General features: G+C 35.4%; 7 protein-coding genes across 8 annotated transcripts; 5 read left to right on the top strand and 2 right to left on the bottom strand.

The window, feature by feature from the left end:
• Window positions 1-568: 568 nt before the first annotated feature.
• Window positions 569-6,849, top strand: LOC110698812 (transcription factor bHLH68-like). Of its 2 annotated transcripts, none has more exons than XM_021876331.1 (9): window positions 569-1,297; window positions 1,521-1,953; window positions 2,082-2,159; window positions 2,956-3,021; window positions 3,650-3,715; window positions 4,197-4,253; window positions 4,850-4,906; window positions 5,351-5,401; window positions 6,207-6,849. In XM_021876331.1, the coding sequence occupies exons 1-9, from the start codon at window positions 1,020-1,022 to the stop codon at window positions 6,333-6,335; spliced, it is 1,215 nt and encodes a 404-aa protein (XP_021732023.1). In that variant the 5' UTR covers window positions 569-1,019; the 3' UTR covers window positions 6,336-6,849. The 2 variants fall into 2 exon arrangements, with proteins under 2 accessions (XP_021732023.1, XP_021732024.1); XM_021876332.1 differs by having other exon boundaries at window positions 572-1,297; window positions 4,862-4,906.
• Window positions 6,850-8,172: 1,323 nt separating this feature from the next.
• On the top strand, window positions 8,173-11,096 carry LOC110698811 (probable inactive nicotinamidase At3g16190). Its single transcript, XM_021876330.1, has 5 exons — window positions 8,173-8,303; window positions 8,429-8,541; window positions 9,473-9,707; window positions 9,811-9,927; window positions 10,549-11,096. The coding sequence occupies exons 3-5, from the start codon at window positions 9,635-9,637 to the stop codon at window positions 10,617-10,619; spliced, it is 261 nt and encodes an 86-aa protein (XP_021732022.1). The 5' UTR covers window positions 8,173-8,303; window positions 8,429-8,541; window positions 9,473-9,634; the 3' UTR covers window positions 10,620-11,096.
• Window positions 11,097-11,637: 541 nt separating this feature from the next.
• Window positions 11,638-15,963, top strand: LOC110698810 (probable inactive nicotinamidase At3g16190). Its single transcript, XM_021876329.1, has 5 exons — window positions 11,638-11,818; window positions 11,943-12,056; window positions 13,200-13,431; window positions 13,531-13,647; window positions 15,620-15,963. The coding sequence occupies exons 1-5, from the start codon at window positions 11,771-11,773 to the stop codon at window positions 15,691-15,693; spliced, it is 585 nt and encodes a 194-aa protein (XP_021732021.1). The 5' UTR covers window positions 11,638-11,770; the 3' UTR covers window positions 15,694-15,963.
• Window positions 15,964-25,492: 9,529 nt separating this feature from the next.
• Window positions 25,493-26,143, top strand: LOC110698862 (protein MAIN-LIKE 1-like). Its single transcript, XM_021876379.1, has one exon. It carries the CDS (start codon window positions 25,493-25,495, stop codon window positions 26,141-26,143), a length of 651 nt encoding a protein of 216 aa, XP_021732071.1.
• Window positions 26,144-26,912: 769 nt separating this feature from the next.
• LOC110698861 lies at window positions 26,913-28,041 on the bottom strand. The gene is made up of 2 exons (XM_021876378.1): window positions 27,606-28,041; window positions 26,913-27,457 (listed from the first exon to the last, which is right to left on the bottom strand). The coding sequence occupies exons 1-2, from the start codon at window positions 28,039-28,041 to the stop codon at window positions 26,913-26,915; spliced, it is 981 nt and encodes a 326-aa protein (XP_021732070.1).
• Window positions 28,042-28,116: 75 nt separating this feature from the next.
• Window positions 28,117-30,834, bottom strand: LOC110698860 (protein FAR1-RELATED SEQUENCE 5-like). Its single transcript, XM_021876377.1, has 3 exons — window positions 30,829-30,834; window positions 28,581-29,606; window positions 28,117-28,233 (listed from the first exon to the last, which is right to left on the bottom strand). The coding sequence occupies exons 1-3, from the start codon at window positions 30,832-30,834 to the stop codon at window positions 28,117-28,119; spliced, it is 1,149 nt and encodes a 382-aa protein (XP_021732069.1).
• Window positions 30,835-34,328: 3,494 nt separating this feature from the next.
• Window positions 34,329-39,963, top strand: LOC110698809 (protein NRT1/ PTR FAMILY 1.2). The gene is made up of 4 exons (XM_021876327.1): window positions 34,329-34,768; window positions 34,896-35,113; window positions 38,052-38,602; window positions 38,784-39,963. Exons 1-4 carry the CDS (start codon window positions 34,648-34,650, stop codon window positions 39,706-39,708), a joined length of 1,815 nt encoding a protein of 604 aa, XP_021732019.1. The 5' UTR covers window positions 34,329-34,647; the 3' UTR covers window positions 39,709-39,963.
• The last annotated feature ends 14,415 nt before the right edge of the window (window positions 39,964-54,378 follow it).

The raw sequence follows: 54,378 nt of genomic DNA, 5'->3' as shown, positions 1-54,378 counted from the left end.
ATTCTCTAATTTTGATCGTTTTCACTGAATTATTGAGGGTATAGAAAAAGAGACCGCTTAAACCTCAATCTACTATGTAACCCTAATAATAGTATATCGTTATTTAAATTAAGTGAGAATAATCAACGAGAGTTTAATATTATAACGTTCTTCTTCCAACCTCATACCAAATTGGTATTATCAACATTAGGTATATTTTGTGACGGTTGTTTCAATTTAAGTAAAATTCTTAGTTACTCGTGTAAATGACTATAAAATATCTAGCTTGTGCTTCAGAAATACGAAATCTTTATTCTTATAGTTTTCACCTACCTTACAAGCTGAGCTTGTTTCTTCCATGTATGTCCTAGTAAATATCCTAATAATAATAAAAAAAAAATTAATTTAAATTAAAATTATATTAACTATTTAATTAGTTAACTAATTAATCACAAACCAAGGATTAAATAATTAAGAGAAAGAGTAGTCCCAAAGCACCACTAGTTTTTTGTCTTAAAGCTAAGACCACCACCTTTTCCTGCCCCCACTTTCTTTTTTTCATAAAGTAAAAGTAAGAATAAAAAGACTTAGATAATAAACAAATTAAAAGGAGAGGTTAGACATTTATAGAGAAAGATAGAGAAAGCAAAAAAATACAAAAGCTTCCTCTACTTAGCCCCACAAAAACAAATATAACAACCCCCTTCACCAAAAAAAAATGAAAACACAATTATAATAATAATTCTTTCAAAGAAGATTATATGACTTGGGTTTCTTCAATTCAATCACATTTGAAATAAAAGCAAAGGTTTTGTGCATAAACAAGGAAAGCTATATCTAAGCTAATTATGCAAGAGCCTATATTCTAAAGTAATTAGTAGACTAATTAGGAAGAGAGAATACAATTAAGGAGTACTTCCAAACAAAGAAAATATATATTTTTATGTTTATATTATTATTAGTTTATTTTGAGGGATATAAGAAGATTTGAAGAAGTTAGTGTTTTGTTTTTGGAGAAAGTTAGGTGGGAAGAATAAATTATGATGGCAGGAAACCCTAGTAATTGGTGGAGCATGCATAGTAGCTTAAGGTCATCATCTTCAGCAAGTGATCATCAACATGAAGATAATTTGCTCATCTCCCAAACACAACATCATCATCATCAACCTTCTAATAATAGTAACTCTCTTTTACCTCTTCAATTTCTTCATGGTGCTGGAACTACTTCTTCTTCGTCGTCTTCTTCATTGCTTCCTTTCATCGCCTCGACTGAGCCTCATTCCCATGACTTTCCTCATTCTTGGAGCCAACTCCTTTTGTAAGTAAGCTTTTTTAGTATGTGCACTTTTTTCTTTCCCCGCCTGATAATGAGAAGTACATAGAAGTTATGATAGTCTTCTCTCAAAACTGAAACCTAAATAAAAATAAGAGAATTTACTATATATCTGTAAGTTGAATTTCATTATTCTATAGTATTTACTAACAAAATATCAAATTAACCTTTTTTTTTTTTTTTAAAAAAAAAAAAAAATTTATTGTAGGGGAGGATTGTCTAATGAACAAGAGGAAAGGTTTAGTGAAAGTGAGTTTGAAGCAACAAGGGTGGTTAATAATGGAGGTGTACAAGTTGATGTGAAGGAAGAAGTTAGTAGTCAAAGTAACAATAACAGCAACAACAACTTGCAATTGTATGGAGATCAATTTCATCATGAAGAGCAAGAACTATCAGTAGGAGTTAGTAATAGGGCGGCCGCGGCCGTGGCCGCCCAGGCAGCAGCAGCTTGGAGTCATCATCAGATCATGCCAGCTTCATTATCACCTAAATCCTGTATTACCAGCTTAAGTAGTAGTAACAACAATAACAATAACAACAATAGTAATAGTTGTAACATGTTGGACTTTTCTACTAATAATAAAAGGTCATTACAAGCTGAAACTCATCAACATGTAGATAATCACACTACTAATTCTGAGGTATGTATGTACTGTTATTAATTAGTTTTATGCTGTTTAATTATTACTTGTAGAATTATTATTAGTCTACTTTTATTGAGTAAACTATATTATGATGTTATGTTTGAATTTTGTTGTTGGCCTGGCAGTGTAATAGCACAGCTACTACTGGAGGTGTACCACCTAAGAAGCCTAGGGTCCAATCCTCTTCCACCCCACCTCTCAAGGTAGATCACTTCTTAATTTCTTTCATCACTCTCCCATCAAATTCTTCAAAAGTTTGACATTATCAACACTATGTTTGGATAACGCTAGTGAAGGGAAAGGGAGGTGAGGGGATGGAGAAGGAGACCTTCCATTTTCCTTCTAAATCTCTCCAACAATGGAGGGATTTGATTTATTAAAAGTGAAAGGGAAATAGATCCTTTTAATTCCCTCCCCTTCCCTCTTTGCATTAGATATTCTAACAAGGGAGGATGTATCCCTCTATTTCTCTTCTCTTCTTTTCCCTCCATTTCTCTCTATCCAAACATAGCGTAAGACTCCTTTCTTTCCAAGTTAATTATCGCGCTCACTATATAACTTAACTTAGAGACATGTGTGACAATTGAATTTAATTTGGATGAAGCTATTTTTATTAGTTTCTTTTATTTGTTTTAATAATATATAGTATACCATAATATTTATTTATTTATTTTACAACAGCGAAACACATAGTGTTTACTTATATACAAGTATATGCTTGATTAATGTTGTTTTGAGGATTTTTCTTTAGAATTAAACTTCTTAAACTACAATAAGAGTTTCCTTCCCCTTTCTTTTAGTGCAATAATTTAGTTTTTCCCATTCAAATTTCTTTATGGATGTTTGTGTTGATTTCTACCTTAGATTTTTTAATTTTTTTTTTTTATAAACTTTTCATCATTCATAAATACTACAAGTCTACAAGTAATAATTATTTAAGGAAAATCCAATAGCTTCATATTATTTATCTTCTACATATGGTTGCAATATAATATATAGGTGAGGAAAGAGAAGCTAGGAGATAGAATAACAGCCCTTCACCAGCTTGTTTCTCCCTTTGGAAAGGTAAGACCACCTCACTCCTATTTTATTACAGTAATCTGCACAAGATGGATATATAAATTATACGAAGTATTATTTAAACACCATTATTTATATTATTTTAGGTTTCTTTTTTTCAAAAAAGAATAAATAAATAATTAAGCACATATAACTTTTGATTGTATATTCAACCTACAATCTCAATAATTTTAATACACTTAATTTGTTTCACTTGCTAATAATCTTAGACTTACTAAGTCAGTATACAGTTACTTAATATGCAGTACATTTTGTTACATGGAACGGGTATGGGAACACAATTCTTTATCTAATCTTGTAAAAATAGTTTAAAAATGTATGTTCCTACACGTATTGTACCAATCCACGCGCGTATCATACAGGTCCTAGTTCGTGGAGGATTAGCAAATTAGGTGACACTATATGTACAAACATAACTCATTTTATAAAAATTAAACTTATAGTATTATCCATTACTAATCACTGATTTCAGTTCAAACATATGATTATGTTATGATCATAAAAAATTTCTTTTAAACTTTTTATTACTGTTATTGTGTTCACAAAAAAAGAGGAAGTACTGAAAAAGAGAAATGGGGTATTTGTGGTGTGTGGGTTTAATCTCTTTTTGCAGACTGACACAGCTTCAGTGTTGTTAGAAGCAATTGGGTATATCAGATTCCTTCAAGGTCAAATTGAGGTGATGTTTAATTCCTTTCCTTTTTATTTTATTTTATTTTTTTTATTAACTTCTTCCATTTTATTAAAAATCGCTTTAATTGAATATACACTATTTACACATAATCATGTGACAATTTATAGCTACTTATTTTTTTTAAAAAATGACATAATTAAAGATATAAATATTTAATATAGTATTTAAAATGTATAAAGCTTTAATTATTGCAATAATTAAATAACAGATCGACCTATAAGCTGATATTTTTTTTATTTGTATTTTTATTAAAATTCAAGTGTGCATGAATGTAACTCAGCCTTTAAGGAACTAAAATATCAGTGAAGCATGCAGTAGTTGTAAGCAGTACTTTAATAAGACCCACATTTGGGCTATATTCTTGCTTTCTAAACATTCTTTTTCTTTTTCCAAAATCATCAAATTTTTATAATTCATTTTCATGTTATTGGTAACTGACCTTGTTTTATATGATTGATTTATGCAGGCCCTTAGTTCTCCTTACTTGGGTAATAATAATGCCACGACTAAGAACCAACATTCTGTAAGTTGATTTAATTTTTCGACCTAAAATTTTTCTTATTCAAAGTCTTCAAAATAATGTATAAATGGATATATTTAAAGCTTGTATAATATAGTTGTTTTTCTAAGGACATACATAATTAGACTTATATGGTAAAAATATGAATATATAAAACTCGTATATTTAATTAATAAAGTACAAATATGTTTATCGACCTATACTGTGACATTATGTATTGCAGTACATTATATAAAGTAAAATGAAATTACAAAAATGATGATTAGTGTTAGATATGTTTCTTAATAATAATTCGTTTAGGGTGGTTATTACATAGTTCTAACAATAGGGCATCATTTGATTCTTGTAAATCCGAATTTGTTAACTATGCATGTTGAAATTATAGTTATTTATTACTTTGGATTGATTCTCTTAACTATTAAATTCAAACTCTGGTTGATGTCAACTTTTCCTTTCATATGACTTTGGACAAGTTTGTTTATAGCCAAACATTTAAATATTAAAATTAAGTTTTAATTATTAGCATAAGCTAACAGATTAGCTTTATTTTCCCAATATTATGTATTAAAGCACATATGGCTTTTTTTTTTTAACCTTAGATTTCTGAACAGGTTCATGGAGAAAGAAATTGTCTATTTCCAGATCATCCCGGACAAGTAAGTTTTATTTAATTCTTTAAATGAGCATGATGTAGATTTTAAAAATCCTCGTATGAGTTAGCTGACTCGATAACTTATCGTGAGACCTTAAAAGTTATTTTAATAAGTAAGGAGCCGCTCCTTATTACAATAAATTATTGTGAATCACGCTTCTGGCGTTTGTACAACATCCTTTACATATAAACGTTTATTAAAGCAAGGTAGATAATTTTTCATTTTTTGAAAGCATCTTGAAGGAACTAATCTATTAACAAAAGACATGTATGTGCTTAAAGAATAATGTCCTCAGCTTTTTAGGGTTCCCTTTTGAATTACAAAATGTGATTAAATAGAGACATCTTTGGCCTAAGTTTGGAATCAAAAAAAGGGCGGGTTGAAACTTGAAACTTGTTAATAAAAAAGTAATTATAAATCTTATTTTTCTTCACTCTTTTTTTGTAGCTTTTGAATGATTCCTGCCTAAAAAGAAGAGGAGCTGCAATCCAAGATCAGGTACTACATACTAAAAATATATGTTTATTCATGTAAATATTATTATTACTACCTTTTATAAACTTAGCTTACTGCTAAACTTAAATATAAATGATGATCCATTCATTAACAAACACATAATCATTGTTGTTATCTTAATCGTCTTGGTTGTCATCATCATTATTGAAGTAATCAACACACTTGAGCACTCAATTAGTTTGGTTCTTCAACACCATCATTTCACCTTTGATTTTTATATAGAATTGACTTATTTCACTTTCCTACATTCTAGTTATCTTTCTACATACTCATTATTGTTCCTAATCCCAGCGTATAGATATATGAAAGTGCTTTATTAAGTGTAGGAGTCATAATTAAGGTCATTGCATACTATTACAATACAATGTTACAGCTTAAAGAAATACATTATAATTATAAAAAAAGTAGCGCATATTCTCTATTATGCATTCGTGCGAGTATATAACTAGAGTTAGGTACACCCAGGCCAAAAATAATTTTTGCTCATTTAAATAGTTTGAATGAGCGAAAATAATATGTAGGTGTACCTAGAATACTAGGTGCATGCAGTTGTATCAAAGAATTATAAAAAAAAAAATGCGATAAAAATGCAATAACATGCATGTAACATAAGTGATTAAGTGGTTGATTATTTTTGGTATTCTTTCCTTGATTATACTTTCTTATAATATCCTTTTTGCAAATTTCCTCGAGACATCGATCTATTTATATAACGATTATTTATATACGAACAAATATTACTCGTATTATTCTAATTAATGATTTTTTTTTTATCATATGTTATTAGGACAACAAAGATGCATCAAAAGACTTGAAGAGTAGAGGACTATGCTTGGTACCCATATCTTGCACCCAGCTTGTTGGGAGTGACAATGGAGCTGATTATTGGGCACAATCACTTGGTGGAGGATTTTAACCAATCATAAAATAATGCTCATTACCTATATATTATATATAAAATATAATAAAAACCATATGCTATAAATTGTGTATAGCATTTAATTAGTGGAGTGGTATATCATCATGAGCACTCACTCTGATTAAATATTAAAAGGTTGATTGCTCTTGATGTTATGCATTAAGGTTTTATAATGTGCTTGAGTGTACCATATGATGCAAAATACGTACTAGTACCATGACTAGGGTATGAATAGTATTTTACCTTCTCTTGCCATTACGATAACCAACTTCACTAACGACCGGAGGTGCATCTGCTTTCCCGTCGCAAAGTGATCACTTTGCGACGTGGATGGGATTGGGATCCCCGTCATGACCTTTCTTGTTATGGTCCTTACGATTCCATAAAACCTACAATATAGAGCTTATCGCATCACTCTCTATATGTATGTACACAAATGATTATGTCACCTTCATTTAGTAGTGGCCACTGGCCTTGACGATGAATCCATTATGAATTTTGTGCCCCTTGATCTCTTACTTTTTGAAAGAAAACAAATTTTTCTTAGTTTTAAGATGTTTTATGTGACGTACCCTTAATATAAAATTGATGTCGTTTTTGATTTGGCTTATACTATGAGTAGGATGGAAAACTTTTAAGGAAATCAACAATCAAAGATTATGAAATAATCTCACTGCCAAAAGAAAGAAAAAGGAAAAAGAATTGCTCCATGCAAATTTTGGAAAAGAAAAGAAATGGACCTTATGCAAAATCAAACTCTAAAACTCGGTAACTCACGTTCATGGTGTAAATTAGGGATGAGCATAAATGCATAATAGGGTCTAGCAAATTACGGTCTTCGGACAAGACCAGACCGGTGAACAACGTTAGTTACAAAGTCATCACACACTTAGAACTCGCAAACATAACAAATCAAAAGCAGTTGTCTAGCAAATTTAATACATATTTTGTACAGTATATTTTGATTTTTATTTCTTTGTCATTGAGCTTGAATTGGTGTATGATATAGGCTTAAGTGATATCTTTTATTAGGTTTTAATTCCGATTTTGGGTACCTGATTTTAAAAAATTGAAAACCTGAATTGGAACTTGTTGCAAAAAGTTCTCAACTTTACTACTCAAATTCAGAACCTGTTGCCCAGGCCAGAATCCAGTTTTAGAACTTGCGATTCTTAATAGATTTCGGTTCTAATTTTGTTTCAAATGTACCTTGAATTTTTGTTCAACTCTAGCATAAATCAATCACCAACTCCTTATTGTATGCATCATTTTAACTAGCATGTGTCAATGCACTACTTTGCCCATTACTAGAGATTGCTAAACGCAGCTTAAGTTTACTTATTGTAACCCTTTCCCCCTCATTTTCAACCTCTCCTCTCTCAAATGTTTATGTGAGAAGAACATTTTGGATTGAAGGAAATAGTGCCTTAAAAATTGAGGTTTGGTAAATTAAAGGTGAATAAACAAAAAAGAAATAGAAGAAATAGAGTTTAATAGATTGAAAATAAATTAAAAATTAAAATGAGTGTAATATAGTTAATACAATATCAATGAAAATTGAAGATAATGTAACAATAATTTTGTTAAAAAAAATTGATGCAATTAAAATTTTGAAAAGAAATGAGACCCTTATTGATACTAAGAAAGAGTAACCGTACTATTTAATGACAAAAATACCTTTTTTATCAATTCGTCAAAACTTGAGATCAAATCCCGCGTACACCACTGTTGTCATCGTCATTTATGCTCTATCCAAAAATCAATGCTCTAATAAAAGAATTTATAGTGAGTAGGTACGAAGACACTTCGCTAACTACAACTTGGTCACTACTCACTCACTAATTAATTACTAGTACTTGTATATCCGTTTGTGTGTGGGAGACATCAAGCCATCAAGATTGTGAGCAACAGATTAAAATGGCTGAAAATTGGAAGAAAACAGCTCTCATTGTCATAGGAATGCAAGTGAGTTCGTTCTTCCAACAATTTTCAATTATTTTTGTCCTTTTAGAATCCAAATTTGATAATGGGTATTGAGTTTATACAATTAATATTGAATTATAAACATCGTTTATTTGTATTAAATGCAGAAAGATTTCGCAATACTGGGGCTCCGTTTTTGATAGATGGAGCTCCAGCAATTCTTCCGAATGTCAAAAAAGCTGTTCAAGTTGCAAGAGAGCGTGGCATTCTTGTAGTTTGGGTATTCTTTTCCTTCTTAATATTCTGTATTTTTGCTGAGCTTGCTCATGATTTGCAATTCTATGATAATAAATTCAAGGGGCTAGTTGGATCTGACAAAACTGACCCTACAGAATCGAATTTTGAAATTAGATCAGATAGCAGACAGAGATTAATTCATTAAATAAAAGTCACACGAACAAATTTCATGCCTTAGAATCTATTGATTTATTGTAATTTTGTAATCTATAGTTGATTTTAGTTTGATTTAATTTACTATAAATCTTTGACAACAATTCAATTTTAACTAGCTAACAAAAACAAACTCAAATTACACTCATAACATGTAGATGTTGACTACTAGGTTCTATGGAAACGAATACAAACACGAATATAAGTACAATATGGACACGAGAAAATGGTTAATAAAAAAAAATTAAGACAAGGGTTAGAGAAAACACATTGTTACATTTGCATATATGAATAGGTATGTTTTTTATGAATCTTCCAAAGTCTTATTTTAACTTTTTCTCAACATTTTAATTATTATTTTTTGAGTAAAAAGAATCCAATTGAGTTAGTGTACATGTATTGATTTGTTAAGCAACACAAACTAACATTGATGTTACTCATTTTAGTGAATGAACAAGTAATTTTGTGTAAGATATGTGTAAACCAAGTATTTGTCCGAGTATCATATGTTGGATACATGCTGTGGTTGGCTATGCTGAGAGATAGGAGTGTCCGCGTTTACAGGGAAAACAAGACTCAAACACACAAAACAAAAATAATTTATTTGTATGTGAAAACAAGAAATGATTTTGATCCTTTACGCTTTGTGAAGAAGGGTTACTTAGCATTGCACTACTTTCAATCTTTTATCAAGATATTTAGTGGAAACAAGTCCTACTAGGAAAAATGTGATTTGTGAGTTGAAAACTGCTGGTTTGCAGGCTCAACGGGAGCATGATGCATTAGGGAGGGATGTCGAATTCTTCAAAAGGCACTTGTACAGAAGTGAGAAGGGGGGTTCTGCTATAAAGGGAAGTGAAGGTGCTGAGCTCGTTGAAGGATTTGAGATACTTGAAGGAGATTATAAGTTGGTTAAGACGCGAATGAGTGCATTCTTTAATACACACCTTCATTCAGTCCTGCTAGCTTCTGAAATTGATAGCTTGGTCATTGTTGGTAATGAATAATAAGCTGATGTTTTGATTTCGATTTTCAACAGTAATGTCTCTTTGTACAAGATATAAAATCAAAGATTATGACCATCTATCTCTATGTTCAGGAATTCAAACTCCTAATTGCATCCGGCAAACAGTCTATGATGCAGTAGCATTGGACTACCCTTCTGTCTCCGTCATTGTTGATGCCACAGCTGCCAAAACTACTGAGATTCATGCTGGTAAGAAATGAAATAATTCATCAATGCTTGCAATGAACCATTATGATGGATCTTATCCCAACTTCGTTGTAATTATGTAGTTCAGTTTATAAGCGGCTTGATATTGTGTTTCATGTATGTTTCGTTTCCTTTTATCTATGGTCTATTACTGCTAGCATAATGGACATATGGTTCAGGGGAACATGAAAAGAGGGGCTCTGCGAAAAATTTCTGCTCTGATTAGCTTCAGGACAGGAAAAAAAAAAGAGAGAGAATATAGAGTCCTGTTCTGTCATCCTGAATTCCTGAGAGTTCGATTGCTTGAATATTAGCTATGAGAACCTTAGTATTATATGTAAGATAGTTGTATAGGGTAAGACTAAATAGAACTATGAGCATCTTTGATAAGGAGTGACATTTTGGTACCTTTATTGGTATAAGTTACTTTGTATGGAATCTGGGGTGACTTAAAATTTGCATATAGCAAATATTTATTAATAAATCTCTGTTGTGATTGATTTTTGATGCTCGGTATCTCCTCAATTTGCTAGGCAATTAGAGTGTGTAATCATATAATGATTTCTTTCGAATACTGTTAACATAATAGCTTATGACTGACATGAAATTTTACTCTTGAACCAGCCAACATTTCTGACATGAAAAATATTGGGGTAGCCACTCCAACCATAAGCGAATGGTGCAAGGCAAATTGATGATTCCATGGCGCAAGTTTGGAGCTTGAAGAAGTTTATAAATATTACGTGATGTTGCACTCTGATACACACCATTCTATCTGGCTCTATAGTCTATACACATGCTTGCTGAGTTGCTGGTGGGTGAGCCCTGAGAGAAGACAACCCAAAAAAAGGTGTGCAAGTTAAAATAAAATAAACTTGTTTGTTGGTGTCCAAGTTATTTGTCTAGGATCTGTAATCTCATTGTAAAAGTGGATGTTTGTACCAGTTATTATCATTATACTTTGTCAAATGATGATTAGTATTGTTAATAATCCATTGAAGAAGGCCATGTATCAAGTATCAACAAGAAGGATCTTCAATGAAGCTCATAACGGTCTGGCCCCTTTGTATTTGAATTTTTGAAATGAAGAATTTCTAGCATATGGACATATATGGTATGATGCAATTGTTTAGGGACGTCTATTTTTAATATAAAGAGCAATTTTTTAGGGACGAAAGGAGCACATAATATGGTAATAATGCACTTAAAATAACATATCTTTGTTACAAATATGATTAGTCATGAACAATATACTTGCTCCAATATAAAAAAAGTATAAACCTTCACATTTGCTATATTGTACTTATGTAAGATGTTTAGGCCTATTTCATGCTGTAACATCATCTCATAAGTGACTTCCATGCTTTCATTTAAGCCAAGCCTCCTATTTAAATCACTTTAACTCGATTTTGATGCTAGTCAATCGGAATGCATTCCAAATTAATTAGACGACCAATACTCCTATAAGGATAACTTTATTGTAACAAAAAAAAAATTATTTTATCATAAAAAATAAAAAAAAAATATATAATTATATTTGTAAATGATTTGACTCGAAATCAAAACTAAATCGAACAATTATTGAACATGACCTAAACCTAATCCGAACAGTCCCATTGATAATTCATTAATTTGATATGTCCTCCCAAAAGTAATGACGAGGAAATATGACTTCTACTTTACTACCAGTCAGCTAGCAATCACGATCACGATACTAAAAAAAATTGCGCTAAAAACAAAAAATTTTACTGAGTCTGTCGTGAACACTTTGGTGACTAACTCTTCCACACCATCTATTTGTAATTTTGTCTGAGAGACAAAACGCAGCAAGATATTGCAACAAAAAATGGCTGAAAAATGGAAGAAAACAGCTCTTCTTGTCATCGATATGCAAGTAAGATTTCCCACCAATTTTCATATTTTTCTCGACCCTTTTCTTCTTTGTTAGAATTCAACCTGGATTTTCTCTCAAATTTAAAAATGGTTATTGAATTTTGAGATTAAATGATTATGAACAGAAAGATTTCGTATTGCCTGGTGCGCCGTTGCTGGTTGATGGTGCTGCTGCAATCCTTCCGAATGTGATAAAAGCTGTTGAAGTTGCTAGAGAACGCGGCATGCTTGTAGTTTGGGTATCAATCAATCTTTTGCTTTTATGAAATTTTCTAATTTTTTTGCATATTTGCTGAGATTTATGAAAATGTCAGTGAAAGTAGCAAATTAGGGATACATGAATAATTTGATTGAATTTTTTATTTGCTGAGGTTATCAATTGTAGTTGATTTGGAATTGTTTGAGAAGGTAGGAATGAAGTGGTTGTGTTACTCAGACTTGGCCATCTTATGCAAAATTTGCTTGATTTTGTTCCAAAATAAAGTGCCCAAATGTCATTCCCATATCAGAAACTCGAGTATTTGAGGTGAAATGAAAAGTCGGGATAGCCTGATTAAAGGGTAACTTAAAGTAAAACTTACTTGAGAATAGCTAAAGTTGGTTTGTAAGCTGTAATTGATGGTTAGTCAGTCAAACTCTAGGAAATTAAACCTGTGTATATTTCCAAGCTAGTGATGCTTACTTCTATGAATGTTATTCCAACTTTCCAAGTGGAAAAATGATCGTCAGATGATATGAAATTTTGAGCATAGCTCCTTAATTTTTAATTCTTATAAAATTATGTATCAGATGAAGCACTACAATGTAGTATTTCCCTTTTGATGCTAGTCTGACTGAACAGGACATTCAGGCTAGGGGTTAGAGATCAACATGTCAGAAGCTATGCTTGTTTGCGCTGTAAATTCCTGCACTGCTCTTTGTAACATGTCGGTGAATCAAACAGCTAGTTAGTTTATGGCCATAGGCCATATGGGTTAGGCTGAGAGTTGGTGTTTGTTGATGAATTGCAATGAGTGGATGACTAAGGATCAATGAATGATGATGCCTTGATATGACATGTTCCATGGAACTTGTGGAAGGAACTATGATAAAACATGGAGCTGTTATATCGATTTTTTAAGAGAAATTAGCTTTTGTTGATCGGGTGCCCACTCAATAAGTCTTCCTTCAAGGACGGACACAATTAGTTCAAGATTGCTAAGTGTTGAAACAATGAACCCGCTTTTGATCCCTTACAGTTTATGAGAAAGGATTACGCTGTTGCCAACCTTGTTTAAAGCATTGTTGTTCTCATTAATGTAAGCAATTTTTTAGGGACGAAAGGAGCACAAGTCCTTAGGATGTAATTTGTGACAACTGACTAGAAAATTGTTGGCTTGCAGATTGTTCGGGAGCATGATGCATTAGGGAGAGATGTTGAACTCTTCAGAAGGCACTTGTATAGTGAAAAGGGGGGACCCACTGTAAAAGGACATGAAGGTGCTGAGCTTGTTGAAGGACTTGAGATACACAAAGGGGATTATAAGTTGATTAAGACACGAATGAGTGGATTTTTTGCTACTAACCTTCATTCGTTTCTGCTAACTTCTGGAATTGATAGCTTGGTAGTTGTTGGTAAGTGAAAATGGAACATAATGTTTTGATTTAGATTTTCAACAAATCTCTTTAGAGTAAACAGTTTTAGAGCTTTTGACCGTATATTGCTATGTACAGGAATTCAAACTCCTAATTGCATTAGGCAGACAGTCTTTGATGCAGTAGCGTTGGATTACCCTTCTGTCTCCGTCATTGTCGATGCCACAGCTGCTAAAACTCCTGAAGTTCACGATGGTGAGAAAAAGAAATAAATACCTACAATCAAATACTAAGTCACTAATCATAGTTTTAGTCAGAGAAAATACGCAGGTTGATATTGTGCTTCATGTATGTTGTTTGCTTGTTCTTTCTATGCAAAGCTCTATATTCTCTTTTGGGTCTAGCAATTGTATATATATGTTAGTGATATGGTTCTAGAGAACAAGAACGAGGGCAAGCATATCTCTAGCTACCTAAACTTGCTTTCAGAAAATATCTGCTGTCATTAAATTCGGATATTATGAAAATAAAGCTATGAGTCTTGTTCTATGTTTTTAATCAACTTTAGAACCTTGACTTTTATTCCTAAGGAAATATTGCCACCTCTAATCATGAAATCTGTTAGTTTAACATATTTTTTTCATGATAAAAATAAATGATTTTCCTGATAATTAAGTGAATTTCTGCAATCCATAAGTATAGCAGCTAGAGTATATGTGCTATATGAATGCTATAAATGGCATTTCCATGTTATGTGATCTACTTTAGTTTTGTCAATACGAGTACTATCTTATCCATATTACTCCCATAGGACGCGGATTAGGAGAGCAATTGTATTGGGATATAGCTAAATAAAGTTGGAAAAAAAAAAAAGTTAGTGGATGATGGACCTTAAGGTCCCCACTAAATGAGAAATGGGGCTTTTATTTAGAGACGACATTTTTGGGAGAAATGGGGCTTTTAATTAGAGACGGCATTTTTGGGAGAAATGGGACTTTTATTTAGGAACGAAGATAGTAGTTTGTTTATATTGAAAATGCAGAGCAATTTTTCAAAAAGTCCAAAGAAACTTCAGTTTTTGCACACTATATCTGCAATCTGCTGTGATTGGGGTCCGATAAATGATTAAAACTCTAAAGGCCCAGTCCACTCCTGTGGTTCTACTCTACAATTGTCTGACTGGGGGTCTCGGGGTTTTAGCTGTTTGACACAGTTTCAGAAGTAACTCTACATATTGATATACAAAGCATATATGAGTTTGCCACGCCATAAATTATTCACCAATAATGTTTCTTTATATGTACACTATTTTGAATGCAAGGAAATTTGGAACCTTAGCATCTAGGAGGTAGGAAGTTGGTCTCTTTCAAGAAAGTTTAGTTTATTAGTCAATTGACCTTGCTATTAGTTTCCCACTATAGTCTAGACCTGTACATAAATGGTTGGAAAGAGCTTTCGTTCATAACCATGTAGGGAAGCGGTTTGGTTATATTTTTATGCTACCTTACCCCAACAGTAGCAGTGAAGTTCTTCCTGTAAGATCCTTGATCGATCTGAAATGATATAGTTTTCATGAATGCTTTAGATTATATTCTGTCCATGATTAAAAACTGAAGTGCAAAAGTAGAATTTCTTTTCCTTTGGGTGGTTATGTGTTGAAACCATCTTCATCACGAAGCTATAGTTTTAGTTGTCCTTCGCACTAGAGCCTTGGTGGGATCGTGGATTGTAGCTAATTTCGGATCCTTATGTTCTGTTGTTGCTATATCCTGACTGTGACTGATGACAGATTTTGTAACAAGTGGTTAGTATGTCTTTTAGATTCTAAAGCTTTTGCTGCTCGTACTTTATTTACCAACGGAATATCTATATATATTTTTCTGAAGTTATCTCAAGAGCTTTATGACCTTTATAACAAGTCTTATGTAATAAGGGTGTATGGTAAGGACAGATTATGTTGGGGGGTTATGGGGGGTGGCACATAGTCACCTTAATTAGGAAGCATATTAACATCTAATACAGAAGCTGCATGCACCTTCTATTTAGCAATGTTTTTGGTTACCTCTCAATGTGGTTCAATTTTGAAATTTCTTTCTTAAGTTGCAAGGCATTAAGAGTGTGTAATCATATCATGACTCCTTTATGATGGTTTATTTTTATCCCCTTGCTTTCTCGAATTTTTCTGTTAGCTATGGCTTGTGACTAATTGCTTGTACCCTTCAACCAGCCAACATCTTGGACATGAAAAACATTGGGGTAGCAACTCCGACCTTAGGGGAATGGTGCAAGGCAGATGATTGATGAAGACTTGTGTTTCTCTCTGGCAGTAACATATGGTGTCTTATATGGCTCTACAAACATGTTTGCCGTTGCCAAACTTCTATCTGTATGATCTGCGTCTCAACGGATTCTTGGGTGCTCTACTAGTATGCTATATATCATGATAAATTGATAATAAATGGTCTTATGATGCATGCAATAGCATGTAATGGTGATCAATTTGTTCCTGTAAATTGATTGTTGTACTTCAATAAAAATTTGTGCCTTCTGTATTAGGGTTGAGCCATCAAATTTTTTTTTCTTTTTTTTTTTTTTTTTTTTGGACAACACATTACAAGAATTAATAATACTCTTTTTAACTGATGCACCCTCTTTATCTCAAATTATTTGCTTCATGAGCAAATGGTACAGATTTAAAGAGTGATGGCAATAGGGAAAGTGGAGAGAGAAAAAATTTGTCATAGAGGAAATGAAACAACTAATTTGAAACATCCAAAATTGAAAACTAGGATGTATTTTAAGACAAAGGATAAATTACTATTAGGCCTTGTTCACTTCATCTTAAAATAATAATATTCTTTGAAAACAAGTTCAATAATGTAAACTTAATTTCATTTTAGTAAAAAATATTTTAATGCAATAAAAATAAATATTAATCAGTAAAAATCAGTAACTAGTGACGAGTACTGAGTAGTGTGACCCCTGTATTGGTGGAGCCAGTGTGCGAATTTGCAACGGATACATCTGTTGCATAAACAAGCTGAATCTATGGTCGTTGCAGTAAAATAAAAAATAAAATAAAAAAAGCCCAATGCAACTAAGGACTTCTTACAAATGGCTTACGTTTGGCCCATTACAAATGAGGTGCTATTTTTAATGGGCTGAATGCCTGAACTCACTTAAAATTAGAATTAAGTAATGTTCTAATTTTACTTAAGTTACAATAATATGATTCAATAAATAAGCTTTAATTAACAAAAACCCACTTTTAATGTAGCTAGAACGGCTAATGAGTGCGATGTACGCGCCATAGCTAGCCATGTTTTGGGAGCTTTTTCAGTTGTTGCTTACATTAATGAGGGAATACGTGTAAACAAATATTTAAGGAGTATAAATCTCCGCATATTAATAGTTTAAAAAAATTAAAAAAAAAAAAAACAATTAATATTGATAAAGGCAAAAAAAAGGCAATTAGCATTAATAAAGGCAACATAAAAAAAAATGTACATACTAATGAGGGTAAACACGTAAATGCATATTTTGAAGGGTATAATTGATAGCACACTATTCATAAGAGTAATCTTATACAGTACTTTTTATAAGGTAGGAATAGGAATAAGGAGGGAAGATTGGTTGCTAATAGTAAAAAATAAAATAAATAAATAAATAAATAAAGGTTTTAATCTTTTATTTTTATTTATTTTATTTTTTTTATGCAAATAAAGGTTTTAATCTGTAACCCAATGCAATAAATAACACTAGTAAACATGTACATTCTCATTTCATGTTTTTGCAACTTTCTTAATTAATTAGATTCATACTTCCTTCCTTTTCTTTTACTTCAACACAGTCTCACTACATGCTCTTTTGAGGAAAAAAATTTAAATAAGTTAAATGAACATATTAATTAGAATTATTTTTATACATAATACCTAATCCTTCCCTATTTCTTTTGTTAATGTTATTTTGATCAAGTCATTTGTTTTCGTACATGTCTCAAGGCCGTGTTGTAAGTAAAAGAAACCGGAGACAGTATATGTTACTTACATAGTATAATGTTAATAATTTATTTGAAAAATGTGAAGATAACTAACGAACATGTAAAAATGACTGCATAACCTTCATAGTTATAAGAAGAATTAGGGCATAGATATGAATGGAAATCTATGACAAGTTGACAACGTACAATTACATCCAACCACGATGTTATAGGAGGTGAGATCGAATCAAAACCTTCGATCTATTTGTTCGTTGGAAAGTAGAAGTTGTACTATTGAACTCTCACTTAATCTTCGGTCCAATAATCTTTAGATTATTGCATGTTGCAAGCGAAGAGTTCATTGTATTTTGTTACATTTCATTTTGTTCGACGATTAATTATGCAGCAGATCTTGTATATTCCCTGACAACCGAAAAAGTGTTATTTTGGTCCCATATCTTTGCTGATTCCCTTTTTTTTTCTCACTCAATTCTTTTTCTTTCTAACTTTTCTTCAAAAAAAGGAAGCAAACATGCAAACTGTATAAAACTACTAATATATATATATATATAACAAAAACCCACAATGTCACTTAATTGAATGTGTCTTTTGGATAAGATGATTAAAGGTACTATTTGTTGAATGTCACTTTCTTAGTTGGTGATATGATGATGATGAAAAATACAGAGTATCTAAAGAGTGTATGGACATAGATTATCCTATACTCAGATTGATCAGCTATACTCAGATTGATCAGCTGTAAGTGTTAAACACGCGTTCAACAATTAGTATAGACATGACGGTAATTTTATGAACATTTTACATGTTATAGTCAAATATAAAGTGCACAAGTGTCATACCGATCATGCTAAGTATCTGACACACATAATTAAAGTAAAATGAAGAGTCGAAGTACAGTAAATGAAAAGATCAATCTTTTTACTTATCAAATTTGTGCATGTTTCTTGGTAGATGGAAAAGGATTGGAAGGGCTCCACTGGCTAAGCTCTTGTAATGTCAAACTCTCTTTGGAAAAGACTGAAAAGTGATAAAATTAATCGATGATTGTAATAGCATAAAAAGTATTTGCAACCAAAGTTAAGTGATAAACAGCTATGAAGCATATGCAAAGCATGTGGGATGTTCTAAAGTCATGAGCTATACCATTTGTAATGTTACCGCAAAGGGAGGGAGTTGGAGGATCATTCATATGGTGCTTCTCTTCCAATTTTCCCTTTTTAGTAGTGATTTTGCCCATGTATTGTATTTAATTTATTCAATTCTATTTGATATATCTTTGAGTATACAAGTAATATTAGCTATATTTAGAGATAATCGGATGAAGGGCATAATGGATAGCCCCCTTCATTACATATTTAAGGGGTTATAGATATTATCTCGCTCATATAATGAATCGTTATTAAAATCCGTCTCAATTTAGTTGTGTTGGACCTTGTTGTCCAATTTTTAGCCCTATGCCCGGTGAAATGATGAAAATATCCTTCTTAGGGGAAGTCATTATTCCAAAACAAACTCATCATTAATTACAAATTTAGCCTGATCAACTCGAGACTCCCAAACTCGCTTAGGTTGGCACATTTCAATCGCTTTCAGTAGGATACCGCGCTAAGATTATCCCAATATACTCTTATTACTCTATTAGAGATTTATGTTCCAGAAACAATGGGAATAATTTATTGTTTTCTTTTGCTTTGTAAAATCAGTGAGAATTGGTTGAGTTTATGTGGGAAAGACCTTACCTATTATGGACTAAAGTCTAAAGGTGCTCGAGTATCTCCTTGTTCCATGGATGTATTGATACTGGAATTTATATACTTCCTCCATTTTTTTTTTATTGCATCATAGGGGTTTTGGAGGCAAAATTTGGTAGTGGGAAAAAGTAAGAGAGAGAAACGTAAAAATACAAAATTGTCCATGTAATGTAAGATAAAATAAAAAGTAAGTGTGAAAAAGTAAGGGTATGTTGGGTATTTGCAGTGTGAACATAGATATTTTTTATCCTAAAAAGGAAATGATGCAATAATAAGTAAACTTCCTAAAGTAGTAAGTGATGCGATAAAAAAAGAACGGAGGAAGTATTACTATATATATAATTATATATATTTTGCTTTTTTTTTTTTTTTTTTTTTTGTATCTTACACTTGACACAAGATTATGTAGGGAAATGATGATCTAGTATGGTATGAAAGGCTAATATTAGCAAATGTGACAACCACACACACTACTACTTGAGGTAAATGTTTATACTAGAAATCTACTACCGAGATAAGACTATCTTGCCTAAAACTCATTCAGAGTACTTTGTAGTAAACTAAACAGTAATAAAAAAAAAATTGATGTCTAACTATTTTTTTACATTTCTTTAACATTGTATACATCTTTTAGTGTAGTAAATAGTAACTATATAACCTCGACACGTTTCAATATGGTTTATATCTTCACCAAGCAAAACGCTTGGAGCCAGCTTGGAGGATTTGATAAGGGTCTACAAAGATACCCAAGGATTATAAGATAAAGAATGTTTTGGAGCACTTGAATATTAATGACTAAAGGGGGTGTTTGAAGGATTGTGATATCTCCTTTGTTATTCTACTAAAAATCTACTAAGTGATTTACAATCATAAAATTGTTCCCTTTCCAATGAATAGTGAGATATTTTGATTGCATTATTTTATTCGAAAGTTGAACAACATACAAAACTTAGGAGTATTTGCTAATCAATCAAACTTATTAGCATGTAATTACATATACAATAGGTTATAGAGATACTTCCCAATTTGTTTATTTCATCAAATCCAATAAATTGATCGTACCTTATCACTTTCTGATTCAACATTTGTTTTTAATCTTATCTTAGCACCGCTAATTTGTTGAACTTCAAGGATTAGCGGTACGGTAGTTTACTACTCCTCCGATCCCCCCATTTTGGAAATATAGTAGATTCGTAGGTCCTGGGTTAGATGGTCCGACTAAAATACTTGATCAAATCTAATATTAATTCTACAAAAATTTCAAAAAGGTAAAATTTGTAGAAATTTACCTTCTATCCTCTTTTATAACAACAACTATTGTGTGTGGCCAGCTAACATACGAGTAACCCTAACTAGGTAACCTCTGATTGATCGAATAACCCCTGATCAAGTAACTACCCCTGACCGACTAAGTAACCCCTGACTGAATAACCCATAAGCGATCGACTAACCCCTAACTGAGTGAGTAACCCCTTACCGAGTGAGTAACCCCTAACTGACTGAGTAACCCTCGACCATTCTTTCAAAAAAAAAAATATGTGTGTGGTTAGCCACATATGAAAGTTTGTGCTTTTATAATTTACCATCTTGATTTTAATATTGTTCACATACTTTCATTGACCATCTTTTAAAATTTATACACATAAAGAAAAAAAGTCACATAAAATATTGTTAAATTCGTCTCGATTTAGATGCTAAAAATATAAACTTTTTACCATTAATTGAAAGTTAATATTTGACATTATTAATGTAAGTTGTATATTGACTAACGTAAAACCCCGAATAATACTAAAATAACAGATAAAGTATATTTGTTTAGTTGCAGAATTGCAGGTGATTACAAGGGGGTTTTTTCAACTTATATTTCCTTGGTTTCTATTTTATTCACACATTTCTTTCTACCATGTTTGCCAATATATTTTCAAATATATGAATCATAGAAGAGAGTCAAATCAACTCATATAACATAACGTTAAAAATGTTAATTAATAAGTTAGAGAAATCAGAAAAGACGTAAGGGTAAATCAAAATATTAATAATATCAATCGATATGACGTGTAAAAAAATCATTACATGATTTACATGTCTTCGTTAATATCCAAATCAAAGTGGGCATCAATTGGCACTAGAGAAACACAAAAATCCACACCCACGTATGTACAAACCCATCACATAAAAAGCCTTAGGCCCCAACGTTAACATACTTAAGCCTGGAGAATTTGAAAGCAGACAATTTGTAAGGTTAAGAATTTTGCAGTGAATTTCAATAAAGATTAGGCAGTTGAATTTTTTTGAAAAACATCCATCTAATTTACCAGCTTTTGTCTACAATCAATTCTGTCTTTTTTTGTTTATTGTGTGATTAATTTGCTTTTTCTTTGGCTGTCAAAATCTAATCTGGAAAGTGACCATACATTTTGATTTAGTTTTTGAAATTTCATTATTTTTGTTTTATTATTCTTATTAGGCGGTAAGTAAACAAGTTCGGTATGAAGTCTTATCGCTTTATCAAGCTTCAAGTGAGTTATTTTCATAGTTTCAAAAAAAAAAAAAAAAAATGTGAGTTATTTTCATAATTATTTTTTTATATTTATCTTAAAATGTTTAATTCTCATGGAATTTTAACATGTTTAAATAAGGGTTAGAGAATTCTCTTTATCAAAGAAAAAGAAAAAAAAAAAGAGGATTTCTTAATTAGGAATTGAAAGAGTGATTCTAAATATTGCAATTTAACAACTTAAATAATTGATGTGATGACACGTATGGAGAAACATCTAAGCTAGGTATTACATATAAGATAAAACATTAGATTGACATGGTGTAGAATTCTCGAATCACTTGATCACCTAAGATTCCACCATCAACGATTATAAGTTTTGTGACAACATACAATGTGTGAATGTACCTTCACTTGTTATCCTTAAGTCATTTTAACTAGTATGAAACCATTTTATCTGGACTAATAAATGTATTTGATCTTGTATTATGAAATTTTATTTTGTTTGATTTTATCTTATTTTAACTTATTTTATCAAAAATAAAACGAAATAAATACTCTGTATAATTTAATCAAAAAGCACGCTACTAATGTAGTTTCATTGTATTTTTGTACAATATACACCCTTTGTTTCATATTAATTTTTCTACTTAACTAAATTTGTCTCACAAACAAATTCCAACTAGAAAGAACAATATGAAACGAAGAGTGTATTGTTTTTACTCGTTATAGATGTCATCAACAACTTGCTAATGAAAATACTTTGTATTGTAATTCGTATATTTTATAAACAGATAAAGTATGAGGAATATTTTGTAAAGAAAAGTATAATTAGAAATGTAACCGCGTAGAAAAATGTTGTAAGAAAGAGTATAGTAGAGTTTGTAGTAAACGAGGCAACATTGTAGTCAAATGTTTGACGAAAAGCACGTAACATTGCTATTGTGGACTTGGCTAGCGTATGACCTTACCGCATGTGTTTGTTCTTCTCACTTGGGTTTTAGTCCACTTTTTTATGTACGAATTCACTCGTTATCTTCTTTGAATGCAATAATTTATTACTTTTGATCTATAGTAAACCTGGCAAATGGGTGGTTTGGGTCAGGTCATTTCGGGTCAGTTAACATTCGGGTTGGGTATGGGTCGGGTCGGGTCATTTTGGGTATGGCTCGGGTCAGGTATCGGGTCGATTTCGGGTCGGGTCCTTTTCGGGTCAATATATGTTCGGGTCATATTCGGGTCGGGTCAAAATCAGGTCGGGTTATGTTCGGGTTGTTCCATTTAATTTGTGGATCTAGCTCAAATCAATAATTTTATATTTTATTATTGTTATAATGAGAACTATCAATTCGGTTTATGAGTGTGGCTACAGTTGAAGATGAACAATTTAAATTATTTTTGGCACCAGACATTTTTAGTTCAATTATAACGTAATTTTAATTTGGGACATTTCGAGTATTGGGTCTGTTCGGGTCAATTTTGAGTATGGGGTTTGTTCGGGTCAAACAATTTGGGTCAATTTCGGGTCGGGTCAATTCGGGTGTCGGGTCAGGATCGGGTCAACTCTATTTTCAGGTCGGGTATGGGTCGGGTCGGGTCAATTTCGGATTTCGGGTCGTTATATTTGGGTCATTTTCGGGTCATGGGTCGAATCATACAGGTCGGGTCATCGGGTTTGGGTCAAGATTGCTAGGTCTAGCCTATAGTTCATTAATTGAGGTGTGAACCAAATAATATTTTCACCGTTTCTTTTACTTGATCTGTTTTTATTTTTTTTATTATTATGTTTTGTCAATGTATAATTTAATTATCATTATCATGAATTATCGATATATGGTATTTAATGCAACGTTTTTAACAAGATTTATTAACTAGGTTTTTCGTTACGATACTCATAAAAGACGATTAAAAGAGAAATGTGGGGATGTTGGGTGTGTCGTGTGGCCAAATTTTATAGGCTCATTAATTAGGCGGAGTATTTGTGCATATTCTAGAAGTTTTTGGAAAAATTAAGTAAGGTTATTTCTTGTTCATGATATCTCTGAAATTATCTCCTTGAACGTTCTCGAGAATTCTTGACACTAGAAGCAACTACAATATCAAGTGGGTGTTGTTAAACGTCGTTCACAAATTACAAGGTGACGCTCGCATTTTTTTATTGAATTTTCTAATTTGCCCCTCATATATAAATACTTGGAAAACCGAGTTACGAAACTCACAAGTCATTTCTCAACCCGACACTCTCTCTCTAAAAAAAGGCAAGAATTTTTTTTTAAAAAAAAAAAAACTCAGAAATTTATTTTCAAAAAAAACCAAAAATTTGAAAATCAAACGAAGAACATACGAAAACCAATCAAAGCTTGAATCTGGGTATGGCGGACGGGAGACGCATTAGGCTTACGTACGGTGGTCGTGGGGGCGGCATTTCCGGCGGCGAGCAGGTTGGTAATTGTTGCTTTGTTGCCGTAATTAAAAAAAAAAATTCCGGAAAACCCAGACATCCGCCTAAAATTTCCGGAAGTCTGGGGAAACTTCCGGAAATTTCAGGCGAAAGTTTGGGTTTTAAATTTTATTTTTTTTCTTTTGTTTGGTGAAGCTGTTATTTTTTTTTTTTGTTTTTTTATTTTATTTTTTTTCTTTTGTTTGGTGAAGCTGTTTTTTTTTTTTATTCGTGATTATTGGTGATTATTAAATTTTCAATAATCTGTTTTTTTCTCTTTTTTAATTTGGTGATTATTATTGTATTTCATTGATTATTTTTGTGTAATTTAGATCAATTATTATTGTTATGTATTGTTGTTATGTTTATTTATTATTTTTTTCATTTATTGTTATTGTTACGTATTGTTGTTATGTTTTATGTATTGTTGTTATTGTTATGTTTATTTATTTTATTTTTCATTTATTGTTATTGTTATGTATTGTTGTTATATTTATTATTATTTTTTTTTTCATTTATTGTTATTGTTATGTATTGTTGTGATGTTTATTTTTATTTATTGTTGTTATGTTTATTTATTTTTTGTTTTCATTTATTGTTATTGTTATGTAATGTTGTTATGTTTATTTATTTTGTTTTTTCATTTATTGTTATCGTTATGTATTGTTGCTATTATTTTTGAATTTGAATATTAACGATTCAAGGTTGATATCATAGTTGTGTGTGTAAGTATTAATGAAATTATATTTTCTACTTATTTAATGCAGATTGAGGGTTCGGGCGCTCGACATGCAAGATCGAGACGTTTGAATGCATCAGTTAGGAGGGAGTTAGGTGGTGCAGGACCTTCGGAGGCACCGTTTCACCGTGAGCAGCAGTATGGGTCTGCTCGTACTTGGTCGGGGGAGCATCAGTCAGACATGAGCGCCCCCATGTACTCGTCGGGTAGAGTGTCTGTATTTGACGATGAGGACGACGATGAGCGAGCTAGTCATGCTAGTCGAGATTTAGAGTATGACCCTCAGGATTACCGTACTGTGTATAGGGGTGACCATGGGAGATATGGTAGTAGTAGTGAACCAGGTGAAGGTTCTACCAGCTCGTCTGAGTCATGGGTGGTTCAGGGGCCGATGCCAGGTGGGCCTGAGGATGGTATTGTCACTCCTAGTTTTGGGGGTCACGTGGCTGCATATTTATGGGGTGGCCAGGAGCGAAATGTTCTGCGGTGTTTGAGCAGGACACAGTTGTGTACTGAATTGGGTAACTGACGCGCTCGTCTTCCGCAGGAGCACCTGGAACTGATTGATGGCAGTGGTCTATCTCACTTACCCGGGATCATGTTCCGGTGATTTGAGTGGCCCCTGATTTCTGCTTTTTTTTAGAGATGGCATCCAGACACGAACACGTTTCACATGCCATTTGGGGAGATCAAGATCATGCTGCATGATGTGTATCATATTCTAGGGCTCCGTGTCGACGGTTCCATGGTTTCCACTACTCCTAGCACGGACGTTTTACGGGACGTGTGCTCGATTACCTTGGATATGACTGCGGAAAAGCTGAATGAGAAGTGCGGTACTAAAACCGTATGGCAGGGTAGTGGGGTGCTGACTGAGAGGATAGTGGAGTCGACCTTGGAGGCACAGAGGCCCTTCAGTTTCCATTACAGGGCGTACCTGTGGTTAGTTCTTGGCGGATGTTTGTTTCTGGACAAGAGTGGAAACCATACTCATCCTTCCTTCCTTAACGAGGTTTTTGTTGAGGATGGTCAGATTAGTGACTACTCCTGGGGTTCTGCTGTGCTAGCATACATGTACCGGCAGTTGGGTACAGTGTCACGAAAAGATGCTGATTCTATCGCCGGCTGTCTTACGCTTCTGCAGGCATGGATCTACGAGTACTTCCCGTGTTTTAGGCCTCAGCAGGGGACCTTGACCAGAGAGCTTACTGTTTCGCGTGCGTCCGCTTGGGATGTCGGATTGGGGTGCCCCAACAAGAGCATGGAGCGCCTCCTCGCTTTTCGTGCTAGGTTGGATCATCTGACTGACAATGAGGTGAACTGACTATCGTACGGAGTTGATCCAGCACGACGCGTGCCTGCTACTCTTTTCATTGGCTACATCCAGTATCGTAGCATCATTAAGCCGTATATGCCTGATCGAGTGGTTCGACAGCTTGGATACGTCCAGGGCATTCCACCAGCCATCATCAGGCCTGAGAAGGCAAAGAGGCCGACGAACTTGAAGATGTATCGAGTTGAATTTCCGTCAGAGATGACATCTATGATGTGGACTCGGTTTGTTCCCGGTATGTCTTTCAGTGTCGTGATAGGTGCCCTGAGCAGACTTGGTGGTGGTGGTCCTACGGTCGGTCCTGGGTACATGTAGTGGCTATACCGATTTTCTCATCCTCGTGTTTCTCCAGTTGCGTCATCGCATGAGAGTCGCACACTGCCAGAGAGAACTAACACGGATTACGTAAGAACTTGTGTTTTTTGGATGTGTAATTATGATTAGAAAAACGTGTGATTTATTTAATATGTTGTTTTTTAATTGCAGTGGATGGGTCGGTCCATGGAGGTCATCAACAGGACACTGGAGGAGTATCCGAGCTTGTCGCATGATACAAGAGTAATGGCTGAGGCGCTACGAGCTGATTGGAGGGCGATGATGGGGTTGTGAACTTGCTGTTTTTAATATTAATTAGTCATGTACTTTAAGGACTGAACAACTGTTTTTGTTTTGTTGTTGAAACTTTGTTTAATTAAGTTAATTTCTTTACAAATTACATTTCTACAATTGTTCATCATACATGCGTGTTACATCAATAAGTTCATTGTCTAGTTAACGCATCCCACATGTTCCTTCTAGCTACATAACGGTGATCCCAACCTTCAACACTTGGTTCGTGGTTCTCGGTCCACCAACTTGCAATAGGGGGAAGTAGTGAATCTGGTGCAAGTTCAAGCAATATAAAATGTGAGGCAGAAACTGTAGCGATGACAAACTCCCGTTGTGGTGCCGTGACTCCTCTTCGTGCCCGCAATGGCAAGATAGTGAGACATGGGTACAAGCAGGTTGGTACGGTGCCTACACCGAGAATAATAACCATTGCGTTGAACCAAGTAGCAATGGGAAATAAATCTTGAATTGCAACCATCCAATGACGAGCATCAACCGCCCCACCGTCCCATCGAATACGCTCCACATTTATCTGAAGCCTTCCAAGCCCGTAAATCCTCTCGTACAGGGATGGATAACCAAGGACCTCGTTTGCTATTGTTTCTCGAGCGTCATACCATCGGCCTTGATCATCAAAGAAGAACTCCGCGACACAACGAAAGCCGCAGTTACCATCGCCAACGACATCTTTCCACCCTGTGATGAAAGGCAACATCGGTCCTGGAAGCAAGTGTCAATACCGGCTTTGGGTGATGTCTAATTCATCTTCTGCAAATATATAGGGTTCAGTTATTAGTACAAGAACTCATGAAAAACGATTAAACCCACAATACCAAAATCATACCTCCTTGTTGTTGACCAGAATGACTGTTTCGGCGATTCACATGTTCGAAATAAGACCGATCACGTCTTGTATCGTTGTTCCTCTGTCGACCACGCACCCTACGGTTGATATGAGGTTCTTGGAGGTTATCATGATCCGGATGTAGCTCTTCCTCAATGATGCGTGTCACATTTCGTAGAACAGCATTATCACTACCAAGTATCTCGTCCATCAGATTTCGAAAATGTGTGGCGTCCTCGGTCGAGTCATTATCGAACGCTGGTCCGTCATTACCATTGCCGATAACCAAAGTCTTCCAGAGTTGGTGAATTTTCCTACTATACAAGCCCGTCTCTCGAGCTAAAGACTCATGTATCTGACAAGCACATGGCAAACCATGGGTCACCCGCAATGCACATCCGCAACGCTCATACACCTGATAACTCAGATCCCTCATCCTTTTCGTCTCCTTGTCGAGAATCTTCAAACAATGCTGAGACACCTTGCCGTTAATACGTGACAATGGCAATTGTCAGTACTTCTGACCAATCTTCGACCTAGATGCCTCCAAATCATTACGAATAGCGATGATCTGATTACTAATGTGACAATGAACTCGGGCCCATACGGTATCCAAAGAACCTGGAGGCTACCAAAAACACGTTATTATTTACAACAAACATAAATACAATAACATACATACATCAAATACAATAACCAAAAAACGAACCTGTCGAAGAATCAAACCACATGTTGACGGCCGAATGCTGGCTCTCAACTCTACATGTGCTTGTGTTGCCAAAATGAAGAACTTGGTTTGTCCAAAATGTCACAAACTTCGTTTTATGACAAAGCCAAGTCCTCTCAACATACTCTATCACCTTTGGATAACTTGCCCATTTCAGTTTCATCGTCTCTACAGCAGCCTCATAATCCTCCTCGTTTGCAGCGTCCATCACACGTTTCCATCTCCCGTTTTTTGAATGTCGCACCGACCTTTTTGTTTTTGAACATATCAGTGACATGAGCCTCAACATCTTTGTTAATATGCCATCGACAAAGTAAGTGCGAGGTCCCTGGAAACACTTCCCTCAATGCCGCAACTAGCCCCAGCTCACGATCAGTCAAGAAAACCGACGGTTCCTTATCAAACCCGATCAAGTCTCTCAATCTCTGCAAAACCCATCGATAGTTGGCCGTGCACTCGTTGCGAATGAAGACGTAACCGACGAGGAAATTTTGATTTGTCAGTGTCACACCAACTATCTCAAAGAACGGCATTCCGTATTGGTTGGTCTTGTATGTGGAATCCATACCGATCACATACGGGTACGTCCGTAGGATGTCTACCATGACTGGATGCGCCATGAAGGCGTGTTGTAAAACGCCTTGATCATCAGACAATACCCAGTAGACATACTGACTCTGTCTAGCCAAATGTAGAAACTGCTGAACAAATCCTCTCCCATCTGACATCTCGGTTCTGAAGTAATTTCGGCAGTTGTAAATGTGTCTGATGTTTGGATGATCCTGAGGAAATTGCTCGGCAATAGTCGCCATAATGTTACGCGGTACTACCTTAGACTTGGTCATGTTACGCACAACCTGCTTCGCTTCCGGGCTTAACCCGCTTATTTTACGATGCCCCTCTGGATACGCAATCATTGGATGGTTGTGGGTCCCAATTACATCATTTTTCGCCGTGATAAACCAACAGTCGTTGACAAAATTGTAAGATATCTTGATGTAGAAAGGACAACCATTGGCTTTGGTTTTCGTGTCCTTCCTTATTGCGTTCTCAAGATCTCTCGGCTTACTTCTTCGTCCCCGATCACATCTCAAATATCGATATGGTCGACCATCTCTGTTTTTGTTGAAAGACGCTTTCACCAAAATAAATCCCAAATTAATGGAAACAGCATCCACCCATGTAACTGCTTCATCAAACGTTCGAAAAACCTTGTCTGTCACGAAATTTGCACTATAATTCACACCGTCACCGCCTTCTTCAACCTCCGAATCCTTTAACAATAAACCAAACAAATGAGGCAAATATTAGTATTATAAATTTAATAATAATACTAATATTTTTATTAATAACAAAAACTATAATAATAATAATAATAACAAAAACTATAATAACAATAATAATAATAATAATAATAATAATAATAATAATATAAATAATAATATAAATAATAGTAACAACAATAGTGATAATAATTACAATAACAATAATCATGCTAACAACAACAGTAACAATATTAATAATAATAATAATAACAATAATAAGAATAATAACAATAATAATAGTAACAAAAATAATAATAATAATAATAATAATAAAAATAAAAATATCGATTCTAATAACAATAACAATAATAACAATAATAATAATAATAATAATAATAATAATAATTCACTACAATAAACATTCTAACAACAACAACAACAACAACAATAACATTAATAATAATAATAATAATAATAATAATAATAATAATAAAATTAGTAATATAAACATAATTAATAATAATAATAACTAACACAATATAATAATACTCACAAAAAAAAAGCAAAAATAATATTACTATTTTTGAAAGAATAAAAAAAAAATATTCGAATTACACCATTTCCGCCCATTTTTTCCGGATTCATAGGGAGGATCCGCCTAATAAATTCGGAAGATCCACTTAGGATTTGGAAATTCCAGGCGTATGTGGGGATCCGCCTGGAATTTCCGGATCCTTAGTGGATCTTCCGGATTTTTTAGGCGGATCCTCCCCTATGGATCCGGAAAAAATAGGCGGAAGTCCATAAAAAAAAAAATTTAAAAACTACGACTTATAGATTCTTCCAACGACTGCTCCGGCGTACTAACGTTATCGTCGCTCATCGTGAATAGTGGGCCCCAACTTCCACACTTGGGATTTAAAAAATGGTCGGGATTACCGTACAATGGTGGTCTCGGGTTTTTTTGTGGCTCGGAATTTTTTAAAGACAAGTGGGGGGTCGGGAATAATATTTAACATTTTACTAGCTAAAGTGAGTCATGGTGGAGCCTTATATGGAAATAAAACACTCAAGGGCAAAATAGTCAATACACATAAAAATGGGAGCGTCACCCTGTAATTAGCGAACGACGAATAGCAGTTCACTATCTGGTTCATGAAAGTTATAGAATACGGATACATGAATGGTGAAGGATATTCAATTCTGAAATATTTTAGTCATGTCTTTTTACCTCCATCTTCACCTATAAATATATATACTTGCCCACTTTTCTACCCTCCCTACCCTCGTATACAATCCTGAATGTACTACTCAGTACTCACCCCAAATATTTTAGGATATTTTGTACTCTCCTATTTTCATACAGTGAATTAATTCAGGTGCTTTTCATTGTGAGTTTTTTTTTTGTGTGTCACTATCACACAATTTGTTAATATTTTTCTTGTCTTTATATATCTTATAATTCATATTTCTTAATCACTGCATCTTTAATTTGCTACCAATCCTGATAAGTGTGTCCATCTATATTACTCCTTTCATTCCTAAATAATTGACACATTTAAACTTGGCACACATGCCAATGTATCAGTTTTTCCTTAGATTTTTTTTTTATTATTTTTTATTTTTTATTATCATGAAATTTTATATTAATAACTATGTAATAATATATTCTATGATAAAATTTATTTTTTATAAGTTAATAATAAAAAAATAAAACGATGATCAAAGTTATTACATAAATAATGAAAAAAGTCAAATGTGTCAATTATTTAGAAACGAAGAGAGTATTATTTTGAAATATTACTTTCTCATTTTCTCAATCTCTACATTTTTAATTTAATTTCACTATGCACTCACTAACCAGGATAAAGCAAATCAAAATAGGTTCTGCAAGACAGTTTTGCATACTTTGGTTGCACATGAGAGTGAAGAATGGTGGCGACGAGTCATCAAATTTGAATGGATGGGATAAAAAATATAAGTCATCAAATCGGAGTAGGTCGGATAAAAGATTCAAACTTTATAATTAAATATTTCAACTTTAGTTTGCACCAAAAAAAATATATTTCAACTTTAGTGAATCATTAGTTGATGATTTATGTTGGTGAATGGATTGATATATCCTGAGAGTATTTGCGTATAGATGTCTTATGTCACATTTCTTGACTGTTTTTTAGCTTGTCCACTATTTAGTGGCATATTTGGAATTATTAACATGAAATTAGTTTAATTATTTAATTAATTAATATCATAGTTTTTATTATATTATCGATTGTCTTTCATTTTCAAATTTGTTGGAAGTATAAATTATCAGATCCTTCTCTCCCTCCCCCAACTCATTAAAATATAAGTCTATCCACTTTTTACAAGTGAATGCTACTAGTTTCATTTTTGGAACAATATAACAACTTTGTTATATCTTTAAGCCAATTAATTAATCGAGTTAGCAAAAACTATGAAGTTTAGTTGTTGCATATCTATAAGAAGCAACGAACATGAATGACTCAACCAGAATCATACATGCATGTAGTGTTTAGTCTTATAACAATCATGTAACGTTAGTTGGATGTTTTAATAAGCGAGTTTATGGTCAATTATATGACTATATATTGTGCAACAGGCTATATTTCATCAACAAGTTAGATAGTAAGCTTTAACCCATTCAAAAGTGCATACACATTAACTCAATTAGACTAGTCACAAACTTACTAATTGTTAATCATGTTGTTATATCATTTGTGTACAATTGGTGGCCAGTCTTATCAAATGAGAAAGAAAGGAAGAAGAAAATGAAAGTGTTAAAGAGAAGGTAGACATTAAGGCCAAAATAATGATAAAGACATTCATTTGTCGACATTGCACTTGTCCATTTGCTTTTCGTTTCTATATTTTGTTGGTCAAAATGTTAGATATAAATAATATGGCCATATCATGTACGATTGTTATATGGGTCATATAGAAAAGCCTTAAATAATTTCAGTAATTTAATGTTTGTGGCTGAGAAAAAGGATGATTTTATGGGTGATGTTCATACATAAGGTTGAGCCAAAATTGTTTGCTTGTAGCAAAGGATTTGTCGATTTGATGTTACTTGCAATTGCCTTGCATGAAGCATGAAATTACGGGATTCTTCTTGGTATTTATTGTCATTTAGAAATTCGAGCAGTAGGTAAATGTTTCAGTGTAAATACACACCATGCCATGCACAGTTAGAGAGTACTAGAAGGAATGTTGCACCCTATACTAGGACTTCAAACTCGAGATCGGCCAATTAACCAAATTGGTATTTACTCCGTTTTATGATTTTTTTGTACCAACGAATGTTAAAATTTTGATAGATTGAAGTGTTAGGGTTAATACTGATATGGCTAATTTGTCTAATTAGCCAATCAAACTCTTAATAATATTCGAGCTTGCACTGATAAATAGAATCAATCTTGCCCTAGCATGCCTCACTTCATAAAGCTAGTGTTTTTATTCCGTATTATACTATTCTTAGTATGTGGTTATTAAAAAATCTCTATTTGGTCCCAAATAGTGCAAATTGATGGACTTTGTAAGAGTTGAAACACTTGGATACCACCGCATTAATGTAAACACTAGCTAGCTTCAAACTTCAAACTAAACAAAGACCTTTTATTTGTTTTCAAAGTATGAAATGAGTCTCACCCTTTAGAAAAATCATAAGCTGTCTTTTTCTACAAAAAGCTAGCTTAGAGCTACTAATCTCAATCTTCCAATAATTTATGAGTTCATCTTACTTTATAATATATCAACTAAACCACCTTAATTAATTAATTGAATGAATAATTAAATAACTAAAATAGAACAATCTTAGGGCTTTTTTGGTAGCATAGTTCTGTAAAGGTCTCAATAAACTAACATTCAAAATCATTACAAAGCCACTACTCTTTGGCATATGAAAGTACTTATTTTTATAATAAGTCAATAATTAGTTTCTTACTTTATACTCTATTACTAAAGCGAATATGAGTATGATTGTATATTCTAACTTTAGACCGTAACACATGGGAAGATCTGCCAATAAACTACAAAACCCTATATTTTATAAAAATTAAAATTATAGTATATGCAATATTAGATTCATGTATTCCGTATATATAGTCTAAACTCTAGTTTTATAATTTCTTTTTATTGGAAAAAGAATGATGCATGTATATAGACATTTTTTTATCAGAGACAAATATGAACCTCAACTTGGCCGGGTTTCATATCCTATGAGATAATCTGTTAATCAGATTAGGCCGCTCACCTTGACTCCTCATGAATAGGGTGGACCGGTGGAGTCTCAAAATGGCTCTATACCGTTTCGTGTCGTGCCATGTTAAAAACGTGCTTGTCTTGTGTTTAACCATGTCTGACCTATTAATTACGTGTTATGTCATGTTATAACCTTTAAAGTGGTGGTCTAAGGTATTGGATCATTTGTGCCATAGGTTATCCTTTTTTTTGCCGTGTTTAAATTATCATGATGCTTGTATAAACAAGTGACTCACTGTCCATGGCCTGGCCTAACACAAACAAGAAAGGGTTGAACCATATGTGATTATTTTGAGCTCAATTAAGTCACCTAACTCAATTTTATATATCGACTAATAGTCTCGATCCAATGTCATCTTTAATCTATAAGAAGAGGGCATATATACTGTACAAACATGCATATATGATTATATAGACAGAGTGATTACTTGTGAGATTGGACACGCAACATATGTTTTGATAAACTTACCTTTTTTTATTTTCCTATTTCTTCTCCACTGCCACCCCTTTTGTCAGTGTGAAATCTGCCAGAACAGACTTCCCCCCACCACTCTACTATATGATGGGTATTTAATTTTTTATTTTTCAAAAACAAATTAATTTAAATATCAAAAATCAAAAATAAAAAATAAAAATAAATATACCCCCATCCCAAAAAAATAAAAATCCAACATATTTAAATACTTGAGCAGAGCAGTTGGTCTAGCCAGCAACTTTCCAACTCTTCTCTTCCAAGTTTCTCTCTCTAAAATTCTCTCTCCTCCCAAAAATGGAGTCATCAAGTGATGAAGAAAGGAAGATTAATGGACATCACCAAAACGAAGAAGATGAAGAACAAGATCCTTCTAAAAGGAAAAAGGGTGGTTTCATTACTATGCCATTTATCATAGGTAAACTCAATTAAATTAGCTCAATTTCTGGGTTTTTCTTTAATTTTTTTGGGTATGTTTCAATTAGCAAAAATAATGAAAAAAAGTTAACTTAATCAATTAACATAATTTTGGTAAAATATGGCAGCAAATGAGTCATTTGAGAAGGTAGCAAGTTATGGGTTGACACCAAATATGATTCTATATTTAATGAAGGATTACAAGATGAGTTTAGCAAAAGGCCAGAATTTGCTGTTTTTTTGGTCAGCTGCTACAAATTTCTTCCCTCTAATTGGTGCATTTGTTGCTGATTCTTATCTTGGGCGTTTTCTTACCATTGGTATTGGTTCCATCATCAGTCTCTTGGTAATTTATTCTACTCCCACTCCTTTCTTTTCTCGTCGAGTCCTGCTAATTGTCTAACAGTTAGGCAACTAATAACAGACACGGAATGTCATTATTGTCAATAATGCTTCCGTTGTTTGTTAGAGGGCCCTTCTTTTTAACATTTGCTAGAAATGAAGAGAGGATTAATAAGGGAGATAAAAGAGAAAATTAAAGAACTATGTAATTAACGTTGATAGTTGTCAAAGCACATGATATTGTTTTGTTTAATGCATTTTGTAGTCAGCAAGGTCCACACTACTATAAGTCACAATTATTTGACTTTGTTTTTTTAAATTTTATTTTCTAAATTTTTTTAAAAAATAAATAGATAAATTAAAATTTGATGGCTAATGTTCACATGGTATGTACGCCTAAGGGGGTCCGTGGTTTTTGTCCTAAATAATTAACATCTTTTTGCATCCTTTTGAACCTTTTTCCACCTAGTTGTCCCCTCAATTTCTTTCGTTATCTTTGTGGGATATTACTTGAAATTATTTTGTTTCATGGTCTAATCAATTAATTAGCAAAAGTCCAAATATAAAAGGCTAGAAATGTTTTTATTGGGATTCAATTTTCATTTCTTTAATTTTTTTTCTTTATTATTCAATTTTTCTTTCTTTAAATAAATTAGGCAAAATTGAGCTCATTGAAAGAATTTGCATGTACAAATGAATTGACATGAAATTGGTAACGAAAAAAAATTCAATGATATGAACTTTGTAGTTCAAGGTATTCAATGACATGTATTTTGGTTAACTTTGACGATTAAGTTCATGTCAATATAAGTATATAAATAAGTTCATATCACTGACTGAAGTTAGAGTATATTTCATGTCAATAAGTGTAATTTAGTGTTACAATTATTGCAATATGTGGTGTTTTAAGTTTCTCCTAAATATCCTATAAGTATTAGGGTCATAGGGAGTACTTCGTATATTTTAATTATATGCGGTATTTAAAAAGTTGTGATCGAAAGTAAATACATGAGCTGAACTGCTGAAGGTATAAAAAATATGGCTGAAATTGGGCCTGTAAATTGTGTACAAAGTCAAAAGGTGTAACCATATAATCGAGAGATCAAATGTATATATACTCCGTAGTGGAAAGTTTAAAATGATTTACGGAGTATTTATTGAAAATGGATGACGTACTTTCTCCATTAAGTATTAATTGCAACAAAGGGGTATTATTTGTGAGATATAAAATATTCCTTTGTTGCAATTGATAGGAGGAAGTATTTCAAAAGGCATTTGGATAGAATTGTAGTCTAGCTAATGAACAACCTTTGACCACAAAAGTTAAACACTTCCCTTCATTCTTTTTCTTCTTTCTATTTACAGTAATAATAGAATCCTAGGAATTGAGAAAATCAGAAGAAAGCGGTTCTTTTTATATTAATTTTGAGTAAAAAAAAATTATTTATAGAAAATGAATTTTTATTTAAATAATACAGCTCACCCGTCATAAGAAAATGTACACAAATAATCTTAACGGAAAGTAGAAAGATAAAAAAAAAAAAAAACCCGAAAAGATTATCGCATGATGTAAACAATAAGAAGGCAATGCCAGGCTAACAATGAGAATAATAGCACTTAAAATAAAATAATGGGATCAACTTAATTAAGAAATTAAAGTGCAAATTATGATATATTGTTGTTGTATTTAGTGAAGAAACCTCGGGAAAGAGAGCTAAATAAGAAGATGATGAAATATTCTTTAAGTAGGATTCCATTTAGTATCATAATTGCACCGGCTCACAAGTCGAGAATTTAACAGGAAGAAAATGAGGAGATGTGGTTTTTTGGTTGGGACCACATTTTATAATGACCTGGCTTGGTTGCCCTTCTCTTAACATAATTATGGTAGTGCTAGTGCATGCTTGGTTGTATGATTAATCATTTAATCTTAGCTATCTCTTCCAAATGCATGATGCCAAAATTTTATATTATGACATTTTTGGATTGATTTTTTGGGTTTTGTTGTTGGGTGACTCGATTACTTGAACGCGTATTTTGTTTTTCTAATTTGATGGATTGTTTAACTTGTTTTAGACATTTTATTTTGTCCGTAGATGATAGCAAACGTAACTGATAAGAAGGAACGAAGAGAGTACTTGTGAATTTTGTGATCAAGCATTGTAGTGGGCTCGGGTTTTTGGTTTAGGAATTGTAATGGGGTATTGTTTATTGAAATTAATTAAATTTTTTTAAAAAATCAGTGGAAATAAGTTAATTATTTTAGGGGAATTGACAGATAATAGGGTGAAGTAAGAGGAGTTTGGTTATCTAGTAGATGATGGACACCGCCCAAATGAAAAATTGATCTTTTAAATGGGACAAGAGTTATAGGAGAAATTAATTTTTTGGAACAATGAAGTATGTTATCTCATGGTCTAAAGACAATATTGGTCATTTTATAATTATCTCAATCGATGTCATGTTCACAAATTCACAATATTATTTGGATTTTTTTAAAACTAACTTTTTTTTTTTTGTGTCATAAAATAATTAAAAACTACGGAGTACGCATTAGCAAATATTGCTGTGTGAAATTTGATCAATGGTACTATTGTACTAACATTTTGGACCACAAGGAATATGGGTTCTGAGCCATGGACCCAACAATAATTAGGAAATTTCTACTTTTGGTTTTTTGTTGCTTGCTATTGCACAGGTAAAACATGACTGCATTTACATGATATGAACTACAGACTAGAGTAACTGTTAATGATATGAGAGATTAGATATTAGAGATGAAAAATATACTCCGTATTAGAAATATTGAATGCATGAAAATATATTCAAATGACAGTAAATGATGTCGGTTATGCTAATCCATTTCAGACTAAAGCTAAAAATTCTACTTGCTACGTAAATTGTTTGAGAAATTCTAAGTGTGTAAAATTTCCTTAATGCAGGGGATGATTCTTATATGGTTGACAACAATAATACCACATGCTAAGCCTCCACCATGCAATCCGTTAGCCAACGATTGCCAATCGCCTACAGCAGGACAGTATGCCCTCTTAGTGTTCGCCTTTCTTTTAATGTCAATAGGTGCTGGTGGTGTGAGGCCTTGTTCTCAAGCATTTGGTGCCGATCAAGTGGACCGAAGAAATAATCCCAAGAATAATAGAGTTTTAGAAACCTTCTTTAGTTGGTACTATGCTTGTGCATGCCTCTCAGTTGTGATTGCTTTGACTGTGATCGTGTACATTCAAGATAAATTTGGTTGGAGGATTGGTTTTGGACTCCCTGCAATTCTCATGTTCTTATCGGGCCTTTCCTTCTTCCTCGCTTCTCCTTACTATGTGGTCAGTAAGGTTAAAAAGAGTCTTTTAACTGGTCTTGTACAAGCAGCTGTTGCTTCTTTCAGAAATAGAAAAATGACGCTACCACCCCAAGGGTCAAACGTGCAGTATTATCAGAGGAAGGATTCCACAACAGCTGTTCCAAGTGACAGATTGAGGTCTGTTTCGAATTGCAAAAAATCTACTAGTTGTTTGAAGTTTGTATATTCAATTTTCTGTCTATCTTGTCGAGTTTTAGACCTTTCCAAATTATAGTATTCTACATAGTTTTAGGATATTATGTTGAGTGGTTTATATTTATGTACCTAAATCTTACCTGTTTTAATCTTTTGATTTTAGGTGCTTGAACAAAGCTTGTATCATTCAAGATCCTAGCCAAGACATTGGCCCTGACGGATTGGCCAAAAACTCGTGGAAACTGTGCACAGTGGAAGAAGTTGAAGAGCTAAAGTCTCTCATCAGAGTCCTTCCGATTTGGTCAACTGGAGTCTTAATGTCATTACATACAAACCTAGGCTCATTTGGTCTGCTCCAGGCGAAAACCATGGATCGACACCTAGGCCCTAATTTCGAAGTACCAGCTGCTTCATTCAGTACATTCATGATCATTGTTATAGTACTGTGGATTCCTCTATATGATCGTGTAATCCTTCCAGTAGCATCGAAGATCCGTGGCAAGCCAGCTCGCCTTGGTGTGAAGATGAGGATGGGGATTGGTCTATTTTGCGCGTTCATGTCCATGTTTGTCGCTGGAACAGTGGAAAACATAAGAAGACGACGTGCCATCAGTCAAGGGTTTGCCAACAATCCTGAAGGAGTGCTCCACATGTCCGCCTTTTGGCTTGTAGTGCAACATTGCTTTAGCGGCTTAGCTGAGGCCTTCAATGGTATCGGACAAACAGAGTTCTACTACTCGGAAATGCCCAAGAGCATGTCTAGCATAGCAACATGTCTGTTTGGGGTTGGGATGGCAATCGCAAGCTTGTTAGGTAGTGTAATATTGAACTTAGTAGACGATATTACCAAGCACGGAGGAAAGGACAGTTGGGTTTCGAGCAACATCAACAAGGGTCACTACGACTACTTTTACTGGCTTATAGCAACAATTTGCTTCTTGAATATACTGTATTTTGTGTTCTGTAGCTGGGCATACGGACCCGTTGAAGAGCGACAAAAGAAGGTTGATGATGAAGAAAAGTTGGCTATGCTTAAGAGTACAAGTCAGCATCAGAAGGAAGACGTAAAGAGGCCTTTGGTGTATTAAAATTAAATTGATTACGAGCTTGATGTATATTTTGGTAAGATTACATAAAATCAATGGTGGATTTCTGTACTTTAGTATAAGTAAAGTATGATTTAGAATATAGCTGATTGTTGTGCTTGACCTATGACCAAGTATTTTGTTCTTAGAAATGTTTTTTATAGGTTTTTTTTGGTGTTTTTTTTTTTGCTTGTATTGGAATTTAATGCTGTATGTATATGTAATTCAGGTATTTCTCTCTTTCCACTTCATTTTTCAGATCGTACTGATGCCATATGCTTTTTTTTTTTTTTTTTTTTTTTTTTTTTTTGGCTATCCTAACTAGTTTGAAGGGTAAACACCTACTCGTAGTAATGATGTATGAATAACATAAAACTGTACACATTTTAGACACTTCACACATTCTAAGTTATTCTTGTAAGTGATCTATTTATTCATTATGTTCAATTCTTTTTGAATAATTTCTAATACACGTATATTATATTGAAATAAGTTTATACTTGGTATAAATATTGATCCTTTTGTTCCTCCAAACATCTACTCTCTCCATTCCTGAGAGAAGGTTATGTTTGTCTTATTTTACACATTTTCCTTGTACAATATAAACTTTGCATGTAACTATTGTGAATTTGAGCTCCTTATCAATTTTAAACATCTACCTTCATAGCGTGAAATCACAAATTCACAGGGGGATGAGAAGTCGAACCCAGGTCACACTTGGGAGAGATGGAGGGACTAACCATCCCTCCACTCCTCACTCCTCAATAGAGCAAAGTATATACTAGTAAACAAAACAAAGAGTAGACAAAATTCAATGAATGATGGAAGTAAGACTCTTCCCAAGCAATATAGCATAGTCTTATATGGGCAACTGACATCCATAACAGGACATATAATTAAGGGCTGTGAACGTGGCTATTCCACGAAAACCGGAATAAAAAGGCCCAACGTTCAGAAATCCCTTTAAGAGAGTTGGAATGTTGGATGTGATTGTTCGCCATGTTTCATTCCCTCATAAACCGGAAAGCAAGGCCCAATTTCTACTACAAATTTTTACCTAAACCCCTATGTAGGTAGATCTACCTACACCCCCTTTTATCATTATGACGTCATCATATAATTTTCCGAATTCTGATTCACATATAAAATAAAAAAGTGAATATCTTAAACTTCAAAATATACATATCATATATATGTGCCTTACAAAATGTTTATTGTCTTTCAATCTATACATTTGGAATAAATAAAAGGTATATAGAATCATTGTCTTTGTCATACGGTTGTACCCCTTTTACTCTTATGATGCTTGTTTGTTTTCCTTTAATTTATACATATCTTTCCAATATATACATAGTCGTCTTCAACTTTTTTTTTTTAATTTTTTTATTTCATTATCTTGTGTAATAAGAGATCAAAATATTGTAAAGGGAAATGTTAGTAATAACCAAATAAAATACACTATAAACAAAACATGATAATTAATCAAACATTTACAATAACAAATTTGAACACATTGCTAGAAAATGAACATAGTTGAATATGAGAATGAATAAGTATTGCATTATATATGAACATCTTTCAACATAAAAATGAACATATACCAAAAGTCCAATGAACATTTTCAATACGAGAATGAACATTTATAAAATTTAATTGAGCATTTTTTTTTAATATAATAACAAACAAGTAATAAAAATTGAAACAAATATATCTCTTTATATGAGAATGAACAAGTATAAACTCTAAATGAATATGCTTAGATATGAAAATTAATATGGTATTAAATTACAAATGAACATCTTTCATTATGAGAATGAACATGTAATGCAAAGAAAATGAACATATATCAAATTTAAATGAACATGAATTTCATTTAAAATGATCATAAATGAACATGAATTTCATTTAAAATGATCTTTTTCCATCTAAAACGAACATTTGCGAATTACGATAGATTAAAATTTCGTCATATAATAGTTTTTAGTGACATAATAAGTAATATTAAATGATAATTGATGTTTCAATTTCATAAATCAAATTGATAATTTGTCTTTAATTTTAGTTATTATAATTTGAATATTTTTTTTTTGGCAGTTATAATTTTAATATTAATCCTTCTACAAATGAACATAAAGTCCATCTAAAATGAACATTTACGATAGATTAAATGTACTAGCAAATATTCACCGGATAACAATTTTAATTAAATTATGTTATAATCATGGAAAATTCTTATAACATAATTTAATAATTATTATAAGAATCACTTGCATTAAAACTATAAGAAATCACAAACTCTAATTGAAATTTCTTATTAGATTTGTGAAGAATTCTAATGATAATATATTAATAAGTGAATGAACAAATACTAATATATAAATGAACATTTATCAAAATGAAAAACGAACATTCATTAAAAAAACACAAAAAAAATTTCACTGCGAACTAAATTTACATTTCTATATTCCTACAAAATAGATCAAATAGTCCATTATATTAGGGCAATTGAACTGTATTTTAAAATTTTTTTTGTCCAATTATTTTTACAAGCTAATAACACACACCACAAGATCAATCAACTTAAAATAAATAATACCAAACATCATTCTACTATAATCATAAGAAATCATTATTATGATAAAAATTATAAGAATCATGAACTACTACTACTGAAATTTGATATTATTGAAAAACAAGGCAATTAAAAAGTTAGGGTTAAAAAATTATAAGAAATCACAAACTACTATTGAAATTTAATACTCTCTCCGTTCCTGAAAGTTCGACTCACTTTGCATTTGTGCGGTCTCCAATGAACATCTTTGACCATAAATATCTTCGGCTATGTATAAGTGAAATTATAAAAAGTTGATATTTGAAAATTTTATAATAAGGGGAATCTAATTAAACCCCTCATACTAATTTATTTCTATTGTATAAATCATAATATGTTGTCAAAGTTATTTTATTATGACCAAATGAATAGTAAGTGAGTCGAACTTTCAGGAACGGAGGTAGTATATCTAGAGAAAATAATTGAAAAACAAGGAAAAAAACTTAGGATTTGCAATTTTTTCCTTCAAAAAATAAACAAAAATAACTTACAATTTGATTTTCGACCTTTCATTTGATGAAATTTCCTTTGATTTTGTGATTTCATCTTTCATAAATCTAATATTTTAGTTGAGATCTAAGCGAATTTTGATTTTTTTTCAAGAGAAATTTGAGAGATTTTTGGTAGTTTAGGAGAGAGAAAGTGGAGTGAAAAATAGGAAAAGTGGGTAAAATTTTGAGGAGAGAGAAAATGTAATAATATTATTTCTTTTTTTAGCATTTATATGATGAAAGAGAAAAGGTGAATTTTTTTTTTTTTGTTCAACATGATAGTAATTATTGTACATGAAAAGGGAAGAAATGGGGGTTATAGGTATTACTATCTACAGTGGGGTGTAGGTAATAACAACTACAATTTCTACTACTACTTCTACTTTTCACAAACCTAGCCTATATTACCTATGGTATAGTCCTAAACCCCATTCACCAGCTCACTACTCACTACTCACCACCCTTCTCTTGCTTCACTTTACTATACTATGTGTAATTTTCTTATATACAAAGTAAATAATTGCACCATTTGAACCTTTATATCCTCGTGACCGACAATTTGATTCATTAAAAAAGTTTGAAAAATGCAAGTAGGTGCATGAAAAAAGGTGGATAATGCTAGAAAGATGGAGTTAAAATCTGAGAGAATGTAAGTAGTGGCGAATTCAATAGTTATAGAACTTATAGTAGTAAAAAGTAACACGAGGTAGTCACATAAAATTTGAACCAAAAATATAATCCGTATCGAAAAAGTAGAAACTCATATTTGAAACCTAACCCGCTAGACCAATGAAGGAAAACTCTGTGTAAAATTATGTACCGTCATTAAGGCTCTGTTTGGTAGGGCGTAAAACATATTCACTGAAAAGTGCTTTCCCATTTTACATTGTTTGGTTTGGTGTAAGACATTAAAATGTAAAATTTGGGGTGAAAAATCATTTTCCACCTTATTGAAAACATTTCCCCCCCAATTTAGAAGGAAAACATTTTCCATCACAAGTAGAGGGAAAACATTTTCCCTCACAATTGAATTTTCAGTTCAATCAAACAATGAAAAATGCTTAAAATGGAAAATCATTTTCCATTCAACCAAACAACGGAAAACTTTTTTGGAAATGAGTTTTCCATTGTAAAATGATTTTCATGGAAAACCATTTTACATTGAAAATGTTTTACACCCTACCAAACGGACCTAAGTTTTATACAATTTCTCCTAAATATTTTTTATGTATACTGTATAATCTACATTTTTTTTAATGATTAATACTAGGGATGTCAGTGGGGCAGAGCAAGTAGGAGACCCTGTTGGAAATTAAGGCTAATAACGAAATAAATCTTATCTCAAAGCAAAGAGTATTGTCGTGGCGTGACAGAAATCACTGCCCTAAAGTCGAATTTGCCTCGCACTCATACACACGGACTCACGGTAATCGACCCCCAGGGTTACACGACTTCATCCGAACTGTGTACTCCGTAAGGATGAATTGAGAACTCAATAATACAATGCCTGAATAGTGTTTTGAATAATTTATGAGAGTGATGAGAAAAACAGTGAGGAAGTCGGTTTTTTTTTGTGTTCTCAAAGACTGAAAGAATGCAGTATTTAAACTGAGAAGAGCAGAATAATCAAGGGAGAAAATCTCGGTAATTAAAATGAGGAGATAATTTTGGGGAAGGTAATCAGTCAAATAATTGATTGGCATAATTACGGAGTAAATCAAGGGTTAAATCTTTGATTGAATCCACGTAATAACGGTTACAATATCAACGATGATATCGTGACCGTTATCCGAAAGTTTACATAAAAAGTTAGAATCATGTGTAAAATCCGGCCGCACCCGCACTCGCGCACGTGTCATGAAAACGAACACGAACCGGGCCGCGGCGGCGGCGGCGCGCGAGGGGATACCCATATCTAGCCCACACAAGTTACTCAAGTATAAACATGAGTGATGAAATATATAAAGAAGATAAAACCTCTTTACCTCACCAATGTGGGACTTTGTTCTTTTATTTTGAAGCAACCAAGGAGACTATTCAACAATATCTCCAACAATCCCCACATGATTCAAAAGAAAAGAAGATGAAATGAGTGCAGGATGACAATTGGGCATTGGAGATGTAAGTCTCTCAGGTATCAATATCTTGTGGACTTGAATTGACACCCAATGTTTACAAGTATATCCTACATCCATTTAAGGTGGGAAAACCTTGAACCTTAAATGGGGTTTGTATGAAACACTTGCATACTTGACTTTATCTCAAAATTAATTAAGTTCTCGCAAATAACAAATGATTTGTCCATCATAATTTCCTGGGTTTTCATGAATGCTCTAGAGATCACAAGCCTAAATGACCTCATAGGGGTAGGACAAATTCCCCACATTCACATAGGTAAGTTCATCAAGTTTGTCTCATCACAAACCACCTTAAAGGCTATGAACTTATTAGAGCTAAAGCTCATCTTGAACCAAAATTGAAGAAAAATACTACAACACTTTATTTATTTGGAATGGTAGTAGTAGGTAACTCGAGATATTTGTGACTTTGTTTGACCCTTTTGAACTTAGAAAAAACTAAGTTGGGTATCCATCACAAATTACTCCTCAATAGGCTTTAAACCCATTCCTTGTGCTGTTTCTAGCACCATTTTTCTACAAAGGCCTTTGGTGAGAGGTGTTTCGGGGTTTTTTGATGTCCTGCGGGAGAGTTACAATTCCGGGACTGGATCCGTGCGCCTGTACCTGCAAAAAAACGGAGACTCCGGGTGGTGGGAGCTCCGCCTTCGACGGTCAAGTTAGTACTTGTTTGAGGAGTAATAAGTGCGGAAAAAGTAAAGGTTGGGCGATCGGGTTCCTCTAGGGGAGGAGTGATCAGTGTGTTTAGGTTCACTAGTTTTTAGTAATTAATTGCTTAATCCCCCTTAATGAGGATTAGTTAGAGTATTTATAACCTTGGGAAACGTGCCAAATACTAGGTTTAAGATAACCTAGGGCTGACTGGGCTTCCCTCGAAAATTGGGCCTAGGTGGTCGTTTGGCCTGTTTGGCATATAGAGGCCACGTGGCGTGACACAACTGGTCCATGGTGGACAGATCAACGCCTGACACGTGGCAGGCTTCTATTGGCCCATGTGGCGGACATTTGGCAAAGCCTGAATGGTCCACTTGTCAGATGATGATTGGTAGGGAAAAATCCCCTAATCATTTGCCCCTCACAGGTGGCACGTGACTGTTCACATGTCACCTGTGATAGGTGTCAGCTTGTAACAGGCGACGGCCTACTACAGGTGTCGCCCTATGACGGGCCGAGCATTTTTCCCGCTTGTTTTTTGAATTTGGAGGCGACTCTTCGCATTCTCCTTTGTCCTATATAAAGGCATGTTGACCAAGTCTTTTGTTCACATTTGCAAACTTTTCAAGAGAACTCTCGGACCCCTAAATTTGAGCTCTGACACTTTGCAACTTTTGACCTGCCGATTATTTCTGACAGGACGACTGCTTTTGCTAGGCGCCTACTCAATCAAGCTCTTTTTTAGAACTTAAGTTTCAGGTAACCGTCTGTTTCTTTATTCTTTTTGCTTTTGCACTTTTTCTTTCTTTTTTGAAAATGAGACCACAAAAGCATCCAACACGACCTAGGTTAGCAATCAGTCGGTCACCGGCGACGGCTGAGTCTAGGACTAGGGGTGCCGACTGCCCTGCGGTACTTCAAACTTTGCGCAAGTCCCAGAATCCAATTGTCTTTGTATCTATGCAGGACAGTATGGCAAGAACAAAAAAGACTAAGAGGATTAAGAACTCTGATGGCTCCTCTTTCCGGGTTCAGATTAGTGAGTTGTCGGACCAGCCGCCTGATACCGCAGGGACCCAAGGTGGCCTTTCTACCGAGAGCTCTGAGGAGGGAGCTAAGGTAGCCCCTTGATTCTCCTGCCAAGGAGACGCCCATAGTGAGTTTCGAGCCTTTGTACTTGTCTTGAAAAACTGCTTATATCAGTGTTGACCTTTCATCTTCTTTACAGGCGGGCACTTCCAAACCCTCCTCCTCCCAACAGCCGGACTCAAAGGTTCGGAAGACGACTGCTGGGAGTACGCCTGGATCTGCCAGGAAACAATCGGCTGACAAGCAGCCAGTCACCCCTCAAAGTGTGGGGAACCCATCACTAGTCCTCAGTCGGCCGCCAAGAAGTATAAACTGCTCTGCTAGACTTAACTTATTTCTTCATCACTTTCTTCACGTTTTTGATTTTTACTCTTTTTTTTTATGCAGGCGGCCCTCAAGAACCAGACTTGGTCCAAATGGACAAGTCTATGATTAAGGCCGTCCCTCAAGAGGAGAGGGATGCGGTCAAGGGAGTCGGCACCCTTGACCTAGACGGCATCATGGGTCTCCTTTCTGAGGTAGACTTGGAATATTATTTTTAAAGTGTTGACTTTGCGTGCCGCTTGTTATTCTAAAATCTGACGCCTGTTTTTCCTTTTTCCAGACCATGCTGAGAGTACACGGCCTTCGAAGGCCGATCAACGCCAAGAACAAAGAGGTAAAGGCTGCTAAAGCTATGGCCACCTCTGACGTTGATAAGGCAATGTTTCAAATTGCCCAAAATGAAATTTCGACAACTGATATTCTTTATTATCAGGCGCAGGCCACTTCCACTATTCGCGCTGAGTTGGAGGCGGCCAAGAAGAAAAACAACGAGTTGGAGGCGACTGTCAAGGGTCTCCAAGATGAGCTGAAGTCGCTTAGGCAAAAAATGACTCAATTTGAGGCCATGAAAGAATCTTTGGCGGCTGTCAAAGACCGCCTACAAAAGCAGTAGAGAAGCCTCACTGACGAGCTCTCGGCCAAGGCCGAGAAAGAAAAAATGGAGTTAGTCCAAGCCATGATGGACGACTCGGCTCAAATCATGAAGATGACTTGGACGGCCCTCTTCCCAAAAGCTCACTATGCTGCCTGGGAGAAAAAGTTCAACGCTTGTACTGAATCGTACAACCAACAAATCATGAGGCAGGCGGCTGAGGAAGACAAGGCGGCTGAGGAAGACAAGGCGGCTGAGTCCAGATCAGAAGAGGAAGAGGAGGTGGTGGCCTTGCAACCGATTGAGGTGGATGCGTCTAAAGAAGCTCCCCCTGATGCCGAGACAAGTAAGAAGGATGCTTCCTAGAACCAGGCGTGCCTTGCTGATCAGGCGGCAGTCAATACCGAAACCCTGCCTCAATCTTAAAGCTTTTATGTCTTTAACTTTTTCTTCGGCCTGCGCGCCGTTTGTTCTTGTATCACTTTACCCGGCCAGGGGGCCGAGGTATTGAATATTTTGCTGGTCTTTATGGCCGGCTGTTTATATGAATTTGGCGACCATCTTTTGGTCGTCTTTGCACATTGAATTTTGCTTTATGCTTTATTTTTGAATATTTTGCTAAGTGTCGAGGATCCTTGATATCCGCTTGCATGTCATACCGACTGTTTCGGCTAGCCTTGTATTTAAGATTTGTAAGCCAAAGATTGCGAACAGGTAAAAAGTACCGATTGCCTATGCCCCTGGACGACTGGTTGTCTTGGTTCCATATTAGGCGATCAGTCGGCCATTTACCCAGTCGGACCCCAACATATTTTAGGCAATACGTTAGGTTTGTTTAACTTTTTCAAGTTAGAAAGGAACACACCGCTTACAACTAGCCCGCCTGTTTGTTAAGATAAGAATAGTTCTTGAGTCCTTGTTTGCCAAAAAGCAGTCGACCTACGAACCAGATTTTCAAACGTGTTTCGTTTAAAAAGAGATCATCTTAGTAAGGTCGGGGTACGAGAGCTCTAGTTCGCCTTTAGGCAGGCGGACTCGTCATACCTTTTGAATCCTTACTAAGTATGAGAAAGTGACTTATGGGTAATATTTGAGGTTACCTACTCATCATCTTTTATGCTTGAGTAGTAGAGACACCAGGCGGCAGAGGCCGGTTGGTCCCCTTGATTCACCAATTTTTGTTGGCTATTTACTCAAGAGGTACCGGCTGTACTTATCCCAAGTAATACAGACGGTTATCCGACTCGGATGTTAACTGCTAACACTTGTTTGGTTTAGTGTTAGAGTTATCCTTGTCTCAAAAACGGCTACGTGGTTCTCCTTGGGGACAGTCGTCTGGGTGCCGTGTAATTAGTTTATAGAACAATGTTCCACCCAAAAGGGAGCTGCTCTCTGCGACGAATTTCATCCGGAGGGATGCCGCTGGACGCCTGCTATGATGTTGGGACAGGTCGTATTAGTTTAAAGATTGGATCAGTTGGCTGGGCGCCTGGTCTGATCATTCGGCCATAGGCCCTAGGTAGTTCATGGCGAACTAAGTATAGGAGAGTAGCCGACTGTATAGCTACAGGCGGCGTGCCCCTCTTAATTGAATGCACATTTGAGTAAAATGGAGAGTAACCGATTGTTTTATCAGTTGGCATGCCCCTCAATTGATAGAAAAAACGGAGAGTAGCTGGCTGCTCATGGAGCAGGCGGCATGCCCCTCATAATACAAAATAAATGAAGCAAAGTAGCAAACTTTTATTAGCAGCTCTTGGCTGTTTACATCATTCAAAAATAATACTTCTTTAGATTATCTACATTCCAGGTTCGAGGCAAGGGTTGGCCGTCTGGTGTTTCCAGGCGGTAGGTGCCGTCCCGGACCTCTTCATAGATTCGGTAGGGTCCTTCCCAGTTGGGAGTTAATTTGCCTGACTCATTAGCCCTACCGACTGCTTCCATCTTTCTTAGGACAAAGTCCCCCACTTTGAGTGGACGCCTGTGCACTCTTTTGTTATATGACCTTGTCATTCTCAGGCGGTAGATTTCATGGCGTAGGGCTGCATTGCCCCTTTGTTCTGGAAGTGAGTCCAATGCCAGGCGCATGGACTCCCAGTTCGCCTTTTCATCATACAACATTATTCGAAGAGTCGGCTCGTAGTGTTTAATTGGAAGAACAACTTCTGCACCATAGGTTAGGAGGAATGGAGTTTCTCCAGTCGACCCTTTTTTAGTCGTCCTAATGGCCCAGAGAACATGTGGTAGTTCGTCTTCCCATAGGCCGCCTGCTCGTTCAATCTTCTTCTTAAGACCGTCTGAGGTGATCTTATTAAAAGCTTCTACTTGGTCGTTTGCTTGAGGACGGCCGACTGATGCAAAGCAGTGTGAGATGCCTTGGTCTCCCAGCCAAATTTTGAGAACAGGAATCTCAAATTGGGGACCATTATCAAAAACCATAGACATGAGCACCCCTAACCGAGTGATGACATTTTTCCAGATGAATGAAATCACATCCTTTGTCTTAATTCCCTTAACAGCCTCAGCCTCAACCCATTTGGTGAAGTAATCGACTGCAACAAGTATGTACTTCCTGCTGCCTGTAGCAGGCGTATAGGGACCTAGGATATCCATGCCCCACTTAGCAAACGGTAGTGGGCTATGGATGGCAGTGAGATCAGTAGCCTGACGGTGAATTAATTTGCCAAACCTTTGACACTTGTCACATTTTTTCACCATCTCCATGGCGTCTGCTTCTAAGGTAGGCTAAAAGTAACCCTGCCGCCTTGCTTGTTGAGCAAGCGATCTGCCGCCTACATGAGAGGCGCAGTATCCAGAGTGCAGATCTTCTAAGACCTCTCGTCCTTTTTCTAGGGTAACACATTTCAAGAGGGGTTGAAGGTACCCTTTCTTGAAGAGTTCCCCCTTTCGCATCTCAAAACTGGACGCTCGCTTTTTCAATAAAGTCGCCTGGTAATGATCATCCGGCAAGGTGCCGTCTGTTAAGTATGCCCTGATTGGGTCCATCCATGTTGAACTTCGATCTAGAATTCCAATAGGATCTTCTTCAATACTTCTCTTCTCCATAACTTATCAGAAGACGGTTCTTAGAGTATCATAGGAGGCCGAGGAGGCCAACTTTGAGAAAGCATCCGCCTGGTTATTTTCAGACCTGGGCACCTGAGTCAGATGAAAGTCTTCAAGTGACCCGACCGCTTGTCGTACCGCCTGCAAATATTTAATCATGGTCGGATGGGTTGCTTTGTATTCGCCATTATACTGACTCACTATCAATTGTGAGTCAGAGCAGGCATCTATTCTTCTTGCCCCAGCCGCCTTGCACATGCGGATACCGGCCAGTAAAGCTTCATATTTTGCCTCGTTGTTCGAGGCTTGGAAATTAAAACGTAGAGCATACTCATACCTGTCGCCTTCTGGCGACTGACATATGACGCCTGCTCCACAACCATTTGAGGTGGAGCTCCCGTCCACATAGACCTTCCAGACTTGGTCTGGAATTTGAGAATCAGAGGGCCGAGTCATTTCTACAATAAAATCAGCAAATGCTTGCCCCTTTACTGCTTTTCTTGGCTCGAATGTGATTTCAAGGCTCTAAATCTCTTTTGCCCATTTGATCATTTGGCCTAACGACTCCATGGTTGTGAGTGACCGCTTGATTGGCTGATCTGTGTATACGACGACTGAATGTGCCAAGAAATAAGGCTTCAATTTTCTAACGACCATGAAGAGAGCAAGACCAAATTTTTCCACTAGGGGGTACCTCAACTCGGCATTTTTCAATACATGACTGACAAAGTAGACCGGGAGCTGGCAACCATCTCTTTCAGCAAGGAGGACGGCGCTTAGAGCATGGTCAGATATTGCAAGATACATGTAGAGCACTTCTTTGGGCAAGGGACTGACCAGCCTTGGTAAAGAATGTAGGTGGACTTTTAGTTTTTGGAAGGCCGCTTCAGCATCCGGCCCCCATTCAAACCTTGATTTCTTCTTTATTGCCTGAAAAAAGTAAAGACACTTGTCGCCTGACCGGCTGAGAAATCTTCCCAAGGCCGCCAGACAACCTGTTAACTTCTGAACTTCTCGGACGGTGCGAGGCGACTGCATGTCAATGACCGCCTGCACTTTCTCAGGGTTCGCCTCGATACCTCTCTGATTAATGAGGAATCCGAGAAACTTCCCAGACTCAACCCCAAAAACACATTTCTTGGGATTAAGCATGACATGGTGCCGCCTGAGTGTGGTGAATGTTTCTCGGAGGTCCACTAGATGATCCGTCTGAAGTTTGGACTTTACAATCATATCATCTATGTATGCCTCGACATTCCTTCCAATTTGGTCAAAGAAGACCGTGTTTATCATTCTTTGGAAGGTGGCCGGGGCGTTCTTCAAACCAAACGGCATGACCGTGTAGCAATACAACCCTTGATCAGTGACAAAGGCCGTCTTCTCCTGATCTTTCTTCCACAACGGAATTTGATGGAAGCTTGAGTAGGCGTCCATGAAGCTCATTAAAGCGTGGCCGGCTGTTGAGTCGACCAGACTGTCTATCTTAGGCAGTGGGTAGCTGTCTTAGGGCATGCTTTGTTTAAATCAGTGAAGTCCATACACATGCGCCAGGTACCATTCGGCTTTTTAACTAGTACAACATTTGCAACCCAATCAGGAAAGTAGCATTGCCGAATGAACCCTGCATCAAGCAGCTTTTTAACCTCGGCGGCAGCCGCCTGACTTCTTTCTTCACTATGGTTCCACTTCTTTTTCCTGACCGGCTTCTTTTTCGGATCCACGACCAATTTATGTACAACCAGGTCAGGACTGATACCTGGCATTTCGTGAACTTCGAATGCAAAGATGTCTTTGAATTCCTTCAAGAGTTGGTGAAAATCTTCACCCAATACTTCAAGAGCAGTCGTCCCTACTTTGACTGTTCGGTCAGGACATGAGTCGTCCAAGACAACATCCATGTGTTCGACAGCCGGCTGAGGGCAGAATTCGTTCGATCGCTCCTCTGCTAGTGATTGCTATTTTTTTTCTTTTCTCTCGGCCCCCAGTTGGGTAGCCTTTCTTTTCTTGCCGCCTGCTACTTGGGCACGCGCATCCTCCTTGATTAGTTCAAGGTCAGTTTTTTCACCACTTGGGCCAGCAGCAGCCACCGTGGGTTTGATATTCGAGAGGTAACACTCTCGTGCCATCTTTTGATCTCCCCTTAGGGAGCCGACTGTTCCATCATCCCTCTCAAATTTGAGCAGCATAAGAGAAGGGATAACGACAACTTTGGAGTTGTTCAGGGTGGGTCGTCCCAAGATCATGTTGTAGGCCGACAGTTCTTCAACTACTAAGAACCAAACCACCATGTGACGGCCCTCCCCTTTCTCACCCAGACGGATGGGTAGATCCACTCATCCCACTAGGTGTACAACACTTCCTCCAAACCCCACTAAAGGGTGAGATACCGGATGTAGGCAGTCAGTTTTGTACTTGAGCTTTGCCAAGCACTTGTTGCTGATGAGATCAGAGGAACTGCCGGTATCTATGAGGATCCGGCCAACTCTTTGGTTGGCCACCTTACATTCAATGACAATGGGGTCATCATGTGGCCCCTTAACACCTCACAGATCCTTTTCTGTGATGACAATTTCTGGGATGACAATTTCTGGGAATAAACTCTTGGCGGTCCGTCCTTGGTGAACGGAATTAACATCTAACCGCCTGATATTGTAGTTGTTGCCCCTAATTGTGGGACCGCCTCCTGCGAAGCCGCCGGCTATAGTGTAGACGACTACGTCATCAGTATCAGAACTGTCAGCCGACCTGTGATTCTTCTTGGCCGACGGCTTGTGCTTGGGGGGAGCATTCCCCTTGGACTTCTTGACATAGGAGTTAAGGTCGCCTTTTTCAGCCAGGCGGTCCAGATAGCGCATGAGGCTAATACATTCATTGGTTTCATGACCAATATCCTCATGAAAATGACAGAACTTATCTTGGTTCCGATTGGTTGCAGAACCCTTCATGGGGGCCGGCTTTTCGACTGAGATCCGACTCTTGATTTCTTTGAGGATAGCTTGGCTATCCTTGTTGAACGCATACTTGGGGGAGTATGGTGCAGAGGAGTCGGCCGCCCAGACTTCTTTTCGCTTTTTCTCATCTTTATTTGCCGACTGCTTTGGTCGGCTTTCTTTTTTGTCCTCCTTCCATCCGACTGTTTTCCAGTGTTACAGAGATCAGTCGCCTGTATATAGGCTTCAGCTTCAATCAATGCTTCTTGGAGAGTCGCAACCCTCTTTCGGACCAAGTCGAACTTGAAGGTTGACCCATCCTTAAGACCTCTGAAAAAGTCAGTGTAGGCTACCTCATCCGGCAGCCCTTGTATTTGAATCCTCATCAGGTTAAACCACCTGACGTAGGAACGGAGTCCCTCCTTCTCACCCTGCTGAATAGTCCCTAAGTCAAGGGTCGTCTTTTTAGCAGGAATGTTCATAGCAAAATTGGAGGTGAACAAGTAGGCAAGTGTCTTGAAATCATTCACACAACCAGTCGGCAGGTTGCCGAACCATTGTTGTGCGATTCCCTTGAGAGTCGCTGGGAAACACTTGCACCAAGTGGGATCATCCAACCCTTGGAGGTACATTAGGTTGGTGAACGCCATTAGGTGATCTTCTGGGTTAGTAGTGCCATCATAGGCGCCTACTAACACATTCTTCACTTTGGCCGGCTGGGCGGCCTCAATAATTTCCTTGGAGAAGGCGGACGGCTGTTCTCCAAGTCTGAGCAACC

The sequence above is a fragment of the Chenopodium quinoa genome, unplaced genomic scaffold, assembly GCF_001683475.1.
Source record: "Chenopodium quinoa cultivar QQ74 unplaced genomic scaffold, ASM168347v1, whole genome shotgun sequence".
In the NCBI taxonomy this organism is placed as follows: domain Eukaryota; kingdom Viridiplantae; phylum Streptophyta; class Magnoliopsida; order Caryophyllales; family Amaranthaceae; genus Chenopodium; species Chenopodium quinoa.
The sequence above is the reverse complement of the archived record's forward strand: the minus strand, read 5'-3'. Positions and strand labels throughout refer to the sequence as shown.

What these genes read in the sequence shown, in the direction of transcription:
- LOC110698861 (XM_021876378.1), bottom strand. Translation starts at nt 28,041, where the DNA reads ATGAGGGATCTGAGTTATCAGGTGTATGAGCGTTGCGGATGTGCATTG. An exon ending in TTCTGGTCAACAACAAGGAG is followed by an intron (nt 27,458 to 27,605) that starts GTATGATTTTGG and finishes CTTTCATCACAG; the next exon opens with GGTGGAAAGATGTCGTTGGC.
- LOC110698809 (XM_021876327.1), top strand. Translation starts at nt 34,648, where the DNA reads ATGGAGTCATCAAGTGATGAAGAAAGGAAGATTAATGGACATCACCAA. An exon ending in TACTATGCCATTTATCATAG is followed by an intron (nt 34,769 to 34,895) that starts GTAAACTCAATT and finishes AAAATATGGCAG; the next exon opens with CAAATGAGTCATTTGAGAAG. An exon ending in GTTCCATCATCAGTCTCTTG is followed by an intron (nt 35,114 to 38,051) that starts GTAATTTATTCT and finishes TCCTTAATGCAG; the next exon opens with GGGATGATTCTTATATGGTT.
- LOC110698811 (XM_021876330.1), top strand. Translation starts at nt 9,635, where the DNA reads ATGAGTGCATTCTTTAATACACACCTTCATTCAGTCCTGCTAGCTTCT. An exon ending in TGATAGCTTGGTCATTGTTG is followed by an intron (nt 9,708 to 9,810) that starts GTAATGAATAAT and finishes CTCTATGTTCAG; the next exon opens with GAATTCAAACTCCTAATTGC. An exon ending in AACTACTGAGATTCATGCTG is followed by an intron (nt 9,928 to 10,548) that starts GTAAGAAATGAA and finishes CTCTTGAACCAG; the next exon opens with CCAACATTTCTGACATGAAA.
- LOC110698862 (XM_021876379.1), top strand. Translation starts at nt 25,493, where the DNA reads ATGCCATTTGGGGAGATCAAGATCATGCTGCATGATGTGTATCATATT.
- LOC110698812 (XM_021876331.1), top strand. Translation starts at nt 1,020, where the DNA reads ATGATGGCAGGAAACCCTAGTAATTGGTGGAGCATGCATAGTAGCTTA. An exon ending in TCTTGGAGCCAACTCCTTTT is followed by an intron (nt 1,298 to 1,520) that starts GTAAGTAAGCTT and finishes AATTTATTGTAG; the next exon opens with GGGAGGATTGTCTAATGAAC. An exon ending in CGACTAAGAACCAACATTCT is followed by an intron (nt 4,254 to 4,849) that starts GTAAGTTGATTT and finishes TTTTAACCTTAG; the next exon opens with ATTTCTGAACAGGTTCATGG.
- LOC110698810 (XM_021876329.1), top strand. Translation starts at nt 11,771, where the DNA reads ATGGCTGAAAAATGGAAGAAAACAGCTCTTCTTGTCATCGATATGCAA. An exon ending in TGATAGCTTGGTAGTTGTTG is followed by an intron (nt 13,432 to 13,530) that starts GTAAGTGAAAAT and finishes TGCTATGTACAG; the next exon opens with GAATTCAAACTCCTAATTGC. An exon ending in AACTCCTGAAGTTCACGATG is followed by an intron (nt 13,648 to 15,619) that starts GTGAGAAAAAGA and finishes CCCTTCAACCAG; the next exon opens with CCAACATCTTGGACATGAAA.
- LOC110698860 (XM_021876377.1), bottom strand. An exon ending in ATATGTTCAAAAACAAAAAG is followed by an intron (nt 28,234 to 28,580) that starts GTCGGTGCGACA and finishes TGTTTTTGGTAG; the next exon opens with CCTCCAGGTTCTTTGGATAC.